A 72,089-nucleotide genomic window follows, 5' to 3' on the forward strand; every position below is an offset into this window, starting at 1 on the left:
TGTAAATGGTCATGCAGAGAGAAGGTTAGAAGCTCATTCATATTTATGTTTGCTTCTGTGTGGAGTCAGTGTGCTGCTCTGCCTCTCACTCAGCACAGTAGATGCAGAGAGAGGTGCCTGCCTCTTATGGGGCAGTACTGTGACTGTCCTTTATGGAAAATAGCTAAGGTTTGCATGAATAAATAAATACATGTAAAAATACAGAAATAGCATTTTTTTTATTACCAAAATGTTTTTATTTTTGATTTATATGTATTTAATTATTTATTTCTGCATTTATTTATTTATTCATTTATTTATACTTGCGTCACTTTTTTGTCCCTCATAGTGAAGGTAGTGATCTGGTCATCACGCCAGACCCCTGAGGGAAGCAGTCACACAACCCTCCTGCTGTCAGGGCTCTGCAGAAAGATGCTGCCCTTTCCAAAACAGCTGAAAACCTCCACATACAAACAACTAAGACCCTTGGCAATACAAGAGCCGCACTGAAAAAAGAAAAAAAAATGTGGAAGGTGGAAAAAATTAGCGGAGGAAAAATGTCTGTGGGGAATTCCTGACATGTTTTACCTCCAGAGCCACGTCAGGAACCACCACATAGTTTGTCTCCCAGATGATGTGTTCTTCAACGTTCCATTCTTGGCCTTCTTCTTGGCCTCAATCAACATGCTGCCACTTGATCAGATTATTCAGAATCATGTTGTGTGTTACTATTTTTTGTGCTGTTGCCCACTTTAGATTTGATTGGTTTATCAGATTCAACATCAGACTGAAAACAGTTATTGAAGAGGATGTTTTTTCTCTGTGTGATCTGTATCATGGAGAATATATTCTGAGAGAGGAGGAGAGTCTAATCATCACATTTGAATTAGAAACTGTACCGTTTGATGACATATATTCATTTCATTTCCACTTCCGATGAAACATTTGGTCTGATTAATCATTTCTACAAATCCTTTCAATCCCGACCTGGATTATTAAATCCTGAATATCAAAATATTTTGACTCAAATAATCAATCAATTAAAAACATGTTGCTAACAGTAGATATTTTTCCTTTACATTCAGGAACTGAGACAAAAATAATTATTATACATCATGAAAATCCTTATATTAGTGTTAAAATGTAGATTGTCAAAGTGATGAAATCAGACAAATTAATGTTTAGTGTCTGAGTCTGAGATGGATCAGCTTCACAGAGCAGAGTGTGTGTGATGGTAAACAGAGTCAACTTTGATTTCAGCAGCTGACCTGCAGTCAGCAGGGTTTCTGTCCCCAGGAGAGACTCTAAGACCTACAGACGACACAGAGACATTGAGGAATGAATACAGATCCTGAACCCAGGATACAGAGGTTGAGTGAATGTGGTGTTGAAGGTGTGGATGTGGGTCAGTGTGTCAGAGGAGACTCTGTAGAAGGACAAAGTGCCAGCAGGACAGTCCACATACACTGCTACTCTGTTAGATACAGAGGAGGAGGAGATGGATGTTTCTCTGTAGTTGTGCCTGACAGAGTAACCATCATGATGAGAGCAGTACAGACTCCAGGACTGATCATTTCCTCCAAACACACAGTCTTTACTGTTTCCTTTCCTTCTGATTCCTCTGTAACTCACTGATATATGAACCTCTCCTATCCACTCGACCTCCCAGTAACAGCGACCAGTCAGACCATTTCTACACAGCAGCTGAAGCCAGAAGTCAAATCTTGCTGGATGATCAGGATATGAGTGATCCTCCTCCACCCATGTCACTGTCCTGTTGTTGTCAGAGAGTTTGAGGTTTCTGTGTACCGTGTTTGTGTCCAGTTCCAGTTCACAGGCGTCTGATGGAGAGAACAAGACACAACACAGCTGCAGTTTATCATCTGTTGATTTATCAACAGCTTTACTGACAATTACTGAACGTAAATCATTCAAACTTACATTACATCACATTTATATTCAACTGTGAATAATGTTTGACTACAATTCAATTAAAATCCAACAATCCAGTTATAACTTCATCAACAGTTACTTAACACAAGAGCCAAAATGTCAGCAATGTTCTGCTTTCTTTCTAGTGTGGACCTGAGGATGCTGGGGGTATTGCTCTTCTGTGGCTGAAGATCAGGGATCAACAAATCCACTTTCCCCTTTTTTTTGTTTTATCACTTGTCTTTTTTGTAGTTCACATTAAATTTGACTTTCTCTGTCTTTTTCCAGTTGCTGTCCCAGGCTTCCACCTCTGACCAGGGAGCAGTATATATAAACAAAATCACGAATGCTCTCCCCCTTACCTTGAACTCTTGTCCTCACTCTCTCTGCCAGTACATCCTCATAGTCCTCAGACAAAAAAGCTGAATGGAACATTTCCTGAAAGTCTCTCCAGGAATGTGTGTCTAGACGAGCCACATCCCACCAGAGTAGGACATTCCTCAAGGTAGCCATTAACTCCTCCTCAGTCAGTGGATTTAAAGACAGAAAAAAATTTACACTTTTCCAAATGGTGATCTGGTTCATCCTCCGTCTTCCCAAATAATGGAAACTGTAGTTTAACGGGACAATTTCTCATCAACCGTCTCCTGCCCTCCAACAAAACAGATCAGCCTTCATACCGGACAACATAGTAAACTGGAGGCGCTGCCTCTGGGCCCCTCCCAGCCAATCACTGGTTGGGGCAGCTTGGACAGGTATGATCAAAGTGCAGATATTTTTAGGGTTTGTTTCACAGTCCCCATTTTCTGGAAATTAAATTCATACCTTGAGACATTTTCGAAATCTTACTTTGCAGGTGGTCAACCGACTGCACTACTGGGGTCAAAAATTCTTTGATATCCCTAAATATTTATGTATGATGATGTGACAATCACCAATTAAGATTTGTTTTAAAGCAAATGTGCATCCATGAGCATGACATTTTCTCTCCAAAGCTACATTTAATGTATCCAGTGTTTGCCTCTCCAGCTCAATACTCCATCTAAACTGCTCAAGAGCCCCCCTCTGGGACATTCATCAGAATGTGTGGTTGAGATAGATCAAAGCTCAAACACAGAGAGAACTGATAGATAGATCCTTTCATGCCAGCTGATTGAATTCGGCAGAGTAGGGGTGTGCAAAAAATCAGTTCCCTTTAAAATCACAATTCTGTCTTTACCAATTAAAAATAGATTCATAAATTCCAAAAAATCGATTCATATTAATTTTCAGTCTTGTAACTGCAGGTTTACATTTTTCCTGACAGACATGAGTTTAGCTTGCCAATCCTACAGAGGGTGCAGTGTCCGTTTCTTCCCAGATACTCCTGCTTGCTGTGGGCAAGAAGAAGTGCAGTGTGTGCAATGGAGTGACAACCTGCTAGCAATAGGAAACATAAAGGAAAAAGTAATTAAACTGGCCTATCTTCATTAGAGGCAAGCATCAGGGAACATTTCAGATTTTATAACCTCGAGGGGAAGGAGTTTGATAAGACCCATGTTATATGCAGACTTTGCAAAGCAAAAGTGGAGGTGAAGTATTTTGGAAACACTACAAACTGAGGACTTACATGATACACCATCATCCAGAGATTAAAGACTTGGACGAACAACCTGAAGTAGTAAACATTCCAGTCTGCATTAATGGTCTAAACTTCCAGCCAACTCTGAACAGGCAAATAAAATAACTCAGTCCATAGCCTATTTCATTTGCAAAGACCTTTGCCCCTATAGCATCATGAATAATGAAGGCTTTTGGTACATGGTACACACAGTTGAGTGCAGGAATACTATACCATCCAATCACCTTTTTACTGATAGAGCGGTACTTTAGCTATACCAAAAGACAAAGGTTAAGTTGCAGAAGCTTTGAAGAAATTGACATGAGTAGCCTTAACATACGATGCATGGGCATCAAGAGCAATCTGACGACAGCAAGTCATCTGTCATCTTTACCGCTCACAGACAACTGCCGGCTTGAGTCTTGTGTTTCACAAACTAGAGTAATGAATGAGATGTTTCAGACTGTAGCACAGGAATGGCTTCTTACAACCACTGACCTGGTAATAGTTACCAATAAAGCTGCTAACATGATAGCTGCTACACATGCAATGTCAAATATGTGAATTATTGGCTACATATATGGTTGACTGATCACTCGCGCCACAACCAGCCATTTGGTCCCTTCTCATAGGGGGTCCAGACCTTACTTGTTAGACCTTTTGATGCCAATACGTCCCTGGGTGCTCCCCACCTGCAAGCTTGACACCCCGTGCAAGCTTGGCACACCCCCACACATAGCACAGCACATAACTACTTATACATTGAAGAGTTTTCTTTAGTTTTGTAGCCATGCTGAAAAGACACCATTTTCTCAATTGTCTAGAGAAATCTACTTCATTTTTTCCACGGCTCCCTCCACTGCTCCAAACATTACAGTGTGAGCCCACACTTCAGGGAGGACTGCTTCAGAAACCACACACAGTTATAGACGCTTTATTTTTGCAATGCTTATTTCTGTAGTTCACACTTAATGTGGCCAAGCTTGGATAAATTATCTACAATTTAACCACTCAATTCATTTGTCTAAGTTATTTGAAGTTTTGCATTTTGCAGTGTTGGGACTCAGTACATTCAAGGTGGTAGAGATCACATTTTTCTTTGTTCCACAGACAACAGACACTCACTTCCACAAAACTCCTCACTATTCACATCTGAGGATGACCCTCCCCCAGGGACCTAACTGACCAGTCAGTGTTGGTCAGTGTGTGACATGTGACCCCCTATTCTCTCCCTGGCTTGCTCAGAAGCAGCAGATCCTCTTCCATTTCGGCTCTTCACAGAGTGACAAGGCTCCAGCCGAGGTCAGCACTGCAACCTGAGACATTCAGCTCTCTAGTGGGCCTGCTCACAGCAGACCGCAGCACTCTTTCTCACTCTGCTCTTCAACAGCAGCGACACGAGTGGAGTTTACTTTAGTAGCTATGACAAGTCTGTCCGCTGATTTTCGGAGCAACCAAAGCCACAGCAGAGTTATCATGGAACAGCTAACTCTGTAAGAAGAACAAAGAGGAAACCAGTGGCCTACTCTGCAACACAGCCAGACAGGACTTCACTCCACCAGGAAGCCACCCAACTCACTGGAGTCTTCAATAACACTGGAAAAGACCTCTTTGTTTTGTTCTAAGGACTGGGTAACGTTAACTGACTGGGCCTAACCTCATCTAGCACAGCACAGCACAGCTAAGCAGAAGAACTCTTAACCTTTGTTAATGTGTTGTTGTAATGTTTGCTTAGGTACTGGTTAGTCACACAGTTAATTGGGTACTTGAATGTTCACACACATACCTGTAGTACATCTCAGTTCTAGGGCTTGCATACAGCTAACCTTCTCCTTCTAACTTGGCACCTTATAGACGAGATGAGCTAGGCTAACAAAGAGCAGTAATTTGTCGACCGCCATCTTCAGTAGTTGTGTTTGTTCAGTCCATGTGGCCACAGTGGCATATGGTGCCCTGCTTGTGAGGGAGAGCACAGCCCCAACAGCAGTTTATATTTGCAAACATTTGTGTGACATGCTGTAACGTGTCGTAGTGTTGTGGTGTGTGTGTGTATGCATGCTGGTCAGCCCTCTGCCCTCCCCCTTTCTTCAGCAGGTGACTTGGCACACCTGATCCCTGTTCCTCAATGAGGAGCCAGGGCATAAAGGTGGAGTGAGGAGACCTGGTCAGTGCCAGAGCGGGCTATTCTGCAGCTGATGCATGGCTGCATGGCGCTATAGTGCTGATAGTGATAGTGATCCTATATGGTTATAGTTCATTTGGTTTGTCTTGGTTGTGTGCAGTTTAAATTACCCAGTGTTCAACTGATGGTTTTTTGTTATAGTTTGTTATTGTGAATAAAATCCATTATTTATTTGCAGAATCTGTCTTCCTGAGTATTTCTGTTTTGCTTGGTTTATTATTACACTTATTGTTATTTCCCACAGCTCCTGGTTTCTCACAGGGAACATAACATGTGCATACATTCTGTTTATAGAAATACCAGTTTATAAGTGAAATATGTAGTATGCAGCTATATCCCACATCTGGCCCCAGGTCTGCATTCAGGAAGGAATCAGATGGTAAATCCACCTCAGCTTAACATTGATAATTTCCTGTTGAATTTATGACTTGTAGGTTTTTGAATACTGATTTATTAATCACATCCAGAGAAGAAAACGAAAGGCTTCCTGAACACAACAAGCTTATGAGCAGCATCTGAAGGCAAAAAATCCCCTTCTATGAAATCACTGACAGTCAAAACAAAAAGAAGAAAAACAATTTTCTGTTGGCTCCACTGCAAATAAAATGTAACACACTCACACTTCATCACACCAAGTGTCAGTCTCTGTGGTCCACCATGGTCCACCCTGGAGGAAGAAACAAAGACAGAATCAACTTCATCCACCTTCACTCATATCCACCATGAAACATGAATCAGAGTTCCTCAGTCAGTCAGAGAGACAGAGAAACTGTCTAAGAGCTGCTGCAGTCTGTCCATCTGTCCATACCTGAGAGTTTCCAGTCGCCAGTGTGGATCCTCCACTCCAGCAGACAGCAACTTCACTCCTGAGTCACCTGGGTGATTGTAGCTCAGGTTCAGTTCTCTCAGATGGGAGGGGTTGGAGCTCAGAGATGAAGCCAGAAAAGCACAGCCTTTCTCTGTGACCAGACAGCCTGCCAGACTAAACTCCACCCACACACACACACACACAAAATCGTGTTTCCATCACTATATAGGACTTATAAACCTCCTTGGGAAAGCTTATGCTAGAAAAGGTGATAGCCAATCGTCAAAAACGCTGATTCAGATGCAGTAATGTTGACTCAGTCAGGTCCTGGAAATGATGAGCAGGTCTTTAACTTTCCAAGGATACTGGAGGGATCATGGGAATTTGCCTTTCCCATGTATACATGTTCTGTTGATTATGATTATGATTGTCCCTCTGAGAACATGTGCAGAAATATGTGTTTTTGCATGAACAGCAAGATTTGTCTGTTTGTGGCTCACCTTTTCAGCAAGAAGTAGTTAGTCTGTTACATTTGGATAGCTTGTACTACCTCCAGTGTTGCTTGAAATGAAAGCTAGCTTAGCTACATTTTTATAGTTGTTAGCTTTGCTTGACCTCTGCTTGCACTGCTGCTTTTCCTCTGAATGGATGTTTCCAATATGTTTTAATTTTCTTGACACAAGTAATTAAGTGAAATCATTCACAACACAAATTACTTGTGTTCATTCACCTGTTGCTTAATGCCACACTACCACATCTAATGCTACTTAGCTGTGTGTTTGGCTGACTTTTGCGTCATATTCTCAACATGATGAAACTGTTCTCAAATGCATAGTTCGAGTTCTTTGACATGGGATTGTGTGAGGTAGTCATGCATGCATGCATGCAAGTGTATTACTTGCAAAAGATTTGGATCAATTTGCTACCAGTTAAAGGAAGCAGCAATTAGTTGAGTGATGTGCTGCTAGAGGGGGTCAACAAAAATAAGTGTTTTAGATCATTTTGAAAAATGCAAACCAAAACAATCCAATATCCGTTGAAATGTTTGCTTCATATAGAATATTTTCAGGGCTTTATCACTTTCCTTTCCACTAAATTTTCTCAACCGCTGAACAACCAAGCATACAAAACAGCTGAAAAATAACTGGAGACCTTCCAGTGTACAGTGTGGGGACTATAATTTAGCAGACAGTATCTTCACTTATGAATTTCGATTGAATGAATGGATTTCCAACAGGTCAGGGTTTTAAAAGCAAAACAAACAAACCACAACCTGAGAAATTCCAGTTTACAGTGTGTACTCTCCAGCCCAGCAGACAGCAACTTCACTCCTGAGTCCTTCAGGTCGTTGTTACATAGGTCCAGCTCTCTCAGACTAGAGGACTGGGAGCTGAGAACTGAGGACAGAGCATCACAGCTTCTCTCTGAGAGGTTACAGCCACTCAGTCTGAAAAGCAATTCAAGAAATTAAATTCACATACTAATAAATACAGGTCAGGATCTTAAAAGAAAAACAACAAAACACTAACCTGACAGCTTCCAGTGTACAGTGTGGACTCACCAGTCCAACACACAGCAATTTCACCCCTGAATCCAGCAGGTCATTGTTACATAGGTCCAGCTCTCTCAGACTAGAGGACTGGGAGCTGACAACTGAGGACAGAGCATCACAGCTTTTCTCTGAGAGGTTACAGCCACTCAGCCTGAAGAGTGACAAAGGAAACCAATTAGAAAATGTGTTAATTTTTTTCTCTTTCATAAGGACAAAGTTAATTAATCTAGATCTATATATGCACATACAGAGCTTTGTTGGAGGCTTTGACCACTGGCAGCAGCCTCAGAAGAGCCTCCTCTGAAGCAGAATATTTCTTCAGGTCAAACACATCCAGATCTTTTTCTGATGACAGTAAAATGAAGAGCAGAGCTGACCATTGAGCAGGAGACAGTTTATCTATGGAGAGACTTCCTGATCTCAGATACTGTTGGATTTCCTCCACTAGAGAACGATCATTCATTTCATTCAGACAGTGGAACAGGTTGATGCTTTTCTCTACAGAGATACTCTTACTGATCTTCTTCTTGATGTACTGGACTGTTTCCAGATTGGTCTGTAAGCTAATTCCTGTCTGTGTCAGCATACCGCGTATGAGAGTATGATTGGTCTGCAGTGAAAGACCCAGGAGGAAGCGGAGGAACAAGTCCAGGTGTCCATTTGAACTCTCTAAGGCCTTGTTCACAGCACTCTGGTAAAAATATGTTGGTTCAGGTTTGTCTTTAAACAGTTTTAACCACAGGAAGGCTGATTGTTCTTCTGACAGCAGATTGACTCCATGGTTGATGAAAGTCAGATGGACATGAAGAGCAGCCAGAAACTCCTGAACACTCAGATGGATGAAGCAGAACACCTTGTCCTGGTACAGCCCTCTCTCCTCTTTAAAGATCTGTGTGAACACTCCTGAGTACACTGAGGCTGCTCTGATATCAATGCCACACTCTGTCAGGTCTGATTCATAGAAGATCAGGTTTCCTTTCTGCAGCTGCTCAAAAGCCAGTTTTCCCAGAGACTTAATCATTGTCCTGTTCTTTTTACCCCAGTGTGGATCTGTCTCGGCTCCTCCATCATACTTGATGTTCTTCAGTTTGGTCTGAACCACCAGGAAGTGGATGTACATCTCAGTCAGAGTCTTGGGCAGCTCTCCTCCCTCTCTGGTCTTCAACACCTCCTCCAGAACTGTAGCAGTGATCCAGCAGAAGACTGGGATGTGGCACATGATGTGGAGGCTTCGTGATGTCTTGATGTGGGAGATGATCCTGCTGGCCTGCTCCTCATCTCTGAACCTCTTCCTGAAGTACTCCTCCTTCTGTGGGTCAGTGAACCCTCTGACCTCTGTCACCATGTCAACACACTCAGGAGGGATCTGATTGGCTGCTGCAGGTCGTGTGGTTATCCAGAGGCGAGCAGAGGGAAGCAGTTTCCCCCTGATGAGGTTTGTCAGCAGCACGTCCACTGAGGTGGACTCTGTAACATCAGTCAGAATCTCAGTGTTGTGGAAGTCCAGAGGAGGTCGACACTCATCCAGACCATCAAAGATGAACATGACCTGGAACTGTTCAAACCTGCAGATTCCTGCTTCTTTGGTTTCAGTAAAGAAGTGATGAACAAGTTCCATCAAGCTGAACTTTTTCTCTTTCAGCACATTCAGCTCTCTGAAGGTGAGTGGAAATGTGAACTGTATGTCCTGGTTGGCTTTGTCTTCAGCCCAGTCCAGAGTGAACTTCTGTGTTAAGACTGTTTTCCCAATGCCAGCCACTCCCTTTGTCATCACTGTTCTGATTGGTTCATCTCTTCCAGGTGAGGCTTTAAAGATGTCTTCTTGTCTGATGGTTGTTTCTGGTCTGAATTGTTTCCTGGATGCTGTTTCAATCTGTCTGACCTCATGTTCATCGTTGACCTCTCCAGTCCCTCCCTCTGTGATGTAGAGCTCTGTGTAGATCTGATTCAGAAGGGTTGGGTTTCCTGCTTTAGCGATCCCCTCAAACACACACCGGAACTTCTTCTTCAGGTGAGATTTGAGTTTACGTTGGCAAATTGTAGCATGACTTTCTAGATGAATAAAGAACAAATAAGATAAATAAATAAATTATAAAGTCAATATTACAACATTTCATTCCCATAAAGAATAAGTATATTAATATATTTCCCTCTACCTCTTGTGACTGTTGGAACCATTAAGAGTTTAAAGTTAAACAAGTAGATTTCTCAGATCTGTGTGAGCAGCATTTTAAGTTTGTTTTTATAATTGCCTGATGCTCACCTGTGTAGGTGTTGATTGCTGGATAGGAGCCAGCTATGTCTGCAGCGCAGACAACCTATAAGTAGGGTTCGGTGTTTGTTGGAGGGGAAGTTAGAGAATGGTGAGCAACAGTTTTCTGACATTTTAATTTGAGAAGAGTCAACCGGAATATATCATTTATTAAATCTCATTTTCAGTTGTTGAAAATGACATAAGCCCGTGCATGCTTTTTGTTCTAAGTGTGTGTCAATTACTCCATCTAACCTCTGGAGGTTACTTTTTTTTTTATTGGAATAACCATGATATAAGTCGGAAAACCTGCTAAAAGTCTGTTGGTTTGGTTGGCAAAGTATGGACCAGCTGGATCACTGTGTGAAGGAAAGGTTGCAGAGATAAGCTGTGTGCTGTGGAACAGAAGGACACGCTTACCAGTTTGATGAATGAATGCATCAGTCGTGAGTAAACCAAAGAATGAATGGATCTTGTCTGTGTATGACAGGATGTAAATAAAAAAGAAAGCGCTGTATGAATAAAATAAACACATGACTTTGTGGGTCTGCTCTTGTTGATGTCATGAATGGAAGTTAAACATGGTATGAGAGATGTCTGTGCAAATAAACACACTGCAAATTGTGGGGGAATGCACAATGGGGCTAAACAGTGACCCAGCCCAATATATATTTAAAAAAAATGTCAGAAACAAACTAAGAGCGATGCTGAAGCAGAGGATCTTTTAAAATCACTCATTGCAAAACGCAGAGGAAAACTGCAAAGCATGCACAAGGAAACTTAATGAAATAAAAGCTTTGCTTCTGGAAGGTGGAAATGTTGATCATGTCAATGAATGCATGGTCATATTCAAACAAGCTATTGAATAATTCATCAAGGTGCACCAATCTGTGCAAGAACTCCTCATCAGAGGAGGAAAAACAGAATGACCATGTGGATTGGTATGGGCCCAGGATAATGAATTTGAAATACTTTTTACTTTCCTGTTCATGTTCCTTGTGTTTTTCTGTTAGTAAATTATATCTTTCCACCTACTCCCTTGTGTTTGGTCTGCATTTGGGTCCAGCATACCTTAAACTGTGACAGACACACTACAATATCAATCCTTTATTTAGATCTGTGTAAGCAGCATTTAAAGTTTGTGTTAGTAATTGCCCGATGCTCACCTCTGTAGGTGTTGATTGCTGGATAGGAGCCCGCTGTGTCTGTGGCTCGGGCAGCCCATAAGTAGGGTTTGGTGTTTGTAAGAGGGGAAGTTAGAGACGAACGAGCAACAGTTTTCTGACCGGGCTCACGTTTTAATTTGAGAAAAGTCAACTGGAATATATCATTTGACTCTCAGTTTTAGTTGTTGAAAATAACATAAGTCTGGGTGTGCTTTTTTTTCTAAGTGTGTGTCGATTACTCCATCTAACCTGGTGGTTATTATTTTTATTGGATTAACATAATAGTGATGTTAGTAAATGTGTTGTTTATCCATCAAGTTAAATCTTCAGAGAAATCCTCTTACTGCTCTGCAGACAGTCAGCCAGCTCCTCCTGCTTCATGCTCCTCAGGAAGTTCAGTGTGACCTTCAGAAATGCCTCTCTGCTGCTCCTCCTCTGTTCTTCATCCTCACCATCCAACACCTCCTCATCCTCCCTCTGACTCTCTGAGCATTCTGTGTAATCTGGTCTCAGGACCCTCTGGACTCTTTTCAGCTCGTTCTTCACAAAAGTGGCAATGTTCTCCTCCAGCAGCTGGAACAGATGATAAAATTAACATGTTTATTTAGAAAACATGATTCATGTGTGAGTCTGAAGGCCTCCTGGTCGAAACAGAGCAGCATGGTTTCTGTTGAAACCTGAGTGGTAGTTCAGCATTTAACCTGTGGTTGATTAATTAAATAGTAAAAGTGTGATTGTACATGTACAGACCGTAAATATGGAGTCCAGGTCTGGTTGATGCTGCTGGACAGACTGATCACTGTGGACCTCTGAGCTCTCCTGCTGAACTCTGTGGAGAAAACATCAACTTTAAGGAAAATAAATGAAATATAACATAACTTATTAGAGGTGACTGATGAGTTCAAATTCCTCCAGTGATGAAATGAGGACGGCAGACTCGGTCATGAGTCAAAGGCAAGAAGGAAATGAGGATGTTTCACAAGAGGTGGTTCAGCAACAATCTGTGCTCATCTCAAAAACTAAATAGAGAACTACAAACATCCCCATTGACCAAAGCAGCTGCCATCCTGAGCTGGTAGAGCAGTGTCAGAGGAAGGGATGGAGAGCTGGCTGTGGACACATAGAGGGAGATGTAGAAGTTTTGCTGGCCAATGGATCTGCCTGACCACACTCAATCACGTAATGATGCCACCTACATTTAGCAAACCAAGCTGGTGTTAATGCATGGATGAAATTTTATTTCCCAAAACGTTTGGCCGGAAAGTTGAAGATGGGTGGCTGGCTGTGCTCTCTTTAGCTGGTGGTTTGCCAAAAAATCTACAATACATTTTTCCTCAACTGTGATTTTAACTTTCGATTATCTATCAATGCTACAGCAGCAGGATGTAAACTTACGAATCCTACCATAAAATTGACATGATCCGCCTTGCACTGCCTCTGATTGGCTAATGATTGTTACCAGACCTGCTGAAAAAGCCTGCAGATGGTGATGGATAAGAAGATGTGATCTGTTGTATGGTAATACTAGGACACAAGTCAGGGTCTCATTAGTCTTAGGTGGGTCACCTTGTTAAAAGGTCCTAGAGGCCCAATGAGTGCACAGGCACTGTCACCAAAAACAATGTGCAACAGCCAGCAACCAGGATGTTCATGGATGACCTCACAGTGACCACAGCATCAGTCCTGGGCAGCAGAGCAATCATCCAGGGTTTGGAAAACCTTATTAGTTGGGAAAGGAAGGTAAATTTGCTGACTACAGTGTCTTAGACACAGATATAGTTCAGTAAACCATTCAGGGACTCACTCCTCAGCTCACTAATGAGAACAAGTCAGGATTACAGCTTAAGTTAAAAGCCTGAATGTCCTCTGATGTCCCTCTGACTAATTTTTTTTGTCGACAAGGTGTCACCAACAACTGCAGCTACCTAAGCAGGCAGCTTATTTGGTACACAGTTATCAGGGTTACTGCTCTGTTGTGAGGGAATGCACTGAGATGGTTGGACGCCTGGTTATGTCTTTTAAAATGGGGGAGCAAACCTGGAAGTTACATAATCAGCGGGGGGTCCCAGACAAACATATTTTGATTTAAAACAGATTTCCTGCACTTTTACACCACCTAACCTCTCGGATTAAGTTAAGTAACAGCTCCCTGCACTAGTCTAGATTAGTTAGACTGAGATAGAAGAATGCATCAAAAACTGTTTATAACAGGGTCAGGACAGGAAGTGATTATTAGAAGAATGTCTGTTATATGTCATATTTGAAAATATTCATAATATAATATTACAAGCTCAAACTAGACAAATAATTTATATCAATGAAATAGTCTTACAACACATCATAGTATGATCTGAATAATTAAACCTGGTTAAACAATGTTAAACCTGAGGGTTGCTATTCTCAACACTCACAGGGTCATCTTCCAAGTCAGTATTGAGGCACAATCATTATTTTGTAAAGGCATACTAACCAAAAAAACCTGTTTATTAAATTGAGAAAGTTTCAGAGCGACAGACACAGAGCGTCATCGTAGTGAGTGCACCTACATGCACGAGAGGAGCAGCATGGAAATAAATGATAAAAGATTTGCGGATATTCCTCACTTTCCCCCCAATGGTCTGAATAACTGGCTCCAGCCCAATTTAAGTCCTGGTTGGAGGTGTTTACCTGTCTGCTCTGCTTCCTGTCTTTCCAGTCTGTTTTTAATTCACAGTTAAAAACGGGGACATTTCCGGGCACAGCTCCAGGCCACCAATAACGGGGACTGTCCCCGGAAATCGGGGAAATCTGGTCGCCCTACTCCGTGGCCCGAAAGAACGAGAATGCTACTTTTTGGTCGAAATATGGCTATAGACTGGCTCTTCCCTGAGGCAACATTACCAAATTCAGCTACGTGCACTTGTACATGCTGGTGTTGCTAAGTGTCTCGAAATGATTTTCTTTGCATTGCTTCAGTCAGTACGTGCCTTCGTTCTCAGAATAATGTCTCCTGATGAGGAAATCATGCAAGCTACACAAAAAACACCATCAGCACTTTTGCTGTAAAGCAGAGTGGGGTAAAGGCTCTCATCAGAAAAGTCCTATGGAATTTTGCCTTGCTTCAGAAAGATGTCCTTAGATGGGGCTATCCACCCTGGAGGGTGGTTCATCAGCCTTTACGATGCCAATATCATCTTGACGGGCTGATGTATCACATACCTTGGATATTTGCTGCTGTGACAAAACAACTGAGTGTTCTGGATTTAGACAATAGTCATTAATGGGGGCAGTTGCAATTCTAGATTCCTACCCGAGCTCATCACTTTGCAAAGCCAGGGGATCATGTACATGAAGCTCGCTGCGAATTTCTGTCATCTCGTTAATGTTAGCAGCACTTACATTAGCAGACACAGTGCTCACGCTGCACTCAGCAGATTCTTCAGTTGTAGTTTGCTCATCTTTAAGCTAATTTTTTACTTGGTAACTCACAGTCACAATTAAATTCCCATGTTGATCATGCATTGACCTCTAGCCAGTGACGTAATACTAATCATGGGCCTTCAAATGTATTTGCGTCATAGCTTTAGTGAGTAGATGCAGCCAAAAAATAAGACTGGTTGTCCCATTGTCACAACTTTATTCTTAAGAGAGGATGTTGAAAAAAGATACAAAATTCTGTCTGTAGTCACCACTCTGTGGTCTGAAACAGTGTCCCGCCCACAGCACCATCTGATTGGTCATCAGTAATAGCCTATCACACTGAAGGCTGCTGTGTGCACAGTCTGTGAACAGACTAGAGCAGCTCTGGATAGCAAGCGCAGCTGTGTGTCGAAGGTAAGACAGCAGACACCATGAAGATGTAATAAACATCACAATCCTCTACACTGAAGTTACAAAAACACCACACTCTGAAGAACAAGTTCATCTGTTGATCCAAGACACACCAGGAGAGAGAGAGAGAGAGAGAGAGGGAGAGAAGCCAGTGCTTACTGCTAAGCTAAAGTATAGCAGATCTGAACAGCATGCAAACAGCGGCTGAGTTAGTGAAAGCTGCTAAAAGGAGCAGAGAGCTCTGAGTGCTGGAGCAGAACTAGTGTAAGTTTAAATGTACAGCAGGTAGTTAGACACTGTGATGAAGAAAACAGCAACATTAACTGTGTTCAGACAGAGCAGCAATAAATGCTACCAGTAACAGAAATCCCAGCAACTGGACATGACACTGACTGCAGCAAGTCAGCAGGTAAACAGTTACTAACTACTGTTACTGAAAAGACATTTTACTACAGTAGAAGTAAAATTACTGTGTAAATATGCTCTCAATTAAAGTACAAAGTCAGTCAGTTAAATTAGTTACATTTAAAGGGGGGAGAGGTAAAACATGTTAACCATATATGGTGATAATAATATATGATAAAACTATTAAAGAGCATCTTTAGAGTGCCAGGTGAATCAGTTCCCTGGGGAGAACAGCACTGAAATCAATTAATTCAGACACTTTGCAGTCTGTGTATACAACTGATAATTACTACTTGTTGTCAGTTTATTAGGAGCATCTAGCTAAAACTGATGTAGTCAAATACAACAGTCCTGTAATAAATCCTCCTTCATGAAGGTTATAATGTTCAGTTTGTAGTTTGTAGAGTTGTTGATTCAACTGTATGATCATGGTGGAGGTTGTGTGTTTGTAGCTGTTGAGCTTTACCACATAAAACAGAGGTGCTTCTGTTATTTTGCCTACCTTCATTAATATAATTCTGATATATGCAGCAGAATTGATTTTAAGATCCTTTTATTGATTTTTAAATCTCTTAATGATCTTAGTTTTACTTATTTATCAGATTCACTTCCTATCACTATCCTATGAATCTTCTAGAACCCTCAGGTCTTCTTTTAATTAAACCCAAAGTCAGAACGAAAATCCACTGTGAGGCATCCTTTTATTACTACGGTCTACGTCCTTGGAACAGCCTCTCTGGGGGCAGCAGAACATGTTGATATTTTTAAAAGCAAACTCAAGACCTACCCTTTTAGTCTGGCTTTTAATTGAATTATATTTATTTTATTTATTTACCTGTCTATAAATACACATCTTCAAAATTTTAAGATGTTTTACTGGTATGTCCTTTTATTCTATTATTATTTTCTGGATGTTTTTCCGTTTAATACCCTACTTTTACTTGTGCTTATTTATTAAATTTCTACTTTTATATCTGGTTTTACTCATTTTAATAATTTTCAGTATTTTATCTTTGTCACTCTACCATAATCTTTGCTTTCCAGTGTTCAGTGTTCCCTCAGTGCAAATGTATGAGATTCATGACAGTTTCCTCAGATCCTGTTGTTATTGTCTAAATTGTATAATTTTGATTTATTACTTGGTCATATATTGTTCTTTGTGTGTGTGCGTGAGGTGATGATGGGGGAGGGTTGTTTTTATTGATTTTATTCTGTAGAGCTCTTTGTGTTACATTGTTTGTATGGATAGGTGTCATACAGGGTCTCACTTACAACTGTGGAGTCGATGGAGAAGAATATCTGAGCAGGTAGTTCAGTCCTACAACAGACTATGAAGCTCTGGACCAAATTCTTACCTTTCATCAGCAGGTTGTCCACCTTTAAACTTAATAGGATGATCCATAGACCAGTCACTCTTCATGGACACACAGCTGGGATCAGGAGACTCTGGTCTCTGCTGCTGCATCCTGATGCAAACAAACAAGTGTCTATTCAGTGGTTGGCTCTTTGTTCACTAAGACAGTTAGTAGTTGATTATTATTTCTTCTAAGCTGTTATTGAGTGGTTGATGTGACAGTGAGTGTGAATAATGATGGAGCAGTGATCTGAGTGCTGAGCTCTGACATGGAGAAGAGTAATGGACAGTTAGAGATCCTCAACTCCCCTCTGAGCTCTGGTCTGGCTCTCATGTTCCCCACACAGAGTGGTATTAGAGGGAGGGGCTCCCTCCTCTCTGTCCTCACACTGATTCATAGCAGAGCCCAGACCTGCTGGAAGAGCTGCATTCAGTCGTTCCTTTGGACAATGCTCAGATGCTGAATTCACATCCAGTCATAGAGACGCTGTAGTTTCAGCTGTAGAGGAAACAGAGAGAAGACACTGCTGATTCTCCTTCAGTCAGTTTGATGTGAGGCTTTTGTCAGTTTATCATCACTTCACTGTCAAAGTCTACAAACATCAGGGACGCCATATCAAATCCACCTTCTACTGACAGTTAGAGGAGGGACCACACCACCATCATGTCCCCATCACAAACAGCCAGGAGACTTCACATGGAGAGAGAATCCAAACGTGACAGGCTGCTGCACAGAAAACTAGCTCTCTGACTCTGTTTCAGAAAGCAGCTTTAACAAACTCTGACTCTGACCCTGAGACAAAAACTCAGAGTCTTCTGTTCCAGATCAGCTGATCAGTCAGTTAAGTTGGCTCTGAGTGTGGGGAGACAAACACCTGCTCAGATACTTCAATTCACCATGTGGTAGTTAACATGTACTCCACTCATTCACCATGTAACAGAGCCACATTTCACCAGTGGATGAAAATGTGCTGGAATCTGACTATAAAGTCTACATGAAATCTTTGAATCTATTTATTCAGCTGTAACATGATGAAAATAATCATCCAACAGATCAACCCACTTTACTTACACTGTCAATCTGTGATTGTAACCTCACAGTCTGTTTTAGTAAGAATCATTCTTGTCATGTGCAGCTTAAAATGAGTCAAAGTTAAAACTGAGTGTAAATATTTAGACTTCTTTTTTATGCTTAAAAATCTTGCTCATTAATAATTAATGACTGTGTTTCAACATGTAAATTTTAACACAGTAGCTGAAACCCTGTTGAAACAAGTTCAGATTACACGCAGCAGCTGTATCCAAGAAAGCACTTTTAAATGAGGTCTTTATATCTTTAAGTTTTTTCAGCTGCACTACAGTCATCCTCACTCAGAAATATTCACATTGTCTCCAGTTGTCACGACCAGACTAAAGCACAGGACGCAGATGCAGGGTTTTCAGGTTCTTCAATAAAAAGTCTTTATTGAGGGAAACAGGTTCTGAACTCCAAGACAGAGTAAACAAAGCAGGCTATGAAATTTTTCCTCTGATGCACTTCTTACAAAATGGAAGAAGCGTGGCTGCAAAACTACCAAAATAATAATCGCTCTACTAAAAGGAGGCAACCCAAAAGACGATCTAAAACGTTAACAGTAACAGAAAATCACTCCCGCTACGGAGGAAAAAGAAGTAGCAAAATGAGGTAGAGACAACAGAAAACTCTCCTGAAAACTGGAGGCACTAATCTATGAAAAAGTAAACAAAGGATCGCTCCAAACGGAGGAAACAAAAGGCTATGAAAACATTAACTATGGAATAAAACTAAGATATGAAACTTACAACTCAAAATCTCTCTCTTGGAGGAATCAGACAAAAACCCATGAAACGACTATGGTCAAGACTGTGGAAAGGCTGGGGTGAACGCACGTAGACAAGGACGAAGATGAACACACTGGCAACAAGACAAAGGGAGACGCAGACTATTTGAACACATGGAGGTAATGGGGAACAGGTGGACACAATCGGGAATCAGGGAAGACAATCAGACCGGTGACACGTGAGGAAGGGCAAGTGATCTGAAACGAGAGGAGAGTTACTTTTCAACATAAAACAGGAAATGACAAGACAAAACATGGAGACAGGACAAAAACCCAACTTGACCTCGCTGCGGTGTGACAGTAGTATGATCAATAATGGAATGTTCCATCAGTGACCAATCACAACATGTCAAGTTTTGTGTGTTTTTTGTCAGTGTTGACATCAACAACTTTGGCAAGCCTGAACTGACCTCTTAGGGCGTTTTGGTCAGCCAGCCAGACGACATCTCCAATGGCCACGTTTCTGTGAGTTGTGTGCCATTTGGTCCTGACAAACAGGTTTGGTCCTGCTAATTGGCTCCATTTCCTCCAGAACCGGTCAACTTCTGTTTGGATAGCTCTCAGTCTTTTGTAGGAGTAACCTTCAAAGTCAAAGGTAGCTGGATCCCCTCTTGGTCCAGTTCTTCCAAGTAGAAGTGAATTTGGGCTGATGTATTCTACACAGTCCTCCCTGCTCTGAGTCCTGGCATCAATAGGTCGTTCATTGGCGAGGTTGGAAGCCATATAAAGGAAAGTTTGGAACTCACTCCACGTGAAGACTCCATCACCTCCCAGATTGTGCAAAGCCCGCTTCACAGTACGGACAGCAGCCTCAGCGGCTCCGTTTCTGTGAGGTGAGTCTGCCGGATGGATCCTCCAGCTCCATTCTGTGCTGTGTTTGGAGGCTTCATTTTCAAGCTTTGACTTTTCTAGTCGGCCCAGGAACATGTAGAGCTCTTTGAGGGCAGGTTTGGCTCCAACAAAGTTCTTTCCAGGGTCCGACCACAATTTCCTTGGGTGTCCTCTTAGTGCCGTGAATCGTTGATAGGCTAACAGGAAGCCTTCAGCTGACTGGTCACTGACAAGGTCAGTGTGCATAGCTCTAGACGCCATGCAGCAGAAGACAACTCCCCACACTTTGAGTCTCACCTTCTTTTTCACCTCATCCTTCACTTCATAAGGTCCAAATAAGTCCACTGTCGTGTACTCAAATGGATTGGCTGGTGTTATTCGCTCCAGCGGAAGGTCACTCATGATCTGTTGGCATCTCCGGGCCTTGGCTTTCCTGCATGTTACACAGTTGTCAACAATCTTCTGGGCTAGTTTCCGTCCTCTTATCACCCAGGCTTTCTGTCTCATCCTGAGGAGTGTACCTGCGATTTCTTCATGATTTTCCTTGTGGGCTTCTTGAGCTAGAAGAGTGGATACCCATGATGTGCAGGGCAAGATTGGTACTGCAGTCTTCTCTTCATTAAAGATTTGGAATCTTCCTCCACATAGCAAAAGCCCAGTATTTTCATCTCTGACCACAGCAAGCCTGTTGAGCGTGGTGTCTGAAAAGGTCACCTCCTCTTGAGCTGCAAGGAAGAGATCCCTAGGGGATCTTCACACTCCCTGACGGTAAGTGTAGCTTCTTTGACCTTGGACTTGATCTCAAGAGCTGAAAGAATTTTCTCTTTCTTTGGCTTACTTGAGGCTGAGGTTCTGGCCAGCACTTCTTCCCACCTTGTGGCAGCTCTCCACACCCAGGCAATGACTCTCGTCAGCTTGGTTAAACTGCTGAACTTACTGATGTCAAGGGTTTTCTTCACTGCAGAACCAGCAGGTGGTCTCTGGACTTGGATTTGGTGTTTTCCTCCACTTTGGCTGCTTTGCAGGTCCTTACTTTGGTCTGTGTTTGAAGAAAGGGCAGAGGTCGGAGCCATTGGCATTGCAGTGGCGGGTGAGGCTTGTTGGTTTCTTTTTACCTGTGCTCGGGTTAGTGCTGCTGTAAAACATTTCCTTTGGAGCTTGTTTATACCTTCTTTGGCATATGCAGCAACATCTTTAGCTGACTTTGTCGGCCACTCTTCCACAGGTTGTTTCAGAAACTCTGGTCCATTTTGCCACACAGAGTCCTCTTTGAGGTCTCCTGGGGTTGCTCCTCTTGTTATGAGGTCTGCAATGTTTTGCTCACCTGGAATCCATCTCCAGTCTTCAACTGATGTGGACTTCTGGATCTCTCCCACTCTGTTTGCAAAAAAGGTCTGGTACCCATAACTGTCTCTTTGGATTGCACCTAGTACGTTTTCGATCTGTCCAGCAGGGTGTGAAAGCCAACGTTACTTGCATCCGACTGTGCTTTTCAATGTATTTCCTGAGTCTTGCAGCGAAGACAGCACCACAGACCTTCAGCTTTCACTGGTTTCTCCCTTTTGGTCAAGTGGCGTGAGCTTTGCTTTGGACTCCACAAGCCGACAAAGGATGCCTTGTTCGGGTCTCCCCACCTGAAGTATGCAACGAGCTCATAGCTCTGGTCACTTCCATCTGAGAAATGTTATCCCCCAGGGTTCTCCAATCCTTTTGGACTGGTGTGAGGCTTCTATGGAAGGTGATTTGGTTGAGGCGTGTGTATTCCTCGAACAAGCAACGGTCTCTTTGGTGAGTTTACTTTGCTGCTTTTCTTTCCACCATCTCATGGACCTGAGCTGTGTAAATGCTATGCGCGCATTCTCTGGTTCTTTCTTAAGCTCTCTCTCTGTCCTAGAGAAATGTGGCCTCCACTGCATTTCTGTTGTTGGGCAGTGAACTTGGATCTTCAATCCAGGGGTATTTTGTGTCCCAGTGAGGCTGCCTGACTATGCTCAATCTGATTTTAACATAGGTGAGGCCTTGCCTGAATGATCTCCAGCTCTTTTTCCTCGCTCAAAGTCATGTCTTTGCTCCTGGCTGACAGTTACCACACGACATGCTCCACACCTGGGTTTCACAGGCCGCCCCAATGCTGTCCCACTTCCACCAGTCCAAGAACTCTCTCCCAGCAACAGTTGCTTTTGGTTCTCAAGCTCTGGATTCTTTGCATCTCAGAGAATCTCTATCTTGATATTTCACCTGCTGTAGTTCTCATCGATCGGGCAAAGTGAGTCTCAGAATTGTGCAGGGTCATGTCCACTACTTCACAGAGGTCTGGATGTGCTCCGCCAACGGTTTTTCCTAAAGGGCTTTCCCAAAAGGACACAGAATCTCCTACTACCGTTTCCTCTGTGGAGCAAGTCTTCCTTCACAGGTGGCTGATTTAGAAGCTCAACATGCTCTGGTCTGTGAAGGTCGTCCAGGTCAGTGTCAGGGAAGAAACTTCTTTGAAGTTGTTGTGCCTCGATTTACTCTGTGCTACTTTTGCAATTTCATCCAACCCATAGCAGATCAGTTCATGAGCTACTTTTGTGTGGCCTCTAGGTGTCTCCACTCTTACCTTGAAGTAGGTATTCTTTTGGTCCTTTACCTTCATGGTCATGCCGTCCGACTCGCATGGACGTACAAGCGGCGTCCTTTAACTTCATAGAAGGTTCAGTCTTCTGGCAGCGTCATAAGTGATGTAGTTGGTATCCGATGCCAAATCAATGAGGGTTCAAATTTTCTGTCCTGCGTTGGTGGTTACTTCAAGAAGCATAAGGATAACTGGTAACTCACATGTGCTTGAGCCCATCACTCCAGGAAGGCTTTTTCCAGTGCAGTGTGATTTTGCAGCCATGTTGGTGAAGGCTCTCCTGAATTTTTCTGCCATGTCTGGGGTGAGCTTAGATATCAATTCCTCCTGCTCCTCTGTGAACGTTTTCCTCCTGGTGCTGGGTTTTCCCACTTTCTCAGAGTCTTTCCCCTTGAATCCTCCTCTCAGGCAGAGAAAGAAATGGTGGTCTGAGGAGCTTCCTCTCTTGCAGTCTCTGTTCCTGCACAGGTAAGTGTCTGTACATTCATCATCCTCTGCATGACATCTGAGGCATCTTCTGCACGCTCCCAGCCTTTCGACAGCATTCAGCTTCTCACCAGGTCTTAGTTCCTTGAACTGCTTACAAAAGAAGATCTTCTCACGGTGCCTCTCATCTCCACAGACAACACATCCTGCTTTCCTTGTGGACTTTGTGGAGGCTGACTTCTTCTCCAGGTAAGTAACTTTCTTTTCAGGTTTTTCACTTACTCCCAGTTGGTCTAGTTTCTCTAGAATATCCTCTTGTGTCTTTAAGAATGTAAGAAGGACGTCGAAGTGATTGTCAGGTGTGACTCCATTTCTCGGATTGACCATGAATGTCAGCCAGTCCCTCTTCATATTGTCTGGCAGTTTGCTCTCTATGGATCTGATCACAAGGGGATTCTTGATGGCACCAGTACTTTCAAGCTCCGTGACGTCATTCAGGGCCTTTTCCACAGCTTGAATCAGGTCAATTACCTTCCTTGGCTAGTGTGACTTTAAAGGAGGGATCCTCTCCAAGTCTTCAATTATTTCCAAGGCGATTGTTGGCTTGTTTCCATACCTGTTTTGGAGTACTCTGAATATGTCTTCAGCGCTGTTGTATGTTGACAGGTGCAGGTCTCTGCATATTCTCTCGTCCACACTGTCAAGGAGTTGGAACTTCTTTACCTCCACTGAGCCGGTCGGCTCTCCCTGCTTTTGCAGGCTTTCCCAGTCTCTCTTCCATCTGTGGAAATTCTTCTTATACCCAGTGAATTTAGGTAGACTGGTTGGCTTTATTCTCACCACTGGTTGTTGAGTTGCCATCGGTTGAGGTGGTTGAGCCTCTCTTCCTCTTCTTTCCTCTTCTGCAGTTCTTTGTGCGGTGAGGAATTCTGCTCTCCTGGCCTCGAGGTTGCTGCCGAATGTTCTCAGGTCTTTTAACCTGCCTTCCAGGTCTGCTGCCTGATCATGTGGGATCCATTTTTCCCAGTCTTTCAGGCTTGAAATTGCATCATGGATTAGCTTCTTTGCTCCTTCCAATTGCAGTTCAAACCCATCTCTATTGATAGCAGTGGTGGGGTTTGCATGGGCTTTCCCACAGGCTTTTTCTGCTTCTTGGATTGCATAACCTACCTCCTCTTTACCATACCTTGGCCAGAGTTTGGATCGGACTGCTTCACGGACTTCAGCCAGTCTTGCGTCACATTCCTCCATTGTCCTTTGAAGCTCAGCCTGCTGGTCCTTCCCAAGCTTGACTTCTTCACCCTCCTCAGTTTCTGCCTCAGTGTCTGCCAGTAGGCCAGCCCTGTAGTCTTCATTTGCATTGCTGACATTCCTTGCCAGGGAACTGAGCTTGCTGAACTCCTCTTGTAGTTCATGCTTGATCATGTCATCTGTGGCTCTGCTCAGGTAATTTGCCTGCTTGGTAAAAGCAGCTTTAGCTAAGGTCCTCTCCTGCTTCAGTTGCTTGACTGTTTTCCCAAGAGTTTCCTTCGCCATGGTGAAGAATCTTCAGTCAATTCCTCCTTTGCGTCGACAGCTTGACTTCAGACCTTTAATCCTTGTCCTCACTGCCACGCTGGTTTTCAACTGTCAAGTTTTGTGTGTTTTGTTTGAAGTTTTTTTTTTCTTAGTTCTTCGGCTGACCACAACTCTGCCCAAACTTGAGAAATGGCTTGCTCATCTCAGGAACGCAAAGGACAACTCAATTCTTTTGATTTTTTATTTTCTTCCAGATGGGGAGATGGAATAATAGAATAGAATGCATTGAATCGAACGGAATAGGTTGAAAACCTTAAAGATAATAAAAAGATATGCATTAGTTCCAAATAAATGCATACATAACATTTTCTTAAAGAATATGAAAGACTAAAATAAAGAATAAATGTTCATTTGTCAACTAATGACTCAATTCACCTAACACAAAATTAATTAAGTTTCAACTTAGATTGCATGCTCTCAAATACAAATACAAACTGAAAAGGCTACAAAGCACATAACTTGGTTTGTCCTACGAGTTGCGTCTGTAATGATGAACATGAGCTGTGGCTGGCCTATTGTTCTTCAGCAGCAGCAGCAGCAGGTGAAAGAGTGACTTGAGCTCCTTCCCAAACATTTATAATTTCCCCTTCCTTGCTTCCTGTGAAGCACTTCCTGTGCACACGGGTGCACCAAATTGTGTGGTTTCCCCCTGCAGGTTTGGAGTGCATGCTGGGGAACCTGCCTGTGCATTTTGTGACTGGTCTTGACACGACACAACATGTGACATGATTCTTCATAGATCCGTGTCTCTTGTGATTAATGTTGGGTAAATCTTTCAGTGAAGGGAACTAACCGACAACCTGACAATCATCTTCATGTCCACATAAACGCACAGTGAACAGATGAGGAGAAGAGGTCAGAAGAGGTCACCGTCTCTGTTTGATCATAAAGGAGGTAATGTTAGTAAAGATCGGCCTTCGGTAACAAACTAATACCCAAACAGGATTTCAGTGTTTTCCTGATATGAACTTGTCATGAGTTTCTGCAGTCAGACCTGCGATTTAAAACCAACTGCGTTAATGAGGAAATGAAACTTTGAGTCACGTAGCTTCTTCAGACTCAGCAGATTCTCTTGTGATTCTAATGAAATGTTTCCTTTGTGTTTATTGACAACATTTGTCTAAAGGTGGCACAGAGGAGTTCCAGCTGCATGTCACTGTGCTCTCCTGGATTGTGTGATGACTGTAAAGATGAAGCTTGAACCTTGAGCTCACACGCACTTATAGAAGTGATCAAAAATCAGACAGTGGTGATACAGCAGGCTCATGCAGAGTATTGGAAACATCCTCCATGTTGGATCTGACTCTAAGCTTGAAAAGAATTGCGAACATGACTTCCTTTAAATCTGAATGCTGTCACAAATTGGTTCAATCAATGTGACAATAAGGGAGATCACACACAGTTATACAAAAAAACAAGCAGTGCATGGATGAGTGGTACATGTGCTGTGGAGGGGTTGTATGTGCAAAAGCAAAAGATATACCAAAACAAATGGATGACAGCGGTTGGAATGGAGAGGACAAGTGAACACACGGGCCAAGCTTTTATACTGTGACCAGTTATTAGAAGTTTTTATTTATTATCACAATTTATAATATTAATATTTTCTTAATCTATGAAAGCCAATAAGTTGACAAACAACTGAAGGCCCAACATATGATGCCCCACTTGTGAGGCAGAGCACAGCGCCAACAACAGCATCAGCTGACGACCCTCCTGTGTCAACCAATTGCCTGCGCATGTGAGCGAGGACAAACTCCAAAGCAATGGGAGGGGCGTCACAATGTGGAATGAAAAACATCAAGTCTGAAATGTTTTGATCAAGTCTGTGTCACATGAGCTGCACTCGTGAAAATCTCTCTCACTTCCTGTTTGATGGCCTCTGCCATCTTTCAACTAAACTCTGGGAGGAAAAGCTGGCATGAGCACAGAAGCCCATGCAGGTCTCAGACTCTCTATTCCATCATCTGATGGTTTGATTCTGAGCTGAACTCAGCTTTAAACTGTTTGAACTTTTACTCATTTTGTATTTTGAATTTCTTTTTATGTTTTTATGTGCTTTGTCTTTTCATCCTGTTTCTACTTCACTGCTGCGACCGACTGAGCTTCAGGACGAATCAGCTGATTGACTTTTATTTCAAATGCATGAATTAAACTTTAGTTTTCCCACACAACTACGTTTTTACATACAGTTCATTTAGCTCCATTTTCATTAAATTCAGTAAAGTGAGGCCACACCCTTGAAAGTTCAATCCTGTCAGCCATGATGAATGGAGAGCATAGAATGACACTCATCTTAGCCAATCAGAGGCCTACAAACTCATTTGAAAATGTCACTATGTTAATTAACTTATATTTTAGCTAACGTTACATTAATACTGATAACAGCAGCATTTGTCCTATTCCATAGTGTATTCCTAGTCCTATTTCTACGATACATTTAATGGAAATACTTTGTACTTTTTTCCAACACATTTCAGAGGGAAATATTAAACTTCTTACTTACATTTATCTGACAGATATAGTTACTAGTTACTTCAAAAATAAAGATTTTACATCCAGAGTTGATAAAATATGACACAGTGTTGTAGTTCGAACGACCCAACACGATGAAAACTGTCACTTACCAAAGCCTCACATGGAGAAAAGATCTGCAGCATGACAGGAGACGGTGAAATAAAAAAAACAATAACTGCAATCAGGAAATAACCAGAGAGAGAGAGAGAGAGAGAGAGAGAGAGAGAGGCCTTCACAGGAGGAACAAGTTGCCCAGGGAGGCCAGGCTATGTTCCCATTTCCTGCAACATTGTGAGAAATATAAGGATGTGAAAGAAAAAAAGAGAGAGAGAAAATTCAATTTTGTCTTAGACTGTACAAAAACATAGCACTTATTACTTTAACAAGTCCAGATTCACATCAGCATTGATCCAAAAAGGAGAATTTATGTCCTTATAGAAAATTTTTGTAGCTGATTTGTTATATCAACAGTTACCAGCAGCCAGAGGAGCAGGATGTCCAGCTGAAGTCCGGTCAGATCCATCACCTGTAACAGAGGTCCAGCCCAGCCAGGAGCGTCAAACAGGCTCTTTCATCAGCTAGTACAGTCAAGTTCCTGTCCCTGTCTCTGCTTCTTCAGCAGAGTTCACACAGTAAAAGCAGTAAAAACACAAAAACAAATACCTTTATTTGACAGGACAGTGTAGAGACAGAAAATTTAGGGACAAAGAGAAGGGGAATGACATGCAGGAAGAAGTGTGGCTGGCTGGGATTTGAACCAGAGACTCGCTGCTCAGAAAATGGCTCCTGAACCACTCAGATATCAGGACTCTCTCGGCTGGTATAGACTGGGAAAATTTATGAAGCAGCAGACACCTAAGTGAAATGTTGTTGCTAGATAACTGATTACTGTCATGTCGCTATGTGATTGTCACAAATCAGTAATGTTTTTTAATGTATTTATATTTTCATATTTATGAACATTTATCATACTTTTTTTCATTTTCATATTTATTGTTATGGTAATAGTAGAGCTGGACCGCTGCTCATTTCCATTGTGGCTTAACTCCTGTTGTGACTTTGTTTGTATTCATGTTGTGGCTTTTGTATTGTGTTGACCCGTCTGGGCCACTGTAGAAGTGGACTTATAACAGATTCAGTAGATTCACATGGATCACAGGTTTAGATTTGACTGGTTTTTCAGATTCAGCATCAGATTAAAAACAGTGGATCTGTAGGTCGGATTAATAACAGAAGCAGAAACAAATTTCTTTATTGATAAAGATTTTTCTGAGTGACCTGCATCATGGAGAATATATTCTGAGAGAAGAGGAGAGTCTGTGTCTTTCACTAATCATCAGATTTTACTTAGAAACTGTACAGTTTGATGTGAAATATATTTAGTTCATTTCCACTTTCTCTCAAACATTTGTGCTGATTTCTACATTTTTACAAATCAGGTGATTTTTTAATCCCAACATGGATTAAATCCTGAATCTACAAACTGAATATGTAAACATTTTAACTCCAATAATAAATCAGTTAAAATATGTTGCTGCCAGTAGAAATGTTTCCTTTACATTCAGGAACTGAGACAAAAAAAATGAGAATGAATGAAAATCATTTTACAAAAGTGTTGAAATGTTGATCATCAAAGTGATGAAATCAGACAAATGAATGTTTCGTGTCTGAGTCTAAGACAGATCTGCTTCACAGAGCAGTGTGTGTCATGGTGAACAGTCAACTGTCAGCAGAGTTTCTGTCCACAGCAGAGACTCTCAGACCTACAGACGACACAGACACACTGAGGAACCAGGACAGATCCTGAACCCAGGATACAGAGGTTGATTGAATGTGGTGTTGAAGGTGTGGAGGTGGATCAGTCTGTTATAGGAGACGCTGTAGAAGGACAGAGTACCAGCAGGACAGTCCACATACGCTGCTACTCTGTGACAAACGGAGGAGCAGGAGGAGGAGGAGGAGGAGGAGAAGGAGGAGGAGGGGGAGGAGGATGAGGGTGAAGGGAAGGAGACGGATTTTTGTCTGTTGTTGTGCCAGACAGAGTAACCAAGAACATCAGAGCAGCTCAGTCTCCAGGATTGATCATTTCCTCCAAACAAACATTCTTCACTGACTCTTTTCCTTCTGATTCTTCTGTAAATCACTGATATATGAACATCTCCTCTCCACTCGACCTCCCAGTAACAGCGACCAGTCAGACCATTTCTACACAGCAGCTGAGACCAGTAGTCCATTGGAACTGGTTGATCACGTTGGTTTGGATTAAATGCTTGTGTTGCCCTCACACATGTCACCTTCCTGTTGTTGTCAGAGAGTTTGAGGTTTCCATTTACTGTGTTTGTGTCCAGTTCCAGTTCACAGGCGTCTGATGGAGAGAACAAGACACAACACAGCTGCAGTTTATCATCTGTTGATTTATCAGCAACTTTACTGACAATTACTTAAAGTGAATCATTCAAACTTACATTTCATATTCAACTGTGAATAATGTTTGACTACATTTAAATTAAAATCCAACAATCCAGTTTTAACACCATCAACAGTTACTGAACATGAGAGTCAAGATGTCAGCAATGTTCTGCTGTTTTTCTGCTGTGGACCTGAGGATGACGGCTAATGGAGATCCACATCAATAAACACATGTAGTGAATAAAGTCTCACTAATGAAACTGGCTCATCTTCCACTGCAGCACAAAGAAGCTCTGAACAATCTGCTTTCTAAAACTGTTTCTCAGCTGCAGCCAGCTCTAGAAAACCATGTGTAGGCTGATCTGAGGTCTGTGTAACATGCACATATTCTGTTAGAAACACAAATTAATGTATGAAAAATGGAGCATGTCTGGTGTTTGTGAAAATGTGTCAAATATCTGTCCCCAGGTCTGCCATTTTCAACATCTTTGTGACATTGTGTTCATGACTTAGATTTTATTGATTTATTAAACACATCCAGAGAATAAAACTGAAAGCTTCCGGAACACAACTTATATCAGTCAAACCTGTAAAGTACAAGCTTACAAGCAGTACCTGAAGGCAACAAAACTCTTCTATAAAATCAGTGACAGTAAAAAAAAAGAAGAACAATGTCAGTTTTCTGTTGGCTCCACTGTTGATAAAACTGAATAATTCGTTTTTGTAGGATCACTGCGTTCAGTTTGTTGTGATTGTGGATTTGAAATTGATTGATTGAATTCTAACATCTCTCCAACCACACTGACAAAAAACAGAAGCTGAATCCTGAATGAGACTCTGTAGAAACTTTGTACTTCAGTCAAGATGTAAAAATCCAGTGGAACATGTGCAGCTGTGTTCTCATGAATCAGAGTTTGGTGGAGAATCAGTGAAAACACTCACACTTCCTCAGACCAGGTCTCACTCTCTGTGGTCCACAATGGTCCAACCTGGAGGAAGAAACAAAGTCAGAATCAACTTCATCCACCTTCACTCATATCCACCATGAAACATGAAGCAGAGCTCCTCAGTTAGAGAGATAGAGAAACAGTGAAAGCTGCTGTTGTCTGTCCATCTGTCCATACCTGAGAGTGTCCAGTCTCCAGTGTGGATCCTCCAGTCCAGCCGACAGCAGCTTCACTCCTGAGTCTCCTGGATGATTGTAGCTCAGGTCCAGCTCTCTTAGATGGGAGGGGTTGGAGCTGAGAGCTGAGGCCAGAGAAGCACAGCCTTTCTCTGTGACCAGACAGTATGACAGACTACACACACACACACACACACACACACACACACACACACACACACGTACACACAAAATCATGTTTCCAAAAGGTCATGTTGTGTCCAAAAGCAGGTTGATTCCTCACATTTATGTTTATTATTTATGTCCCCATAAAATATGTAACTACAATTGCACTTAGTATAACACATTGCTCCGCTATGGCAAAACATTTTCTTCCAACAAATTGTGTAAACTCATGATCTCAATGCCATAAATATGCTTGACTTTTCACATCAAGATCCACAGGCTATTTCCTGAGAAATTGACACAAATGTTGAAAAATGCCCTACCAGGAATACACATAGAGTGGGACAATAAAAATGATGTGTTTTAACAGTGGGACCAACCTGCGCCTAACCCCAGTCACTGCAGTTGTCGAGTGTTTTTTTCTCACCTCTATTTAACCAGGAAGTACCTTGAGATTAAAATCTCCTTTTCAAGGGAGATCTAGCCAAGATAGCACACCATTATAAGGTTCCAAAAACTATAGATTAGAGCATATCAAATACAGACAAGGAAGAATTAAGAAAAAGGGAGCATGTTAGGAATAGGCAAGGACACAAGCATCCTTATCCCATCCCCTACCCACAGGAATGCCCCAAGGACCACTCTTATATGGGCCACCACCTCCTTGGGTCCCATTATACACTTGCATGGCTTCTCATATCGCTGCTATGCAGATGACTACCAATTCATAGCAAAGGTATAAATGTCAAAGTCTTTGTGCTAACTTTCTCCCACAGGTGACAATCTCCTGAGTATGGATATGTCTTCATAACAATATTACTACTTCATTTAATGCAAGATCATGAAAATAATTTTTAAAAAAACTTACATTTAACTTGAGTGTTTACAAAAATATGAGTCTGAACCTGAGAGTTTCCAGTCTGCAGTGTTGACTCTCCAGTCCAGCAGACAGCACCTTCACTCCTGAATCCAGCAGGTTGTTTTTACTCAGGTCAAGCTCTATCAGACTAGAGGACTGGAAACTGAGAACTGAGGACAGAGCTCCGCAGCTTCTCTCTGAGAGTTTACAGCCGTTCAATCTAAAGAGAAATCCCAGGAAAGACACACAACACAAGTAAATCTACACAGAAGGACTTCAAACAAAGAAAATCCTCCTTCTGGAGTGGCCCAGTCAGTGCCAGACCTTAATCCAGTACACATGCTGTAGAATGACATAACAAGAACCGCTAACACCCGACATCCTAGGAATATGGTTGACGTTAAGCACTTCTGTCATGAAGAATGGTCCAAATTGTGCAGGTCTGATCAGCAGCTACTAGAAGGGCTTGTTTGGGGGTTTTGGTGCCACAAGGGGTTCAACCGGTTACGATATCCAAGAAATAACTTACTTTTTCCACCAACATTGTGGATGCTTTATGAGTTTCTTCAACAAAGATAAAATATTATAATTGTTTATGTGATATTAACATGAACGCACTGTGTTAGTTTATATTTGTGACTTTGGTGAAGATCAGATTACATATTATGACCAACCAATGCAGTGAACCAGGTAATTTTAAGGCTTCAATTACCTCTTTTATCATTGTATTTTAAGTAAATAACAGCTCAGTGAGTCATAAAAGCAAAACATCTGAATATTAACCTGAGACGTTGTATTATGCAGTGTGGACTCTCCAGTCCAGCAGATAGCAGCTTCACTCCTGAATCCCGGAGGTTGTTGCTACTCAGGTCGAGCTCTCTTAGACTAGAGGACTGGGAGCTGAGAACTGAGGACAGAGCGTCACAGCTTGTTTTTGAGAGATAACATCCACTCAGCCTGGAGAGGAATTCCAGAGAAACAATTCACATTTTGCCTATTTTAATTAAATAACACTTTATTGAGTCATACATGAAAAATACCTGAACACTAACCTGAGACTTTCCAGTCTGCACCATGTATTCTCAAGTTTAGCAGACAACAGCTTTACTCCTGAGTCCTGCAGGTTGTTTCTACTCATGTCCAGCTCTCTCAGTCTAGAGGACTGGGAGCTGAAAACTGAGGACAAAGCTTCACAGCTTTTCTCTGAGAGGTTACAGCAACTCAGTCTGAGGAAGAATTCCAGACAAACCATTCATATACTGAATATTTCAAGTAAACAACAGCTCAGACAGTCATGAATACAAAAAGCTAAACACTAACCTGAGACCTTTCAGTGTACAGTGTGGAGTCTCCAATCCAGCAGACAGCAGCTCCACCCCACAATCCTGCAGGTAGTTGTTACTCAGGTCCAGCTCCTTAAGACTAGAGGACTCAGAGCTTAGAACTGAGGACAAAGTATAACAGCTCAACTTTGAGAGGTCACATCCAGTCAACCTAAAGAGGAATCCCAGAGAAAAGCATTCACATGCTGAAAATTTAAACTAAGCAAATGTCAGCGAGTCAGAAATACAAAACAGCTGAAATCTAACCTGAGAAATTTCAGTCTGCACTGTTTATGATTGTCAAGCAGCAGGTTGACTCCTGAATCTTGTAGGTTGTTGTCACTCAAGTCCAACTCTTTCAGTCTAGAGAACTGAGAGATTAGGACTGAGGACAGAACGTCACAGCTTTTGTCTGAGAGGTTACAACCACTCAGTCTGAAGAGGAATTCCAGAAAAAACATTCATATGCTGAATCTTTTGAGAAAGTAACTACTCAGAAAGTCATGAATACTGAAAAAATTAACAATTACCTTAGAACTTCCGTTGTACAGCATGGACTTTCCAGTCCTGCAGACAGTAGCTTCACTCCTACATCCTGCAAGTTGTTGTTACTCAGTTCCAGCTCTTTCAAATTAGAGGACAGGGAGCTGAGAACTGAGGACAGAGCTTCACAGCTTCTCTCTGTGAGGTTACAGCCACTCAGTCTGAAGAGGAATCAGCAAAACAAAAGAAACCAATTTTAAAAATGTGGATTTTGTCTCGACAAAAGATGAAGACACAATTAATCTGGATGGATACATGGGAACGTACAGAGCCTTGTTGGAAGCTTTGATCACTGGCAGAAGCCTCAGAAGAGCCTCCTCTGAAGCAGAGTATTTCTTCAGGTCAAACATGTCCAGATCTTTTTCTGATGACAGTAAGATGAAGACCAGAGCTGACCATTGAGCAGGAGAGAGTTTCTCTGTGGAGAGACTTCCTGATCTCACGTACTGTTGGATCTCCTCCACTAGAGAATGATCATTCAGTTCATTCAGACAGTGGAACAGGCTGATGCTTTTCTCTGGAGACAGATTCTCACTGATTTTTTTCTTGATGTACTGGACTGTTTTCTGATTGGTGTCTGAGCAACTTCTTGTCTGTGTCAGCAGACCTCGTAGAAGAGTCTGATTGGACTCTATTGAAAGACCCAGGAGGAAGCGAAGGAACAAGTCCAGGTGTCCATTTGGACTTTCTAAGGCCTTGTCCAAAGCAATCTGATAAAGACGTGAGAATTTGGATTTGTCTCTAAATAGTTCAGACCACCATGTTGCTTCTGACAGCAGATTGACTCCAGAGTTGATGAAGGTCAGATGGACATGAAGAGCAGCCAGAAACTCCTGAACACTCAGATGGACAAAGCAGAACACCTTGTCCTGGTACAGCCCTCTCACCTCTTTAAAAGCTTCTGTGAACACTCCTGAGTACACTGAGGCTGCTGTGATATCGATGCCACACTCTGTCAGGTCTGATTCATAGAAGATCAGGTTTCCTTTCTGCAGCTGCTCAAAAGCCAGTTTTCCCAGAGACTCAATCATTGTCCTGCTCTCTGGACTCCAGTGTGGATCTCTCTCAGATCTTCCATGATACTTGATGTTCTTCAGTTTGGACTGAACCACCAGGAAGTGGATGTACATCTCAGTCAGGGTCTTGGGCAGCTCTCCTCCCTCTCTGGTTTTCAACACATCCTTCAGAACTGTAGCAGTGATCCAGCAGAAGACTGGGATGTGGCACATGATGTGGAGGCTTCGTGATGTCTTGATGTGGGAGATGATCCTGCTGGCTTGTTCCTTATCTGTGAACTTCTTCCTGAAGTACTCCTCCTTCTGTGGGTCAGTGAACCCTCTGACCTCTGTCACCATGTCAACACACTCAGGAGGGATCTGATTGGCTGCTGCAGGTCGTGTGGTTATCCAGAGGCGAGCAGAGGGAAGCAGTTTCCCCCTGATGAGGTTTGTCAGCAGCACGTCCACTGAGGTGGACTCTGTAACATCAGTCAGGATCTCAGTGTTGTGGAAGTCCAGAGGAAGTCGACACTCATCCAGACCGTCAAAGATGAACACAACCTGGAACTGATCAAACCTGGAGATTCCTGCTTCTTTGGTTTCAGTAAAGAAGTGATGAACAAGTTCCACCAAGCTGAACTTTTTCTCTTTCAGCACATTCAGCTCTCTGAAGGTGAATGGAAATGTGAACTGTATGTCCTGGTTGGCTTTGTCTTCAGCCCAGTCCAGAGTGAACTTCTGTGTTAAGACTGTTTTCCCAATACCAGCCACTCCCTTTGTCATCACTGTTCTGATTGGTTCATCTCCCCCAGGTGAGGCTTTAAAGATGTTTTCACATATGATGGCTGCTTTTAGAGTTCCAGGTTGCCAGGATGCTTTTTCAATCTGCCTGATCTCATGTTCCTTGTTGACCTCTCCTGTTTCTTCCATCATGATGTAGAGCTCTGTGTAGATCTCATGTAGAGAATTAGAATTTCCTGCTTTTGTAATTTTCTCAAACACACTTTCAAACCTCTTCTTCAGGTTGGATTTGAGTTTATGCTGACACTCAGCAAGAATCGCTGAAGGGATAAAAATTACATAACAATGTGAGTCATCAAAAATATTGCCAGATAAGTGTGCACATTTCTAACTTTAACTAAACAAATTTGCCCTCGATCAAGATACTGTTTGTGTCATGCTCCAAGATACAACCTATAGCTTGAGGTTATCCAGCATATTGCTTCACTGTGACATTCAAGCAAAATCTTTCCTTTGTTTTTTTTCACAGATTGAAAGGCTGAAGAGCTGGTTTACTGATCCCTTGCCTGGAGTCAAAGCACCAAGACCCTTTATCTGCTCCCCAGTTGACACACACCCAACCCTTGGGTTCAGCTTTTCAACAATGGTTCACCTAATAGGAGCTTGCTGTTGAGCTCCCTTTATCAGGCCTGGCTCCAGGTCAGTCAGGTCAGTCCAGTCTGCCTAATCCAGGTGAGATAACCTGCTTCCAACGTTCATACATTTTAAGGGTTCTGAAATCATTCTTGGTCTGAACCTTCACCTGGAACTAATTTGTCTTGAGTACCAGGAGCTATTACTCTAACAATACAGCTTCCAGTGTCACTGGGATACCCAACCCTCTCCACCATCTTAAGGTGGCATTTTTTTTCAACAGCATTTAATATCTGCATTTCCATTATATCTGTTATCATTGTCATATAAATTATAATTTCATTGTCTGAAAATGACATCTGATGCATGACTGTGTAATATAAAACTTTTTGCTTTGTCACATCCATTGTTTACTGACCTGCAGCTTCTGTGGTGGACTTTGATAAATTCTCTACCAGGTCATTCTTTTTCATCTTCCCTAAAACCATTCTGACCACCTTAATAGTGTTAATACAGTAGGCCTGGAACATCTGGTCCACTGTGTTCATCCGGTCTGCATTTTCTAGTCGACTCTCTCGGATTGCCTGGAAGCCTTGCAGGACCCCCTGCTCCCGCAGGTACCACTTGAATTTTTTGAAGTCCTCTTCTCCCAGATCCTCCAAAGTTCCCAAGAGAACCTCTTTAGGTGTCACCATTTTTCTCCCTGCCAAGATTCAAAAAGTGGTCTTTTAAGGTACCTCAATTAATTTTAGTTTTTATAACAACTTAAAGAAAGTAAGAGTAAGATTAATGATCGGTGTCAAGAAAATTGAGTGAAATGTGTCCGGTATGCTGCACATAAGTAACTGACAATTTGGTGTATAAATTAGACATTGTGCAAGTCCTGTTTGACTGTTAATGTGTAATGTATATGTGAGGAATCATTACAGGCCTGGGAATGTATTCTAAGATATCACATGTGATATGAGACTGATCATTGATCACATAATGGCAGAATGTACTAAAACTGGTTACAGTTTTTTTAGTGTTTGCATTTACCAGATACATTTTACCCATTGTAAACTCTTAAAAAAATGTCTGCAATGACAGAAAACTGGTAAAGGTGTGATGAATTACATAAGTTTAAATGAAGTTTCGAGGTGAATGTTTGAATGAGTATGGGGTTGAATAGAGATTGAAGATGCTTACCCCTTACCTTAATTTACCTGACCTTACCTTACCTTAGACTACACCCTGTATCAACTGCAAGAGCATCCCCTAGGGTAAAAGTACCCCTGGTTGGAAATCCCTTTCTTTGTTTATGTTGTAATATGATGCAGTTTTCTAAATAAAGTTATTTTTCATCAAATTGAAAACACAACAAATTAATAACACAACTTAACTTACATGCAGAAAATGTGATGCCAGGAAATATTCCACTGTAGGAGCACATAAATGAAATTTGGAGAAAAGAGGCACCCAACAGCCCCAGGGCCCCAATAGAAAAAGTGTTAGATACCTACATATATTTGAGGGCATTTAGTAAAAAATGTCTCTACTACAGTTTGTCCTTCAGAGATCACTGACAAGTTTATTTTTAAACTCCTCAAATCATCGTCCTTTAACTCCAACAGAAGTTCTTCAGAATATTTTTCATATTAAACCTCCATTAGGCATTATAAACGTTTTTATTGCAGTCCATTCAAACAGTGATACAACACGATGTGATCACCGTGATCCTATTCATCAGACATTGACAGATTCTCACCTGCTGAACTCATTTCAGGTCGATTTACAGACGTTTTCCACCTTCATGTAGAAACATTTGGAGAGAAGCTGCTCATTCTCCAGCATCAGTCGTGGTGTCTATGTGTGTTTGATCTCAGGTGGAGTCACATCCTCATCACTTCAGAGTACAAGTCTAAAAAACATCAGAGTGCTGTCAAAACCAGTCTAACTTGTGGAAGAAATCCAGTTAGTGTCAAAGAAATCACATCAGATGGTGTAGTTCTACAATCTGTCCACTAGATGGTGGCAACTGACCATCTAACGAGCTAACGATCAGCTCAGTACAGAAAGATGTGACAGAGGAGCTGTCACATTCAGGTCTCAATGATGATCCCTGGGTGGGACTCATCAGTTCTTCAGTCCTAACCACTAACAAAGGGGAACCATTCTTTTTCTGTCAGGCTTCCCAGCTGATAAACTCCCTGCTCCAGACCCATAGGCCTTTTATTTCTGTAAAGACTTAGTAACAGTAGTTGTATTGTTGCAGTTAATACTATAATGTAACAGTAATCAGGAGCTAAATTTCAAGAACCATAGCAAAGGGTCTGAAATACATTTCAGTTTTAGCTTTGATTTTAGCAACATAACCTAATGTGAAAAAAATTGAAGGGGTCTGAATACTTTATGAATTCACTGTGAAGGGCTGATAAAATATGATGCACTGTTGTAAACCTATAAAAGTAGAGACATTGAGCTGTTGATTCAACATGAAAATAAGAAGCAAACACTTTGATAACTGAGTTGAAGTGGTTTCAGTTATTTACATATAAAATACCAAACCAGCTTCTTAAAGGTGAAGATATGCAGCTTTTCTGTCTTTTAAATGACAGTAAACAGAATCATTTACTGACTCGACAAAAGCTAAGTGCGCTTCTCACTTCATTCTGGCTTTTAACAGACAACACAATTCACTGATTCACAAAGAAATCGCCAGCAGATTGTTCACTAATGAAAACCAAGTGTGACATCATGAGTAATATCACTAAATGGCCCACACTGGTAAACATGGTCTCAACGCAGCAGGCCTGCTACACACCCCCACAAACGTCTGCAATGATAAACAGATTTATGCAGGGAAACAAATCAACATGAAGCTCTTCGATGTAAAACTGTCAGTACATGCAACTCACGTTTGTTTAAAGTATCTGAAAATCACATAAACAGCCGAGACAGCGAAGCAAACAGAGCAAAGAAAGTGAGGACCTGCCCAATGGGAGAGAACAGGAAGTGTGATGTGGAAGTGAACGACTCTTGTTGTAACGCAGAACACTTCATTTCAGAAAAAACCTTTCCATGAAAACATGGATAATAATACTTGCGTACTTTTAGTTCAGTTTTCAGAGCACAACTTTGGCTGATAAAGTATTTGTACATGTGGTGCTGGTACTTTGTGAATACTTCCTCCAGAAGCAGATTCTTTCAGGACTGTGATGTTTGAAATATCATTAATAAGTTAGTGAGATGAAAAAGATTCTGTTTTATCTGGACAAGTAATTTATTGACAGTCCCTCAGTCCTCCCACCCACTCCTCAGGCCTCCTCCCCTTCAGCCTTCCCTCTGCTGTTTGTGCTGATAAGCATGGTGGCTAGCTGCTAGCACAGAGCTGAGCTCTTCTCCAGACAAACTGCAGCTTTTCACACACCAACATGTGCAACCTCTGCATTTTACAGTCCCACGAAATTTGAGGGTGAGAGCAGAAAGCAGCTGGGATTCATTCACACACTGAAAACTGTCACTTACCAAAGCTTCAGATGGAGAAAAGATCTGCAGCGTGACAGCAGAGGGAGGAACCAAAAGAAAAACACACTGGAACCTAGAGATAAAGAGAGAGAAAGAGAGAGAGAGACATACGCACATATACACAGATATTAGAAAAATACTTTATTTACAAATAAAGAAATTAACCAACAAGGACACATTTATTACACACACCTAAGTAGAAATCAGACACTTTCAACTGGTTTAAAAAACTTCTGCATATACAGGAATAAAGACCAATTCCCCCTCAATTACTGCACAAATAGCTGTAGTGAAACACCACTGTGAAATAAACTCATCTGTTTTCTTCATGAGGGAAAAGGATCTGAAATCTGGCTTTCATTAGTGCAACGAACAAAGTAAGTAAATCCACTAAGAGACATACACTCTATGATAGTAGCACTAGAGGAGGTAGTGTGAGTTATAATAAGATGATTGAAAGTGGCAGCACGAGCAGCAGTACCGGCACCATAATGTTATCAATACATTACGCTAAGTTATTATTATCAGTATTTCTGTGAAATATATTCTGTTGTTGACCAGTTGGTGGCAGCAGTGACCCATTAGATGAGTCTGATTCAAGTTCCTGTTGAGACCCAGAAATACAGCACAGTGTGTGTGTGTGTGTGTGTGTGTGTGTGTGTGTGTGTGTGTGTGTGTGTGTGTGTGTGTGTGTATGTGTGTGTTCTTGCATACCTATCTTGACCTCCCAGTCAATACACACTCACCACAGTGGACCACCACCGTAGAGACGCAGTGCAGGGCCCAAAGGAAAGAGACGAAGACTCTCAGAAGAGAGTGAAACGGCCCATAACTAAACAGAGAAATGCAGCTGATACGTCTCTGAGGAAACCATGCAGACTGTTTTCATATTTTGAAGTTGTGGGTTCAATCCTCTAGTGACTCAATGAATTTTGATGTCCAATTACACAGCTCAAATAGTCCTGACCACAGGGCTCAAGTAGTCAGGTCTATTGACATCTTTTGAGGTTGGATCATTGTGATCACCATGAAGTCCATTGCTCAAAGGAAAGAGTCAAATAAAAAATAAAGAAAGTGTGTCTGGTCAGAAAGCTCAGGATGTTCACCACAGACAGGTCCACTGCAGCTGTGGAGGTAGGAGACGCATCAGCCACTCAGCTTTCTTGATGATGTGTTGTTGTGACTAGGGAGGAGTGCATGACTTCTCTGCAAGCCTTTGCAAACTAAGTTCCCCATAAAACATCTATGTGTTTATTTGCAGAAGCATAATTCTAGCCTAAGCTGTAAGTCATGTTTAGTGCTCATTTGAAAATGTGCCTGGTAAACACCATACCTCATCAACATTAGCAGCAGTGACGTTAGCATTACTATAGAGCGTCGATGTGTCTTCATTGTGGGCTATTTAGTGTTGAGCTATAATGGTATCCATAACACTACTAATATTAAAAGACACAGCTGGAGAGATGAGCTCCTCAGGTGAGAAATAAAATGAATTAACACACACACAAAAGAAAAACAAAATGCTTATTCTATCACAGCATTTAATACTGTACTTTTCTTCAAGCTGTGCTGGGAGCTACTCTTGACACAAGACTGTAAAAAACAAGCCCATAAGTCGTCTGTGCAGCAGCTTATAATAAGTTATTATCATCATTATTATTATTATGATAATTATTAATATGATTACAATAATAATCTTTACTTTTAGAGCACTTTTCTAAAACCACGTCACGAAGTACTTTAAACAGATCAACAAAATATGACCCAGTTATGTTTTTTGCTAGGCAACCTCTACTGGCCGTTATTATGATGGGACAAAGGAGGAAGTCAGGTGACGTGCTGTTGGTTTGCATTAGGAGGATGGATAGATGCTCTGAGAGCTCAACACAACTCAACTTAGAAAAACACATGCAAATAGAATAAAATCTCCATCAATTTGACAAATAATGTGCTACAAATACTCACAGCACAACCAAACAGAAAAACATGCTGAAAATACTCAACAGCACAAGCAAATACAGAACGGCTGCAAATACTCGCAGCTAGGGATGACGTGATCACGTTATACTTGACGCTGATACTGATAAAGATCATCTATGAGTGAGATCAGCCGATCCACAGCCGATCATTTTTGCCATGCACTGCAGATGGTGTACGTTATATCAGTCTCTCTCACTTTGTAAAAGTTCCACACGGCCGTTTTGGTGGCAGTGAACAAGGTGTGAGGCGGGTATTATATGATACGCTATCATGTATGATATGCATCGGCGGCATCCCTACTCTCAACACAAACAATTAAAAGAAATCCGCTGCAAATAGCACAGAGTGTTTCACGAGGAAAGAATGAAGTGATGAATTCAGCTGGGACACACTTCAATGCTTTGTGACTTTTGAAATTAAAAGCACTGAACAACAAGTCCCAGGAAGGTTCATCACTTTCTTGTGTCCCCTGCGAACACTTTCATTATCGTCTGTGCTACTTGCAGCGCGTTTCTGTATTTGTTCCTGTTTTGCAGCAAATTGATGATTTTTGATTGATGAAGATGTTTTGCTAAGTTGCTCTCAGGGCCACTGTACAAACCAGACCACAGAAATGAAAGATTTCAAACATTTATTGCAAAATGTGGGAAAAGAAAACAGTTGTTATTATTACTTCGTGTTCAGGTCTGGTATTGATTTGCAGTGTTGCTCACTGTCAGAGGAAACCTGTTGAGAGATGTGTTTAGCAGAGAAAGCTGAGATTAATCCATCAGCACCGCTGTGACAGGCTTTCTGAGTGAGAGCGCTCTGATCTTGTCTCAAACTAAAAGTCCCAAAGCAGTTACCTATCTAAGCCCTCTGTGATCTTCTTTCAAAATAAAAGCTTCCCAGGAGTAAGCAGTGGTTAAAGGGCTGTCTGCTGCTCTTTTAAAGTAAAAGTTCCCCAGCCGCTCACTGTGAGCAGCTCTACTCTCTATTCAGTAACCAGGCTTTGGTTATTTTGATCTTCTTGTGTCACCCTCTCTCTGTCTCTTCCCTCTCTGTCACACAACTCTCCTCCTCTTCTTCTTCTTTTACTGTTTTTTTTTTCTTTGGACCTCTGTCATTTTCCCCATTTTGGTTTCTGTCAATCTTTGCTCTCTTTTAGTCCCTCTTGTACTCCTATTTTATTAGTGTTTATCAAATCTTTTTTCTATCTCTATTCTTTCTTTCTGTCATTCTTTCTACCTTTTCATTTGATTCTTTCACCGAATCCCTTCCTTTATCCTTACTTTCTTTTTTTTATCCATTTTGTTTCCTATTCCACCTCATCCTGTCTTCCCTCTTTCCTTCTCCTCTCTTTCTTCCCTTTGTCCTTTCTTCTCCTCCTCCCTTGATAACACTGACTGGATTTCCTTTTCTTCTCTTCTCTTTGTGTCATTCTGTGGTAAAAATAATCCTTTCAGTATTTTTCACCTTTCACTTTGAGCATTAACAGGGATATGTCTTTCTTCTGTAACTCAGTGGGTGTGATTCTGGGCTTTTCCCTCTAAAATGAAAATAAAATCCTGGCTCTTTTCCACCATCTACGTCTCTGCCCACATCTACAGTGTGTTCAGTTATTCATGTGGCTTCTGTGTTGCGCTCACCGACACCTGTTTTCCTGGCGGGAAAATCAACCTAGCCAATCAAAACTGTGTAGGCGCGTTAAAGATTGGGACTTCATTGTTCTGCCCCTGGAGAAACCCAAATAACATCCGAAGGAGGATTTACACATGGTGATGAACATCGACCATACAATGCCAGGTCTCCACAGCACTCCTTTCACTACCATAGGTATTTAAATGGCCTGCACTAAGTCCTTACAGAGGAGCGTTCATGTCAGTCAGAGTACAACAGTAACTGTATGTGGCTCCCAGCTCTAATTCATCAGAACCACAGTACTTAACACTGTAACATGCTTCAGGGCCATGCAAGATGTTGCTGATAATCAGAATCAATTATAGCCTTATAGTAACTTATTAATAAATGGTGATGTGTTTCACTTTACAATAAGCCTCATTTTACCAGTTAAAATGGTAGTAACTCATTAGTAAGATGACTATGACTATGTTTCCCCTTTTTCTGTCTCTCTACCTTTGCATTTCCATCACAGAATCACTTTCAATCTGCCTTTTTTTTCTGTCTCAGTATCTTTTACGCTTTTATCCCTCATTATTTTTCAGTGTCTCAAACCACCTCTTCCCCTCATGTCTCACTCATTCTCACTGAGACAAATAGGAGAATCTGCTATCAGTTTGCAGCACATTTGTGTGTGTGTGTGTGTGTGTGTGTGTGTGTGTGTGTGTCCTGTGTACATGCATGGAATCTGAATGGGTCTGTTCGCACAAGTGAAGCAGTGCAGGCATTTGATTGTGAAACGTACTGCAGCGTAGCAGAATATGAAAAACCATCAGAGCTGCCTCGTAGTGAAGATCAAGACACAGAGAGGCAGAGGAGACAGAAAGAGGAGGAAAGAAAATGTTGCACTTCAAGAAACAGCTTGATAAATAAAATCTCATCATATGAAAAAAAAAGCTAAATAATATGGATCATATACTTGACAGTAAAACAGCTTTCTTCAGGGCGACTACATATTTCCACTTACTTCAGCCCATTATTAAATGTTGCTGCAGGCTATCCAAGGATGCAGTTCCTTCTCCCGTTGGTGTAGCAAACAAAGCATTGCTTTGGCTCTGACCTCCAGCACTCAAAGACTTATACCAAATTCTTCACCACACAATTTCCTAAGTGGGCCCATGTCCCCAGCTGGTCTAAAGCACCGCTACTTGTGTGTCCTTGCAAGGATGAATTTTCACTTTCTTACCTGGCTAATTACCTCTTTTCACCCTTCTGCTAAAGTCTTATTACTATTAAACACACCTTAATACTGTGTGGGGTGATTTTGTGGTCTCAGCATGAATGACATTTTTATTCCTTTCGTGGCCATGTGAGCTGAAGTAATTGATTAAACACTCCACTGATAAAATAAATCCCTGTAAACAAGGTGACCTAGGGTTTAGGGCTGCATAAACCAAAGGAAACACTGCATCTAAACTCTATCAGGGTTTTTCAAAGTTGGAACTTTTGGGGTTTTTTTTTGTATTTTTGTCCATTCGTTCACATTTTGGCAAATTAGCACCATTAAAAACAAGCTGAATGAGCTGTGTGCAGTGTGCCCATGAATGTACAGAAAACACTATTTGCGAAGGAGATTGGAGATAATGATGTCTTCAGAAAGTGTAATTCATACTGAATCTAACAATATGTGCATCATGTCTGATTGCTCAGATTTGATTGATGATTATTGACACAAACTGCAGTAAACTGTTGATGCATGGGTCAGATACAGCAGCCAAAACTACAATAACTAACTTTTGACACCTGCCATTTTCACCCCACACAATATCTTTGCCTCACATGCTTCCCTCCACACTCCCCGGGTAGGCATGTCTCACTAGTTTGAAAACCTGTGCTTTATATGAAAGACAATGATGCAGCTGAAGGTATACATAACTAATGGCTCCTTCCAGAACAACTCCACCTGTTGCACAAAACCAATAATGTCCAAAAAACAACCGCCAGTGTTCAAAACAGTTGTCTGCTGGGTCAAAGTCCTCCTCCCGAGGGTTGGGGGTTAGACCAACACAATAACAATTATATCATTTTTATATGATTTTTGCCCAAAGGGATGCAGAACCATGTTCACATTGTAAGGAGTTATACCGTGGCACTCTGTTTGAGGGGGGTGCACTTCCGGTTTTTAAGCACTCTAATTATAAAAATCTTTAGATAGAATTGTCTATTAAACGATTATGATGTAGTAAATGAAATATCGGCTACAGGTGCAAACAGGACACAATGACTGACACTCAAAACAGCGTGAATGCAACCTATGGTTAATATAACTACACAAGATCAATGTCCAATGAGAACGTTAATTTTCAACACAGGCAGTTGTGTTCACCTCATGTTGAGGGTAAGCATGAAAGGAACTAGTTTATACAAAGTGTTGTAGGACCAAGTCTGCTTATAGCCGTTCTGAAAGGTCCGTCCAACGTGCAGCAAAATTCCTTTTGTTGAATGAATCATACAAGTGGGGACACTTTTGGAGGCATTCATGGCTTTGCACTTGATTGCACTTACTTAAAGTGACAGACATCCACACAACTGACCAGTCACTCTGTAAAGTGGGCGTAAGCAGAGATTGTCTGTTTCTGAAAATTACTACAATTTCCTGACACAGCCTGTGCAGTTACATTGTTGGAGATGTGTGCAGGGAGTCAGTTCAGGGGTTCATTTGAACCAAGGTTGAGATGGTAAATGGGCATCCAGTGAATGTGACTTTCACTCGATAGACCAGTTTGCCATCACAATCTATATGACCTTACCTAAGCTTTTTATTTACCACACCTGAACCATACTGTACCTTTAGTTCGTTCATCATAATCACAATTTCCACAACTTTCCTAACCCTGAACCCTACAGTATATTTCATCAGTATTGTAGAACATTAGCACAATGTCACTGAATCCAACCTGGCCTTTTGCATTTTTGCAAAAGAAAGAACACGATAGATGACTGATAAAGCAAATGAGAGGAAGAGGAGAAAGGAAATGAAATGGAATCAAAAGAGATGAAAAAGGAAACGCAGCAGAGAACCTGTGATAGATGAAAGGACAGGAGAGAGAAAGATGAGGGCAGAGAAACAGAGAAAGTGAATGACGAGTGAGTTCGAGGACATGTCGTCTTTTAGAGGGCTGAGCCAGGTCCATCTAATCAGCAGTAATACAATTTGACCCATTCAGTGGTTTGATTAAGGAGCCATTTGCAGATGCAATCAAAGGAAAGCAATAGTGCAGATCCTCCTCCATAACTCTCCTGACTTCACTTCAGTGATTGATTATTTTAACATCACCCATTTAGTCGACATGTCATCAGAAACCACTTCCAGAAACATGAGTACAGACACAATCAGAATATGGGTGGGGAAGTCAGCCTGAATCCTGGAACAATTAGTGGCTTGCTGTACTAATTCACTATGCAAAGAATTGAACTCCTAACCATGGATTTACTTGTTGTTATATCACCCAGAAAGGCTGGCCTGGACATGTGCAGAGATACTGTATGTGGAGATTTTGGAGGCGACTGAGTTTAACCACCTGCTCAGACCAACCCGTTGGGAGAGGAGCTGCCAACTCAGACCTCTACAATCCTGCACAGTGCTTATGCCTTCATTAATTATTCAAATCTTCCCACTCTGCTCCGGGATTCAATGGTAATTGACCTTCCGTGCAAGGATTGGCTAAATTCCCAAATTCCTTCAAGTTTATACAGTGAGATAACTTGGACTGTAGCTGAAGGCTTGTGCTGTTAAGTAAGCAAAGGTTTTAAACCACACAGAGAATTTAAGTGTCTGATTGGTTTAGGACTGATACATTTATGCTGCTATAAATCAACATAAAAAAACACCAGCCATTATTTTTAATTTTTAAAATTTTATTCCCTGTTATTTTCCCTTTTCCAAATCATTTTACCCATTTGTGTGTTTGAAGCACTTTTTGTGTTGATCAGGGATGGTGGTATCAAGGCTCAGTGACTGTCCCAATGAAACAACCGTGTCAATGACACCTGTCCCAACACCACCAACACCAACTATAATGGGCCAGAGTACCAGTACTTTTTTTCCAGTTCGAGCTCTGGTCGATGCAATGACTTGCAGTTTGTGGTGCATTTCAGTTGCAATGTCTACTTAAACGGTTAATCTTCCACTCTGTTTATTGTGTCTGCATCTTGTTTATTTAAACCACTCAAGACAGGATGCTAACACCTGTCGCTGTTGTGATTGGATGCTGAGCCAACACCATAGACTGTAGCCGCCATGATCACCCACAGGTTTCCGAGGAGCACTTCTGAAGCTCAAAGTGAGCTGCTCTGCTGTCACCATGTTGGCAGTGCCTGACTCAGCCTTACTTCCTCCTAATCCAAATATTGGCATAGAGGTGGGGTGTGTGTGGAGCTAAGACTTTGGTGGCTGCTGGTTTGTGGCAAGCATATGTGGCACACAGAGCCATCAGTGGGTTGATATACCTACATTATTATTATTATTTACATGTTTAACATAATTTCCATTTAGTACAGCTCATGTTCAGAGTGTGGTGAAAATTGTCGGTGTGTTTTATGATAAGGAAAGGTTGGTTTATTGTTTGAAAAATGTAGTGTTATCTAGCAGTATGCAGTGTCTAACTCCAACCAGCAGCACTAGCGCATTCGCTACACTGTGTGTTCAGGGACAAGGGAAGTCTCGCGTGAACACGTTCAGAGAACGAGAACACACACTTGAGTGTGAAGTTACTGTGTGTGTGTGTGGCGAACGGTGATGATAAAATACATATGTTTGCTCTTTGCAGGTAAGAAGGGAGAGTTAGAATTGTGTAATTGATGAGTGAATATGTTGTGTCGTAGTTTATGGTCCTGGTTGCGTTATATGTGGGACTGTTTATGAAGGTTACTTGGTCAGCGAACGTAATATACTGAAAATGGCTAGCCAGTAGTAAGCACTGGTTGCTTAGTTACCTCGAGCGAGCGGGAGGATGGAGAGTAGAACTAGGAGCCGGTCTAAAGAGCCCGGACTGCTCGTGTCTAGTTCATAAATAAATAAATAAATAACTTAAAATAGATACATGGTTGATTTGATTAATTTGACAATGCTTGGTAGACATGATTGGCTGACTGTGTATTTGAGAAACAAGTTGATATTGAATGTACATGATGAAAATGGTCTGGGATAGCAATACAACAGACATGATTTATTGTTTGGACGTTAGTGTAGTTGTTCATAATTTTTCTGTGTTCGAATATCGAACACATTCAGAGAACGAGAACACACACTTGAGTATGAAGTTACTGTGTGTGTGTGGTGAACGGTGATGATAAAATACATATGTTTGCTCTTTGCAGAACAAAATAAAAGACTTTCAAATTAAATGTGTAGTGGAGGGCAGCTTCACTCTGCACCACGCTACACATACGCTCACCCACCTGTCACTCAAAGCGGCTGCACCCTCAATTATACATAACTTTAAGCCTTAATAAAATTTAAAGATGTTTATTTCTGGTGTAAATGTTGGCATTTTAACATTAGAGTCTATGGGGATTGACTTGCCAGCCTCAAGTGGCCAGATGTAGTTTTTGTCACTTCTATTTTGGCTTCATTTTTCAGCCATGACTTTGCCACTTCGCTCACACAGGTCCTATAAGACAAGTCAAACACCTCATACCAAATACAATAGGTTTCTGCTTGTTCTGGAACAGAGTTTGTTGGCTGGTTAACTGTGGAGAGTTTTTAAAAGCAAACTAACATTAATGGTTAGATTCCCATTGGATCAGTTGGATAAAGGTGAACGACTCACCTGAATGCACATGCAAATAGATCAGTCAAAACAGGCTTATCTTGTAACTAGCTGATGCTTATAGGAAGGAAAAGATGGAGGAGAAAAATAACCTGATGTGTTTCTTTTCCCCTATTGCATCTGTGCCTTTTTTCATTTCTTATAACATCTGTCTCATGCCTTTTCATGTAGATTGTGGTCTGAGGGCATAATGTGTGTCATGAGGGGATGAATTTCTCTTTCCTGCCTCAGAGGCCTTTTGTCCTGTAGTCCATCACTGTGACTTTAATTTCGTCACTAAGGATGAAGTGTTAAATGAATTAGGAGCCCTTGTCTCATGACAGATGTTAGCTGGCCTGTGGACTGCTGTGCTACAGTTAACCAACCTGTGCTATCTCCACTGCCCTACAGTGACACATCAGACTGGGTTTATTGGTCTGGATTTACTTTTGCCTGCTATTGATTGGCCACTTAAAAGAGGCTGCGCTTCCTAAATTAGCTTGTGTTTGACTGGGTTGCAGAGAGGAGATAATGAGGGGATTGATGAGCACAGATTTGTAGCTGTGACTGTTGAGGTGGGAGGACATGGTGGATTATCTCTATTTGTTAAGATGCTCATTGAGTCAATGTGCAAAGCAATGCATAAAAGCAGGTTAATAAACACACTGGAGGAGCAGTGACTGTTCAGGATATAAGATGTATTTAAGATGCCAAATAACATTTAAAGTTTGAGCTCTATGGGACTCTTTAGTCACTTTAAGCTTCTGGTTTTGGTTTTTGTAGTGATTTTATTCTTTGGTTCAGCTCTGCCAATAAACCTCTTTTTCCAGCAGCAGTAGCTGTTTTCATCAAAAAGCTGTGATTGAACCTCTGTCCACTACCTGCTCAGCAGTAAACAGCAGACAGACACGGTTAGAGAGCAGCTGGTGAACACAGTGGAGCATTTAGCAGCTGAAGAGCCAGATATTGTTCTCAGATGGTGGTGGAGACCAAAAACAGAGCTAAAAGTTAAAGGTATAATCCTTAATATTTCACTCCTAATTGATTTGGCACTGATGTGTGTTTACAATACATCCAAACAAACTGTTTTAAAAAAGAAGTCAATAGTTGCAATAATCCAATTTCATACTGCAAATGGAGCCAATATTTATATCCAACAACTGCAAGACAACAGAAAGTTGGTGGTGCCCAACCTGCAGCCTGCAGCTCGTCCTCAAACAGCCCACAGTGGCAGCTCATTCTTGTTTCATTTCTACCTCAAAAATTTTCAAAATTAGAAATTTGAGAGTGAGCAGTTAACAGTGAGGGTGTTCTCAAGAGGATAAAGTCATCTTGGATTACATTCTGCATTTTTTTGGCATATATCCCCCATGTTTAGACAATTGAGGACAGCAAATATTTAGAATGGTTATTTCAGAAAAAAATGCAGGTTTGGTTAAATTTAAAAAATATGAAAGGCCAAAAGAAAAAAAAGATGAATACAGCCTCAACTCATCAGTGTTGTAGCACTTAAATTGTACAATCCATAATCACTGTTAGATGTGGTAGCTGTTACATCAACAAATAGGGTTAGCCTACAGAATTAGCAGTCTGATGGTTTGCATGAGTGTGGCCTTGGCTTCCTGAGTCAAATTCCCGACCTGAATTATTGTTTCAGTCCACCCCTGGTAAAGCGTACTGACCACACCTCTATGTTGCTTGTGTAAGGGGAGAAGCTCAGGTGAGCAAAGGGTTTCTCAAAAAGTTAATTAAGAAGGGTTGTTTTATATTCCACTGCTCATCTATTTTCATTCTATTGTCTCACTTTGAAAACAAGACACATCAACTAATCAGGATGTAAAAAAAAAAAAAAAGCCATGAATGGGGATACATTTCAGCACTGCACTGCAGGTGCAGACTGCAAGTTTATTAAAAAATGTATGAAAGCTCACTGCGTATTTCATTGTGAGGGAGGTTTTCAGATTTGGCATGAACAATAGAACAACAAGCCAAAATACAGCCAACCTGAATAGGCAGGCAAAGCTTTTTAATTAAACACAATCACATCCAATCATTCAGGTCTGACTTGTAATCCAGACAAACGTCAGCCTGAAACACACTTCCTCCCGACCTCCCAGCCCATTGTTGTCCGTCTCTCCTGTTCACCGAGAAAACGTGTTCAACCATTTAAAGTTTTCAGTCATTGTGATGCCATTCTGTCATGTGGGATCAGAAGTGGCAGGTTTTAATATTAATGCAGATCTGCAATGAGAATTTGGAGAACTGAGGTGAATCTCTTCTCTTCAATCTCAGAAACATCAACACACTCACTGAAATGTCAACACAAACATGGAACTATTGACTATGAAACTGTGAAATGAGTGATTTCACACAATTCCAAGGCAGTGTATGCATGTCACATTCTCACCAGGGGGTTGAGCCCCCTTGAAGGTCTGATCCCAGCTTTTGTTTCTTAGCCTACTGTATATTTGTCTTATTGTTTGCAAAAACTTTTGCGTCTCACGGACCAACTGTGAATGAAAAATGACTTGTTTTCACGGTTTTATTGTAGAACTTAGAACTTCTTGTTGTTACTAATGAGAACAGCTCCACACCTGAGCCTTCACCCAGTGATTCCCAACCTGCTGCGAAGGTATTGCGAGTGGGCCGACAAATCATTTGCACAACCGTACAATTTGGGTGAAAAGATGTAATTATAAAGCAAAAATTAAAATATTGTAGCAACCCTGTACAGTTAGAGTTCTGTTTAGTGGAGCCAGACTATTGTGTCCTGTCTTGCTACCAATTATCAGAATGGCATGGCAAAGTCAAGAGTGCGTGCTGGTGATTGGTGGAGCTCAGGGGGTGAGGGCTGGTCCATTGTATGCGCTAGTTTGGTTTTTAAGTGTAGTGAGAAGTAGGCTTCTGTGCAAGTTGGCTGAGTTTAGTATTCGGTACCTTTGTGTTGCAGGAATCAACCAAGTGGTTCAAGAAGTGAACTCCTGCTTCTGCCTCTTCTGTCAACATTACAATTTAAATAAAGTTTTAATATGTTTTAAAATGAAATGCTCTTTAAAAACATCAAAAGTGTTTTTACATAAAATTTTTTCCAAATTATGAATAGTGCTATATGAAGTCTATTTCAGACATCTGAGCAGCTTTGTGTATGCTTATTTTTTTTCATACATTTTTCTGTTGAGTTTTCATCCTGGGAGGGTCGGGTGTATACAAACGAGCGCAACTTCTTGGATTAGCCACTGACAATCTTTCAATCATTCAGGCTTGTAGCCATGTGTTTCCCGTTTCCAATGATACCATGCAAGGGGGATTGGCCATTGTTTTAGCCAATGTTATTGCCAAGCAGATCGACGTCAACGTCAGTGTTTCATGCATGCTACGCAAAGTACAGAGAGAGAGAGAGAGAGGAGAGAGCAGAGAGCAGAGAAGAGACAACAGCAAGAAGAAAGAGAAAGAAAGTTTGTATTGGAGTATTTTTGTGTGTCAGAATAGAGTTGAAATGTCGAAGGCTGAAGCAAAGACCTCATTCACCACTGAAGAGGCTCTGGACTACATCGTTACCTCGTCTGAGAACAGTGAGGACAGCGAATATGACCTGGAGAGTGAGTTACTGTTTGCAGGAGCTCTCGACGCCATTTTAGAACATTTGAGTCAAACGACTTCTTTTTTCCTGACTTGATTTTTATCCAGTGGTGTTTAGTTGACTTTTGCTGTCTGTACATTTATTATGTGCTACTATTTACAGTTCTGAAATTACAGTACACTATAGTCCAGGTCACAGTGAACTGTTATATTCAGTCATTCACAGTGAACTATATTACAGTGAACTGTGATCTACAATCTTTCACAGGGAACTGTGAAGGGTCGAGAGGGGTTGTTTTACTCACCAGTCTAAAATGATGTCAAGGCTTTGTGTAAACAGCAACTAGCTCTCCGAGTCGTTTTCCTCACTGTCGTCAGACGAGGCAATGATGTAGTCCAGACCCTTGTCTGTGGTGAGCCAAGTCTTTGCTTGAACCATCGGCATTTCAGAGTTATTTATTGGGGATATTCTTACACTACAACTCCTGTGTATATGCATTTTTTCAGCCGTTGTTTGTATGTCACACATAATTTGGTAATACTGAACTGGATATTTTGCTAACTGCATTACATTTTGTTTTGTAGGCCAGAGAAGGACAGCAGCTCAGACTGGGAGCCTGATGCAGAGCCATCTCCAGGAAATAGACGTCGCTCCTCCTCTGCTGCAACCAGTGCTTCTGCAACCAGTGCTTCTGCAACCAGCGCTGCCACCACTGCTACACCTGCTGGGGATGCTGCGACCACCCCACCCACTGCTGGACAGGCTCATGCTGCCAGAGGTGCTTGGGGTAGAGCCACAGACAAAAGAGGGAGAGGAAGACCACAGGGAAGAGCTGGCTCTCCTCACCCCCCTTTCTCAGAACAGCAGTGGCAGATTGGAGAAGATGAGGATGTGGAGCCCACTCCTCTAACATTCAAACCAGTAAAGCAGCCAGGACCACAGCAAGCCACGGTGGTTGCCTAGATGCCAGGGATGTTTGGTGGCAAACACAAACATATATGGCCGCCATAAACAGCTGTTTCAATGTTTCACTGCCTGGCTCACACAGAACGGGCTATAAAGAACCCTGCCCCTGAGACAAATTCCAGGATCTGGCATTGCAAGTTTATTACATCATTTGTATGTAGAAATCTTATTTTGTATATAGTTATTGATATATTTGTTAGTTAGGTCGTCTTGGACAGGTTTGTTTTTTTATTTTTCCATTGAGAGAATTGAATGTAAGGTTTTATAGTAAAATTCTCCTGGGTCGATACAAACCTTATCATCATTTTGGAGAATACACAACTGTAGTAAACAGCTCCTAATCTGTTTTTATTTCATTTGTATTCGTTTATTTCTCAGTGTTTATTTTTAATTATTACTGCAGGATGTTGATCATGTGTTTTCACCGGCACATACCGTCTTTCATCAACCATTCGCTGTAGTTCCTGCAAGCAAAAATTGTCATCAGCCATAGCAACGGCAGAACACTCTTAGCTGAGGAGTTTTCACTTTTCCTTATTAAAAGTTGGTTTCAGCTGCTTTGTGAAGAGGACGTAGGAGAAAACTTTTAGTTAAAAACTTTTAGCGTCTTAGGAGTAATCTTAGTGGTAAGATAAAATGCTTTGTGAATACGGGCCGTGGTTAGCAAGAGTTAAAAAGGAAAGAGAGTAAAGAGACAGATTGATCGTTACCATTAAAATAAAAAGGTGCTCTGACGGCATTATTTGGCCTCCGTAATGTTACGGGGTCAGATGTTGGGCCACTGACATTTTTGAGATTTTGAAGTGGAAAAGGTAAGGAAACATTGCCTTGACCCAACTCAAACACTCTGAGGGAATGACAGTTACATAGACTTGCACTCATTTCCTGGAGACTTTGCCTAACCCTTAACATAACTCTAATTTTAACCACTGACCCAAAGTTGACTTACATGCATTAAAATTCAAGAAAATTCTTACGACACATTCAAATATGAGCTTTTCCCCACAAATAAAACACGAAAACAAACTAACACTAACATCACTGACCACAACAGAAGACAACAAACCAACAATACAGTCTCAATGCAGGAGCTTTATTTTGAAATTACAGTAGGTCCTAAAAAAGAAATGAGATTCTGTCAAAATGTAAGGAAGGCAGCCCGGAACCTCCTGAGTTACCAGGTCTGCCTGTCAGGAAGTTTTGTTCTAATCATTTCATGCTTTGTCAGCTAGTGTCTCAGGTTTCTGTCACTCATAGTCCTCAGGTATCCTGCCCTCTTTGTCCATCAGCCCTTTCCCCTCCTTCTTTTTGCTCTCCAACTTTTCCTGTTCAACTCTGTCTTTTTATAAGTGCATCTCTGCTGCTGGGGGTTTATGGCAGCAGGCCAGCTGGAGGACTGCAAGGTCTGTTGTATGAATAAAAGATGGAGGCAAACAGGGAGGCTTATTTAAAGACGAAGATGGAGATGGATAGCTAGAGACAAAGAGGCATAAACCAGGAGAGGTCACATACAATGTACACACACACACCTAAACTGATGCTGATATATTTTTTAACTAAGGAACTGATGGCAAATTTTTATGCTGATGTGCTGTAAAAACTTAAACTTGACCACTTTCTTATAAAATATTACTTCATCTTGTTAATGGTTCATTAGCAACACATCTCTGAAACAACATTTAAATCATATTTGGCCCTAAAAATTCTCCTGTCTGGTCTCCAGTTGACTGTGCAATATTTGTATTATGATATAACATGACCTAAATTTAAATATATTCAGGTCTCTGACCGAAGAGGACTTGAGCTTCCTGTAACTTTGTGATGTCACAACAAAACAGTCATCATTCTCAAGCCTCAGGCCCCGCCCACATTGATCTACCATCCAACCTTGCAGGATTTGGTTTCTCTGAGTGTTCACCTGAAATCTACTATATTTTTATTGGATCACTCAGAAAACAGTCAGCAAATCAATCTTCATATTCAAATACTAAAAATACTCAAATACTTCAAATAAAACACAGGAAAAGTAAAAATATGGAGCTTTAAAGAGTCGCTGTCTTAAAATTGAAAGCAATTCAAGCATTTTACATAGAAGCTATTCTATGCCCAGAGACGAGCAGAAAAGTGATTAAAAGATCAAGAGTGCAAACCGCAGATTTTCCCACCAGACTACTGGTACAGTAGTTACAAAACAAGTTAAAGTTAATGTAATACTTCTTGTCACAATACCATTCAATTAATTACCATGAGAATTAGGTTGTTAGTTGCAAATTTAATAATGTAGAAAAAGCCTCTTTGGTAATGTCAGTGTTGTATTTTTCAACTACTGACCCTGCTCAATGTGTCATGTTTCCATCTGCTGATTTCAGACACTCTGACTTGAAGCTCAATGACATGAAAGTCCCCTTTTAATTTTTGGTAACAACTGTGTGAGTGCAACCACATGTGACAGGTGTGTGTAGGACCCGAATGCAGCACAGTTCACCAAAAACAGTTTGTAGCACAGGATTATGCAGACTAAGTCCAAAGTCACAAAAGTAGTTCTCGAGGTTGGGGAGAGAAGCCTGAAGTGATTACCAGGGTCCCTACGAAGACGACAAGTCAGGGACAAACAGGTTCAGCAACGGGGAATCAGTTTGAGAAATGCTGGCGAGTCTTGCATGAAGAAAAGTGAAGAACAATCTGGCAAAGAATGACTGGAAGGCTGGGGTTCGTATACTTGGATGAGTGTAATCAGGAGCAGCTGTGTGACCAGGTGAATGGTGCTGGCTTGATGAGGTGGGCGTGGCTAATGCAGTGAGGTGCAGGAGAACGGGGTGAATGGGAAATGACTGACTGGGAGCCGGGTGACGGAATGCTGAAGTGAAGGCAGTTGATCCGAGATGCACAACTGTGACACCGCAGATGATCTAACAGGTGGCATTCATTCACCAAGATCACAAGTTTTGCAGTAAGACAGGGTGTGTGAATTGGAAAGCTTGTTTGAGGAAACTTGATGCAACTTGGTGCAAATGCAACACAAAATTAGATATAACTGGAGGAGGGATAAAACATATCAAGGTATAGTGTATAAAGCATATATATATGTTTGTATGTGTGTGTGTGTACGCGTGTGTCTGTGTATACACACATGCACATATATATACTGTATATATACACACATTGATACAACACAGGGTATGTTGACATACACTCAACATCCAATATCTAACCAAAGATAGAATTTTGAAATGCTGCTGCATCAACATTGATCTCCATCAGGGGTTTTTCCTCAGCATGTGAAGTGCTGATGTCTGGACAGCAGAGAGATGATGATTCATGTTGATAATTTGGCTGCTACATCGTCATCAAAACAAATCCTTAATCCAAAATCTGGAAACAAACTTTCACAGGTCTTCAAGGACTGTGGAAAGGCCCTGATGCTCCATATTAAAAAATGTAAAGTTAACTCATATCTTATTCTGTTCATAGAGACGCCTTCACAGAGAGGATTACATAATATTATAAGAAACAACCCCAAACTCCAAAAAACAAACTTGATTCATATTTTCAGCAGCTTCTCCTGAAAGATCCTTGGGAGATGCACACGGTGAATAAAAATGAGATGCTAATCCATTTGTTAAGTTTTTACTCACTGTACTCACTATGAGCACAATGAAAGTTTTACATTGCAGTCCAAGGACTTTGCAGAACACACAGGACACACACGCTGTCATCGTCCAGGGGGCATCATTAGTTTCAACCCTTTTCCCTGCTTAATTACTGTAACTTTGCGGTTGTTAAAATAATCTTTTAAGATGCTAGAATATTCTGTATCATCTTGTTCCAACTTTTCACTGAAGCTATATGATGTTTACACTGAGTAAAAAAATGCATCATTTTATACACATTTTCCCAAAATTCAGCCTGACATATTTGGCATCTCTGAAAACTGGGATCTCAGCTGGAATCTGAAATGAAGTTGTGTGGGTTTGAACAAAGTTTTGCTGTGCAGTTGAAGTTGGTTTCAGAGGCTGCACGACTTCATGTGAAGTGAAGGACTCGAGCGGTGAAAACTGAGGTAAACAAGCGTCTGAGAGACGATTATGTTTTCAACTTTAGCTAAAGTTTGACTTAATCAATCTAATTCAGACAAGAGCAAAATGGAGAGAAACTACAGGAAAAGATGAAAGAAATGGAGTCCTTGTTGAATTTTGACAACAGAGACTGAGCCACTGAATGCACTGACACCTGAGCGAATATACCCCAAAAGATGGCGGCGCTGCGAGAGCAGCGACTCTTTGCTCTCCAGTTCGCTGCTTAGACTGTTCACACCCTGTCCACCACCTCTTTGACCTGTTGCCCTCTGGTAGGCGCTACAGCTCATTCAAAGCTTAGACCACTAGACTCATTAACAGTTCCTTTCCCAAAGGGCAAAGTTCAAAGGTCAAGTGCGTGATGACCTCACAAAACACGGTTTTTGCCTTGTGAACACAATGTCTGTAAAACCTTGAGAGAATTTCTACAAATTTGGTACAAACCTTCACTTGGACTTAGGGACAAACTGATTAGAATTTGGTGGCCAAAGGTCAAAGGTCAAAAGGCCAAGGTCATGGTGACCTCACAAAACATGATTTTGGCCTTGTGAACACAATACTCTAGTAGTCATTGTAGCTATATTCATCTTAGGATTTTGCTAATGCGCGTTAATGTGTGTGGAGCTATTTCTTTTCGTTGTTTTTAACAACTGTATCAGGAGTAGCAATCTGACAATAAAGGCTTTCCATTCTATTCTGTTCTACTCTACTCTACTCTGTACACACAGCCAGAGAAGATCTACAGCTTCCATTTTCCCACAGCACAAAAAATCTTCAGTGTGAATAAACATAAACTCTACTAATCAAGAAGAAATTTAACTGTCCATTTGATTTCTACTTAAACTATATGTCAAAGTGACTGAAGAGCAACACACACCAGCAGTGTACAATAATATTAAAAAACACCTTCTTGTTTTCTATGTCAATTAACACAACAAGCGCATCAAGACTCGTGATGATGTTTTATATTTAAAAAAGTGAACTTCTTTGGGTCTTGGACTGTTTGTTGAAGACGTTTGAAGATGTTACTTTGCATGCTGGGATTCTGTGATGAGCATCTTTTTACATTTCATAGACTAAACTGTCATGGTTTGCCCTAAGAGGACACTTTTGTTTATACACTTTGGACATTTAATTTCCTGTTTTATTTTCTATTACTTCCCTTGTGTGTCTTGTGGTTACATTACTTCCTGTCTTTATCCTGTTTCCCTCTTTGTTGATTGTCTGCCCCACCCTAATGTGTTTCACCTGTGTTTAATCACTCTTGCTCCTGTCTGTCTATTTAGTCTCTGTGCTCCCATTTGTCATGTTTCCTGTGGAGCTCCTGTTTTGTTCCTGTGTTGCTCAGATTGGAAGTTTTCCCTGTGTCTTTTTCTCCATTGTTTACTGTGTTTAGATTTTCTGTTTTACTCCTGTTTAGTTTCCTTGGTTCTCCTTCTGTTTCTATTTTTGGACTTTTGTTTTTCAGGCCTGGATTCACTTCAAATGTAAGACTTTGTTTTGTTTTTTGTTTTGGGGTTTTTTCCCCATTGTTAATGAATCACCTTTTTCAAATACACTCTTTTGAATTGTCTGCATTTGGGTCCTTTTTAAATCTACAAAACCTGACAGAACCAACTGACAAAGACAAACGGGAGCACCTGTGTCTCATTCCCTAGTTACCAAGTCCTGACTCACCTGATTCCCACTCCCCAATCAGCTCACAGTGTGTGTGTGTATATATTCCTACCTGCTGTCTTCAACCACTCATTTGATAGATCATGGTGCCATTCATGTTCTGCATGGTGTTGTGATTTTGCCATCCCCTTACATGTTGAGTCCCTACATCTGCTTGCGGCCCTGTCTGTCTGTAAGCCTTTACCACTCTAATAAAAATGACTGAACTGTTCCACCCTGTTATCTTCACTTAAAGAGGAGCCCCAAGCTGATTGACTACCTCAGGTGTTTATCAGCAGGACTGATGATGAAGACAACAGCCAGAAATGTAGAGCCAGGACAGAGGCTGAGTGATGGGTCCATGAATCAGCAATAACTTAATGCGTGACCACCATACAGGGCCAAGCTAGAAAGATGAGGGATGAAGGAAAGTCTGTGATTACTGCAGAGACAAGAAGTAGATGGAGTGGCTGAGGACAGAGGAAGAATGAGAGGTTTAATGGCTCCTGCTCAGACAGTGGCATCATGGCGTGAAGGAGTTTGTTCCCCCTTTTTCAATCCTGACCCTCCAACCTCGCCAGCAGAAACTGAACAGCACAGTTCAAAAAGGGGAAATATAACAATAATTTACAGTTGTAAATGTACATCAAGGCCAGAGTCACAGAAGAAAACCCTGCACGTGCTCTCAGCATGCTTGGTGTGTCTATTCCACATCTTGTCATTTGTAGCAGCTACAAAGAAATTTACAATGAAAAAAAGACATTAAAAAGGTATAAAATATCTGGTTTTGGTGTCAGTCTGAAGATGAGCTTGAGATTTTCCTCCCGGAGCTGCAGTTTGGACCAGTGTTCACTAATCGCACAGAAATCCATCAAGAGTCACAGTAGCCACAACTCAGTACAGAGGCTGCATTACAAAGAGGCCAGGATCCTATTGACACGCCCACCTTTGATTTTGAGCAACACTGTGTCACAGAATCAAATGTATCTATTAATGGCATGTTTTCCTCTTTGTAACGTCTCTATAGAATCACTTTAGGTGAATGAAGAACAAACTTGTTTGATTTTTTTTTTTTTTTTTTTTACAGAAATGGTAATTTAATACATTTCCTACTGCACAACACTGAGTGTAGTTGCTACTCTGCCACTCTTTGCACTTTGCACTTGTAAAAAGAGAAATTCAGTTTGCAACAGGCTGTTACAAACCATCTGAGAACAAAGTGTGGAGGCACTTAAGATTTGACACTGTAGATGGGAAATTGTGGTTAAAAGATGAGGTGTGTTTACTCTCCAAATTCGGGTAAAAGTGCTAAAAGGGTCAGTAATTGTTGAGATGGATTGTCTTTCAGTACCCCCCCCACCCACCCACCCACCCCCACCACTGGACACTGCATCCAACTGTATTCAGTGAAGACTAATTGATCAGTTACGTGTGTTTGTGTGTGTGTGTGTATGTTTTTACCGGATTTGGTGAATATTGATATTTGGGAAGGAGTCTTTTTGATCTTTTTTGATATTTCAGATTTTTTTATTTTTTGGTCTGCTGTCAAATCGATCATCTCTGAGCAAAAACTGATATGAAAAAAAAAACATGGCAGTCATCAGTTGATCGGCACAATATCATTTCCTCTGTTTATTTTCAACACAGTCTCATGTCAGTTTGTGTCCAAGAACACAAAAATTAATCTATTGACTTCATGTAACTGGTCACGAATTGCCCAAGTTTCTCATGATTCAACACAAAATGGAAATGTATATTTTGAATGAATGAAGTGCTACAGTCATTAACGGCTGCAGAGATGACAGGAGGCAGGTTCGGGTACATGGCAGGTGTACAAAGTGCACAACATTCACACCCAGGTTTAGGCAATAAAAGCATTTTGGTTAAGGTTCGGGAAAGATGGCCGTCAGTGTCGGTGAATAAATGGAAGATTAAAATAAATGTAGAGGATAGTACAGTTTGTGTTCTCTAGATGTGAAATTGCATTTGGTCTGATTTTACCCTCAGTCATAATATGTTACCTCAAACAACATTTGATTGACAGGTTTATTGGCAGTTTAGAAGCCAGATATCTTTTATTAGAAATGTGTTAATGTTGAAGTCAACAGCCCTGAAGTCTTGAGTGTTTGTTTCCTCTGACACTCAATCAGCTGTGCCACATCCAGCTGCGCTCCTCTGTCTGTCTCTGTCTGTTCCACCAGCTGGAGGCACTTACAAGACATTTGTTTGATTATGTAACTGAGAGCTGTTCGATCAGTCTTTCTCAGTTAGATGCCTTTTTTGATTGTGGAAGTCAAAGTGCTCATGGGTCCTTGACTTTTCTGGCCGGATCACTGATCCTCTTGTAAAACTGACAGTTTTTTTTCCTTTGTCTGAACAGGATGGGTTGTTTTTTTTTTTTGTGTGTGAGTGCCAGTTTGCCAATTATGGCAAAATATAATCCTAGAGAGAAGTTGAACATGAATCTTATTGCCAACTTGAAATATCTGATTAGGCTAACAGGTGACATACTGTGACTGAGGTAAGGTTAATTAATGTGCCTGATAACAAATCTTTTATATTGCACAGATGCTTTCGCTTAAGTCTTTTTGGACTGTGAAGGTATTGCAAGAAAAAAAAAAAAATTGCAAAACAGTACAATTTATATACACATATATACACACACATATATACATATATATACTGTATATATATATATATATATATATGTGCGTTTGGGGCAGCAGCATATCAGAAATGAACACAAAGAGACTGGATAAACAGGTCAAAAAGGCTGGGTCTGTGCTTGGCAGGAGTCTGGACTCACTCAGGACTGTTGTGGAGAGACGCATGCAATGTAAGATGGAGGCCATCTTGAACAATACCAACCATCCTCTCCACAACATTCTGGCAAGACAGAGAAGCAGCTACAGCTGCAGCAAACTAAATGCTCGACTATGTTCTCCAGCTGCTCTCTAACTGCATCTTTCTGCTGTTTGATGCTGAGCAGGTAGTGGATTTAAAGCTTTCTCTCTGAAAACAGCTGCCTGCTGCAGCTGAAATTGACACTCCGAGAACAGTGAGAGTGAACTAGAACTGTAACGTTGTGGTCCAGACACATAAACCAGGAGCTGAAATTCATTATACAGTTTTGTAAAGCCAAGGGAGCTGCAAATTCAGCTAATAATTCTCTGTAGGTTCATGTAAGATTCCTATTTTTACAATGTCACATTCTTTTCACACTTGAGACACACTGAAAATGGCAAGTTTGATGAAGATCTGGATCGTGTGAACACACAGTCCACATACGTCTTTGCTGCTTTTTGTGGCATTTCTTTGGCATTTTGGTGACGGTGCTCACCTTCCCATGGGCGATTGTTACACCAAAGCAAGTTCTCTCTGTGACACTATTTTGCAAGGCAATTGTTGCTGGAAAAATACTGGTTTCAGCTCTGCTTAAGACAATTGTGATTGGTTTAAAAAATGCAAAAAAGCCAGAGTGCTGTTATTTTGCTCCCTATAGCAGAATTATAAAAGGGTGGAACCTGATTATACGAGACCAGATAAACCGACCAACTTCACTAAAATTGAAGATGTCGACAAAAACAAACAGGAAACGGGAACCATTTTATTGTTTTGATACTCAACCGAAACAATGTTTTCCTAAACTAAACCACAGTGCTTTAGTAAGCCCTCTCCTGACTACATTGATGGGCGTGTCACTGCAAAGCCATCAGTGTCGTTTTAAATTCTTTACACTCTCCATCAACCACAAGCTCTGACCAAGTCAATAACCTCCAACACACCCATGCTCAGTGGTATTTTAATTACTGTGATTGGTGGAGATATGCCCATATCATCCATTCCCCTGCCTGTTTCATTCTCATAATACATTCTTCAACTACCAGGAAATCTAATTGTATGGAAAAAAATACCATCTTATTAAAATGATGGCAGTGATGGAATAGCATAACAAAGCTTAATGTCTCATTCTTATCGTTTCTCATCTACTGCAGCACACATGTATGAAGATATTCCCTTCTTATACAATTAACTTTTTTTTTTTTCTTTTTACAGTAGGTATGTTTTCCATCTGCTGTCTCTAATTTGATTGGTGTGCACTGTCAAAGTGTGAGTACATAGAACAGATCTGCTGTTGTTACTTTGAATAAATCTTGTGTAACCAGCACCAAGCCTCTGCAACATCAGCTCAACAAACTTTTCCACTTTCTGTCATCAACATCAAGCCAAGACTGGAGAAACTCAGGGTGCATTTTCTCAACTCTGCAACAAATGGAGCTATATAGCCTAAAAATAAAGGTCTTTTTATGTAACAGTAATGTTAAGTCCATTCTATTATACAGTGCTGAAAGCTGGTGGGAAAACAAAGATGACATGAAAAGAAAGAATTCCACAGTAGGTTTCTGGTCTTTGGTGAATAAAGGTTGGGGCACTGGAAGAGTTTTGTAACGTTCTTTAATTTTGATAGACTTGCATTTTTGGGCTTGACAAGATTACAACCCTGGAATTGGACAGAGAACCAAAACCAAGGTAATCAGTGGTTAAAAAAAAAAGGTAGAGGACACTGCAAAACAGACCACATCCCCATGGTTGCACAGATACGTTCTACTCCAGGAAAAGAACCTAAAGAATATTATGATTCTAACTTTGGGAGAGACTCAACATGTTGCGAAAGACAAGGTGCAACAGAAGGAGTCCAATTTGGCCTTAATTTTCCACTCCTAAAGCGTCATTCCCACCAATATTCTATCCAAATGGAAGCTGATATGTAGTGGTATCTGACATTTAGTGGTATCTGAGACCATGTTTCCTTAAACTGAACCAAGTATTATAGTTGCCAGACTTGAACCATGTGACGAAAAATGAGAGGATCATCAAAATTGTTAGGAGAGATCATCTGGGGACCATGACTGTCTGAAAAAAATTTTGCCCCAATCAATCCAGTAGATGTTGAGATTTATCACTAGTTAACTGAACACATACCTGCTGGAGGTGCTAAAGGTAAAATCAGGGGTTGATCAAAGTCAGTAGAATTAATCCTCTGGGCACCATGAATGTATGTGCAAAAACTTTATAGCAATCCATCCATACTTGTTGAGATGTTTCAGTTTGGACAGATTAACCAGTATTGTTATCCTTGGAGTCATGCCTCCAGCGTGGCTAATAGCAACAATACTGAACATTCAAAAACATTGTCATTGTATGTAATCTTGGGTTTTGCAAAGGGCAGAATGTTTGGTGTGGTGATAGTGTTGCATCAAAACTGGTGAGTTATTTTCTAATCCAAGAGTGATCTTGGCAAGTATGAGTTTGAACCACATCATTGGTCACTGACATGGCTTCTTACAGTTTGTATTTATTAATTCATAACTAAGATGTTTATTGGGAAACATCAAAAGCCTTTCCCATCTCCCCATTCTCTAACTCCGTCTGTTTTTCTGCTTTGTGCTTTTCATGAGCACATTCACTGCATCTGATCACAAACCTGAATCTCACAGTAGGCACAAATATTTTAACGAGAGCATGCAGTGAAGCAGGTACAGACCTGTGTGTGGTGACTACAAGTCATTATGAGAGGCCCTCTGTAATGCTTGTTTCCAAAAACAGCTAAGAGGGACAATCGTGTGTTTCACGCTTGTTCTTATTAACATTATTCTCTCTCCCTCCTTTAGGCCAGTGTGCTCCTAGGTTTAAAACATCCCTTTCCATCTCTGGTGCTTATTTCCTTAACTGACATTGTCGTACTAAAGCCACAGGAAAGTTTTTTTTTTTTTCTGCCACCTATGCATCCATTAACCACCACTTATTCTGGGTCCAGATCACAGTGGCATCAGTCAGGGTTCTGTAGGACTGGTATTCCTTTATCTCTAATTTCAATAGACCCCATGTTGACAAAATTAAAAAGTTTAAGACCCTGCCAGCAGTCCATAGAGCCTGCAGCGTTGTGCCCTACAATGTGAAAGTATCTGACAGAACAGAAAACTGTTGACTGTTGATTTACCTGTTCTCAGAGCCTTGATTGCAACACACAGTGGTCATCATCATAGGTGCGTGGTGAGGCTCTATGAGGAAATGCGGCTAAAATTATGAGGTTGTTGATGGATATTCATCTTTCCCATTGGAAGATAGATGTCATGTTGAAATGTAATATAGCTAGATCAGACAGTGGTGCTAGAATTAACATGAAATGGAATAGTTCATCATCTTGGGAATTTTCCTGTGTAAAGGTGAAAGTATTGGCCTGGGGGTGTGTTGAAGGAAAGGTCAAGGGATTACCAGAATCATTACAATTGATCCTCTGGTGAACATGACTATCTAAAGTACATTTCATGGCGTTCCAGCCATTACTTCTCAAGGCATCTTGTAATCAACCAAATAGTTGGTCATCATTAGGAATCATCATGTCGGCCAAAAGCTAATCCCATATCAATATTGAGGGGAGTTCTTGAGTTTCCTTTCTCTGTTGCCAGAACAAGTGATGAATCAATAAATGTCCTTATCTTGAGGCACCACTGTTAAGGCCATGTTTCCCTCATTTATTTCAATGGGTCCACTCCACTGATGAAGAAGGAGAGCAGACACAGGGCACGTCCGGCAAAACAAATTGAACCTGGCTTAACTTTTGCCTCAACCCAACACGATGTCATCAAACAAGGATGGCATTGGCCACTCAAATACGTGCACACACACATTGCTTGTAGGTTACTTTGAATAACCATATTTCATTTCAACATCCCTCCACCAAAGAAGCCCCTTCCATTGTTCTAACACAGGGCTATTTTCAGTCTTCTAAAATGATGTCCATGTGGTGTATCTGATCAAGAAGTCTTTCAAGTCGGGAAATGATCATGGCAGAAGTGTAACTTTTGATCACTTTGTTACCTCCTACCCGCCAAAGGCTCTGAACCATGTTGGCAGCGCCCAGGTTGTTTGGCCTCATAACTTAGCTGCAAACTAGCTTCCAGATTTCTCTACTTAAGAATGATAAAGTAATGTTCCAAACAACTTTACTCCCTTGCTGGCAGCAAGCAAGCATATCTTGACACTTTATACTGACTACCTGTAGCATGTAGCTTTTCTGTGGCTGCCACAGCATGCGGTGCCTTCTCACTCACAGACACGAGAGAGATCTTCCTCCAATAACACCTTGATGACCACATCACACACAGATTACCTACAAGACCACTCCCCTTAAAGGAGAAAGCTGGGCCATTGACAGTTTATAAGTGGAACATGTTTTAAACTTAAGCTTTAAACTTCCAAAAGCTACTTTCTAACCCTAGTCTGTTAGGTGGTGAAAAAAAAAGCCAACAGTAATAGTTCCTCCCAATCCATGAAAACAAAAGTTGTTGACTACTTTTATGCTTGTTGTTAATTACATATTGGAGCTGAGCCTCCCACACTGAGTATATAGGTCAGAATGGATTTACAAAACTGACAGTACTAATCTTAAGCAGACAATTAATTCTTGAGGGAATAACACTCCAATTCATTACAAATCAGTACTTATGTAAAGTGCCTTAGTTCATTTTCAGCATCAAATTTTCCACTAATTATTCCTGTGCATACATTAAGTGGCATAATTAAAGTTCTGCTCTTTATATAGCTCAGTTTTCGCTCACCCTCCTGTATCTGTCGGCCCGAGATAAAAAGACACGAGTGTCGTGTTGCATGCAAAAGGCATTCAGTCTGTGGAGGCAGCATCTGTTAACGTTAGAGTAATCTATGGTAATGATGGATCAAACCACGGCTCGGGGCTTTTAATTTGCGTTAGTTAGAGGGGGGAAAGGAGGGAAAGGGATGGTGATAGAGGAGGTTGAGTGTTAGCAGGCAAAGGCATGAATTAGGGGGGAGGTGTATTCCATTTTTATTTTCCATCTCTCCGTGATCTTGTCTTGCTCTTGGAGAAGTCAGAGCCTTGAGGGAAACTTCAGCCCGTTAGATATTTGACAGCAGTTATGGGGAGTTTGGTTTCATAACACTGAAAGTCAAAGTGCTTTTTGTTCGAATTACGAAAATGGATTCTTCTGCTGGGATACTGGGCTGATTTATTCTCCATTCATTCATGGAGTCAAGATATTTATAAATGTTGCAGAGCAGAGACATGTGTATATGAGCTGCTGCCTCATGCTCATCTCTCAACATTGAACTCTTTTGCCACCAAGGAACCCTCACAAAATTGGTCTCTCATTACTGCTCGTATACATAATTATCAGCAACTTCAAATAGCTTTGACTGGTTGGTAAACTATGAGCCCTCCCTTTTTAATTATCAATATGAATTTTAAAATGTAATCAGTTTGTTGTTTCCCCAGCACCTAATGGTACGGAAACTATTCCCCACTAAATGGAAAAAAAAGAATGTGTGTAATGCTGTTGTAAAAAGGCAAATTCTGAACAGGCAAATTAATTTTGTGGTGCACACTTGCCATAAGGTGTGATTGTTGCCTCTTCCCATGGAGCCTGGATTTGCTCCTTTCAGACTAAGTGATTGGAGCTCTCATTATCCTCCTCACATACTCGTATTACCACCACTGCTGAGGCAGAGATGGTCAGTCTGCGGGACACCACAGGCCTAATCAGAGAAGCTTGTTAGGAGAGACTCTATATATATATATATATATATATATATATATACATATATATATCTTATATTTGATTAAATTATTATATAAATAAATACATTTAAACCCAAAGCCTCTTTTTAAAAAATAAGTAATTTTCCTGGGCTTTGCACACTTGCAAACCTCCATTATCACATTGTAAAGACTGGAACACATCACATACCCTGTGCATGCCTCTTTAAATCTGAAACATCATGGCATGCAACCACAGTGACTGCCCTTGGCTCCAGGTTGAGGATTTGGTTTGTCTGTGGTTGCCTACCTGCAAGGCAACTGCCTTCTTTTCTTTCTCCTCAAAAACACAGGACAAGAGCATACAGGCAGACAGGTTTATAATGGGGACAAACCAAAACTTTGCAAATCTTGCTGCTGTTGAAAATCAACGATAGCAGGAAAAGTTTTTTCTCTTTATTAAACCTTGCTTTTTTTGACAAAGTGCTAAGAGGTCTCATGATTCTTAAACAATATTTCAGAGAATTAGCAGTGCTAACAGGGCTGGATACAGAATTTACATGTAGTGAGTGATGCTGGGAACACACTGGTGTGTGTCTATGGCGGGATGTCTTGGTTTTTCATTTCAGCGCCCATGTTAACCGGTTAGAGCGGACACACTGCCTGTGGCTGCGTCGTGTGATCTAGAGATTCAGCGTCTTGCCTATTATTCACGCATGACGCGCTCAGATCCCAGCAAAAATAGACAGAGAAAAGACATCGACATCATACCAGCGACATTACATAAAACTAACACCTTTCACTGTATTTGTCTGTGGCTAGGCTGAATCTGAATGTCAGACATGACAAATATAGAAATATATTTAACCATTTTAGCAGCTGCATGTGGAAACATTTTAGTTACATTTTTTGTCAAAAATAAATCAGAAATTAATTTATAATGAAAAGAAATCCAACATTCGAGTAGCCTGCAGACTCTATGTAGAGGTATACAGCTGGCAGCAGTTCAGCGACGCAGCCAGTGTGTTCCTGGCATGAGTTCATTGTTCACTTCCCTTTATCTATACAAATGGGGTTGTAGGTGCAAATGTAAAATGTACTCATGGTGCAAAACACAAGATGTTCATCTTTATGAAAACCTATCAGAAAAAAAAGTTTCACTTTATGACTTAATAAAAAGTCAACTGTGCACCTTTTCCTCCTCACTTCTTCTTTATATCTTCAATATCATTATGCATTTAACATTGAGATCTTTTAAGATTTTATTTCAATAAAAGGTAAGTTAATTAAATTAATTGGCAATAAATTAAGTTTAATCCCTGACATTTTAAAGGATAAAGACTGGTTTGTCCTGCAGTTTGTCAGAGCGCTCGCTCAGCTCTGCCTCTCGCCAGGACCACAAGGGTATAAGAACAGCTATAAGACCCAGTTGCAGACACACCCTCAGAGACATAATGGACCATGAGACAAAAGCAAATCAGGTCAGAGAGAGTAAGTGAGACACAAACAGAGGGAGATGTCTCATACCCGTTAGGACTTCTAAGTTTTTTCTGCCCCGTAAATGTCCCCATTAATTTTTATTACATTGCGCTGTCTGCCGGGTGAAGTCTATATTATGTGTAAAAGCTTGTTATGAAGTTTTTATTGGACCCCAGGATCCAGAAGCTGCTGAGACTCCAACTAACAAGAGTTGTAATGAAGACAGAAAGACAAGGAACAGGCAAATTAAATACAAGAGACAGCTCTTGTGATTGACGTATCATTACGTCTCTAAAAACGTGTGTGTGTGTGTGTGTGTGTGTGTGTGTCTGTGAACATTCAGCCGTTACACTGTCTCTCATTACAACTCATCAAACAGAGTGAGCGTGTTTGCTGCCTGCTGACCTGTCATTACCGCTTATCAACCAGCTGTCAGTCACTCAGCAGAAAGTCTCCCAGTGTGTATATATGGGGGGGGGGGGCCCTGAACATTTTGCTGATATTAATTTCTCAAAAAGGATATTTACATTATATTTCTGTTTCTATTCATATTATCTGTGATTATGTTTAGGCTCAGAGCTTCAGTGTTAGGTTTATAAAGGACAGTTCTGAATAATCTTTCCATTGAGCACAGATTTTTTTTTTCCTTGTTTGCCACAACACTGACCTATCATAGGTCTCATGCTATGAGAGCGGTGAGAGTGAACCAGGACACTAAAGTTGTGTCCATACACACAAACAAAGAGCTGAAACTCACTATAAAGCTCTGTAAAGGAGAGAGGAGCAGCTCCCAGAAGCAGAGCTACGTTTCCATTTCACTGAGCCTCACCTCCATCATGGCAAATGAACATGTACCATGATATCTAAAGGAGGCAGAGGAAAACTAGAGAGGGCAGCAGAGTGGGAGAGAGAGGGAGAGAGAAGCCATGAGTAAACTGCTAACAAAAAATGAATGGCATGTAAACAACATAAACAGTTTGTATTAATGTGTAATGCAGTAACTACAAAAGGGCAAAGGGATCAAAACAAGGCTTTGTACTGAAATACTGGTATGATCTGAGGGAGCTGGAAATAAAGATGTTACCTTCTGCAGTTGGCCACTATTTGAGGAAATACAGATGAAAACTGTTGTGGATCCGCTTGGTTTAAGAGGAAGGAGATCCACTCACTTTTGTTAGACCTCAAGGAAACAGAGAATGTGTCTTTGTGAGTAAAAATGAATACACATTGTTTTTAAGAAAACTCAAAACAGTCCACCATTAAATTGATGGACATGCGCACAGGCAGTTGCACACACCACAGACACGTAGTAGGGTACACTTGTCATTCTGCCCCTCGCGGACCCCTTACATACTTGTATAGCCAATTGTGAAAATGTCTGTACTGTCACTGAATGAGGTCATGACTGAGAATATACTGTGACATCAACAAGGACTGTTTAAACCATATAAACCTGCTTTTCTACCACTTGTCATTATTTCCTCTTTCGAAGCCTATTTGCTTTCCAGAACAAAAGTTAAGATGGGGCCTTTTGTGTGTGTGTGTGTGTGTGTGTGTGTGTGTGTGTGTGTGTGTGTGTGTGTGTGTGAGGGAGAACCACCTGATAAGAGGATTCAGCTTGAATAATAAGTTGAAACTGAAAAAATCGTCAACCACAATCAGAATTGATATTGATAGTTAAGTACATGCCAGAAACCTGCCCAGTAATTCAAAAGCTGAGAGTCAAAAGGACAAAAACAGGTGAAAATGAATTATAATGAATCAGTGCTGTTCACTCTGACCCCAACTCACTTATTAAAACAGAAGTTAAATCATCTCTAATAGTAAATCTTTGGCAGAAACAAGTGTCTGCTGTCATGAGACTTGACATTTAGCAGGGCGATATTAAAGGGTTTATTGATAGCTGGCAGGGATTTAATAATGACTAGATTGTTGTTCTTAAGTCCTTAGGCTGCAGCAGTCTTGAGCAGCTGTAGGATGACATCCTCCCATCTCCCTGGATGAGGAAAGGAGGATAAAAGGTTTTTTCTCCTGGGTATTCCTCTCTAGCTGCAGGGCAACAGCTGGAGCTGAGAGGCCCACCAGGCGTCACGATGTGTCCTCGCTGACGCTGATGGAAAGTGAGAAGAGTGAGTAAGATGCAGGTCAGAGGAAAACAAGTTCTCCATCACTCAGAAGTGCTGAAAGTGGGGCACCCGAGTGTCCCCAAATTCATTAAGGATAATCCAAGTTAACCTAAGCATGTACAGAAACTAAAGCCTTAACCAAACACAATATACAACCAAACAAAAATCAAGTTGGGTGCCTGAAAGGCACCAGCCTTCCAGGAGGGCTGAGAGAGAGAGGCCATCTTGAATTCCCAGCCTAAATATACTCCACTCAGGTGAAATCCATCAGGTATTCAGGAAGTGCCTGAAAAAAGACGGGAAACAGGAACAGGCCAAAACAAAACAAGGTCATAAAGCCCAAGGCTGTCACAACAGTGAAAACAGCTCACACAGCCAATTGTGTGCTATAATCTGAGGCATAAATAGTTCACTGGCGCTAATGGTAGCTCAGCTCCTTCCCTCACTTTCATTATCCATTGGTTGCAGGTGTAGTACTTTGATCCACGGCTCCACGTGTCAAAGTGTCCTTGAGCAAGACAAGAGCGTGGGTGTGAATGGCTGAATGACAGGCAAACTGTTAAATCCTTTGGATAAAAGCGTGATAAAAATGCAGTTCATGATCATTTACCCTCAAGAGTCTCTCAAACAGGATCAGCAACCTGAAAAATAGATGGTTAGATGGATCTCACTGCTAGAAATACATCCTGATGATACTGCGATGAGAATCTTTAGAGCAAATGATGATGTGTACTATATTCACCAGTGTGTAGTCATTGTGTATTAAGCACAATGTAAGTGGTGCTCTCTCCTCTTGAATTGTGTGATGACATAGAGATGTTATCAGAGGCCTTCAGTAGTTAAATGCATCATTAGTAGTTATTATAGCTGACATGGTGCCTGGGCACATACGAGAAGAGAAGATGAAGAGACTTATTCATGGATCACTGCTTCCATGATAATCTGCAGAGACGTTCGGTAACTGTAAGTGCTCCCTGCGAAGAAATCTGTTCAGCGGGTTTATAACTCAAACCAACAGGTCGTCACTGAACTTTTTCCTTCCTAACCCCATGTTCTTAGAACCATACCTCTGTGAAAT

At 41.2% G+C, this 72,089-nt stretch overlaps 2 protein-coding genes and 1 long non-coding RNA gene across 4 annotated transcripts; 1 reads left to right on the plus strand and 2 right to left on the minus strand.

The window, feature by feature from the left end:
* Positions 1-880: 880 nt before the first annotated feature.
* LOC111235346 (NACHT, LRR and PYD domains-containing protein 3-like) lies at positions 881-27,012 on the minus strand. Of its 2 annotated transcripts, XM_022763781.1 has the most exons (11): positions 26,975-27,012; positions 17,349-17,538; positions 17,041-17,151; positions 12,221-12,299; positions 11,815-12,043; positions 8,302-10,105; positions 8,031-8,204; positions 7,775-7,948; positions 6,502-6,675; positions 6,314-6,360; positions 881-1,820 (listed from the first exon to the last, which is right to left on the minus strand). In XM_022763781.1, exons 2-11 carry the CDS (start codon positions 17,435-17,437, stop codon positions 1,291-1,293), a joined length of 3,411 nt encoding a protein of 1,136 aa, XP_022619502.1. In that variant the 5' UTR covers positions 17,438-17,538; positions 26,975-27,012; the 3' UTR covers positions 881-1,290. The 2 variants fall into 2 exon arrangements, with proteins under 2 accessions (XP_022619502.1, XP_022619510.1); XM_022763789.1 differs by lacking the exon at positions 8,031-8,204.
* A 1,135-nt stretch (positions 27,013-28,147) lies between these two features.
* Positions 28,148-37,485, minus strand: LOC111235338 (NACHT, LRR and PYD domains-containing protein 3-like). The gene is made up of 12 exons (XM_022763770.1): positions 37,405-37,485; positions 36,076-36,360; positions 33,553-35,344; positions 33,273-33,446; positions 33,010-33,177; positions 32,741-32,914; positions 32,473-32,646; positions 32,204-32,377; positions 31,467-31,640; positions 30,398-30,571; positions 30,216-30,262; positions 28,148-29,229 (listed from the first exon to the last, which is right to left on the minus strand). Exons 1-12 carry the CDS (start codon positions 37,415-37,417, stop codon positions 28,628-28,630), a joined length of 3,951 nt encoding a protein of 1,316 aa, XP_022619491.1. The 5' UTR covers positions 37,418-37,485; the 3' UTR covers positions 28,148-28,627.
* A 1,542-nt stretch (positions 37,486-39,027) lies between these two features.
* On the plus strand, positions 39,028-52,813 carry LOC111235421. Its single transcript, XR_002665680.1, has 3 exons — positions 39,028-39,111; positions 39,498-39,541; positions 52,718-52,813. It is a non-coding gene; the product is annotated as an uncharacterized LOC111235421 (long non-coding RNA).
* The last annotated feature ends 19,276 nt before the right edge of the window (positions 52,814-72,089 follow it).

The sequence above is a fragment of the Seriola dumerili genome, unplaced genomic scaffold (assembly GCF_002260705.1).
Source record: "Seriola dumerili isolate Sdu_G_001 unplaced genomic scaffold, Sdu_1.0 BDQW01000025.1, whole genome shotgun sequence".
In the NCBI taxonomy this organism is placed as follows: domain Eukaryota; kingdom Metazoa; phylum Chordata; class Actinopteri; order Carangiformes; family Carangidae; genus Seriola; species Seriola dumerili.

Bases quoted from the DNA above. Each gene is read 5' to 3' on its own strand.
- LOC111235346 (XM_022763781.1), bottom strand. From the start codon at position 17,437: ATGAATCAGTGTGAGGACAGAGAGGAGGGAGCCCCTCCCTCTAATACC. The intron at 17,152-17,348 runs GGGAGTTGAGGA...TGTTTGCATCAG, and splicing joins AGCCAGACCAGAGCTCAGAG to GATGCAGCAGCAGAGACCAG. The intron at 10,106-11,814 runs GTAAGAGGATTT...TTATTCATCTAG, and splicing joins GGCTGACTGTCTGCAGAGCA to AAAGTCATGCTACAATTTGC.
- LOC111235338 (XM_022763770.1), bottom strand. The intron at 33,178-33,272 runs GTAATTGTTAAT...ATTCCTCTTCAG, and splicing joins TGTACAACGGAAGTTCTAAG to ACTGAGTGGTTGTAACCTCT. The intron at 32,915-33,009 runs GTTAGATTTCAG...ATTCCTCTTTAG, and splicing joins TGCAGACTGAAATTTCTCAG to GTTGACTGGATGTGACCTCT.